The sequence below is a fragment of the Homarus americanus genome, unplaced genomic scaffold (genome assembly GCF_018991925.1).
Source record: "Homarus americanus isolate GMGI-L3 unplaced genomic scaffold, GMGI_Hamer_2.0 scaffold49689, whole genome shotgun sequence".
Classification (NCBI taxonomy): Eukaryota; Metazoa; Arthropoda; class Malacostraca; order Decapoda; family Nephropidae; genus Homarus; species Homarus americanus.
Genome location: NW_024726347.1, coordinates 171,236 through 243,324, shown reverse-complemented (window position 1 = coordinate 243,324; position 72,089 = coordinate 171,236).

The following is a 72,089-nucleotide window of genomic DNA, read 5'->3' as shown; positions in this document are numbered from 1 at the left end:
CCTAAAGGTTACTAGTTCGAGCCTAGGATACTCCCCAGTTTATCCAAATGTGAATGGGTTACTTAGCTATACAGTTGAGGAAATGAAGGTTGTCGAGTGTAGTGCCGGCATCAATACGTTCTTGAGTACCGAAAAAAAAAATGGTTTTGTCTCTCGTCTGACTTAAAAAAAAAATCACTCAGTTTTGATCATAAAATTTTGGTCCTGTTCATAAGTGCGATTCAGCGTGTAGAGAAATTTGTGTTACACCTTCCTTCCCTTCTGTTGCCCCCTTCCTCCTCTCCCACCACATTCTTTCTCTCTTCCATACCTCTCCTTAACCTCCCACTGCTTTCTCCTCTTCCTTCCCCCACTACTTCTTTTTTCCTCCTTCCTTCACTCCTTTTCCTCCCCAGCTATTATCTCCCTCTATCAATTCCTCCCCCTTCCTCCTCTTCTCTCCCTTCATCCACTCCTTTTCCTTCCCCTTCTCCTCTCATCCTCCCCTCCACTTCTTCTCCTCCTCTACTCTTCTCATCCTCTCCCCTAGTTAGCCTCTCCTCTCCCTCCCTCTCTTCCTTAGGTGACATTTACTAAGTGCTGGCAGAAACGAGTGTCGAATGGTGTTAGGGGAGAGTAGGAGGGGGAAAGGAGGAGGATAAGGGGAAGAGGGGAGGGAAAGAGAAGAGGGGAGGGAAAGAGAAGAGGGGAGGGGTGGGAGTGAGTTACCTGGGCATGATGCACAGGTGTGAATAATACAAGTGATGGGAAGTTGTCATCGTGGGTTCCTCCTCTCGCTACTGGTCAATAAGTGATAGTTGCTACAGTTTACTCACCCACAGGTAAAGGTCAAGTGAGGGAAAGCTGGTGTGAGTTTTGCTAAGTTAGAGAGAGAGAGAGAGAGATTTGTAAGAAGAAAGAGAATATAGTACAGGTCAGTGTAGGCAAGATATGAGTGGGTGTTGAGTGTGTGTTAAAAGCTGCTGTTGAAAAGGAAGTTAAGAGTACATGTAAGATAGATTAGGTTAGTGTGGTGGGAGTGGTGCGTGATGATGAACGTGTGGGCGTGGTCGTGAAAGAAAACGGTATGTGTGGGCGTGGTTGTGAAAGAACGCGGTGTGTGTGTGTGTGTGTGTGTGTGTGTGTGTGTGTGTGTGTGTGTGTGTGTGTGTGTGTGTGTGTGTGTGGGAGCGCATAAATAATAGCAGTATTCCCAGGAGACATGTGCACAACAACCTGTGACCTTCACCACTCACTCCTCTGACACACACACACACACACACACACACACACACACACACACACACACGGAAGGAAAGAGAGAAAGAGAGACATCCATGAAGGTAAATTGACACAGGTAGGAATAATATTGATTTTGATTTTGAACTGATTTTGAACTAAACCACTTATTTGCATGATAAATATTGAGAGTGTTTCCCCTCCGTGGCTGATAGTTGTTTTCTCAATGATGTAAACACAACCAGATGACCTAACATTGATAAACATTAATCTACAGATAGGAAAAACAATGAGAGGGGGTGGAGGTGTGTGTGTGTGTGTGTGTGTGTGTGTGTGTGTGTGTGTGTGTGTGTGTGTGTGTGTGTGTGTGAAACATACATATATACAGACATTTAGTGTAATACATTAAAAGCTGAGTAAATGATTTTGATGGTGTGGTTAGGTTAGGGAAATTGATTCACGTTTAAACAAGACAGAATTAGTCGATGGCTTTTACATGCAACGAGGAACTCCCCCGCTAAAGTGCCGCCACCAATTAATACTGACAGACATGAGTAGCAAGACAAGCTGTCAACAATTCTGACACACAGACAACCAACCGTCACCAAGACAACAGACCAGCCAATCTTCCAGCAGCCTGACAGCCAGTGTTAAGACAGACAGGGGGGTCTCTATATACCGTGTAGAGTTGAGGCAGAAAAAAGATTCAATGGAATGTTATCTTTTTCAGTATATTGGGATGAGACAGTTAACAATAAATGTAAGTTAGGTAGACAGACACCAAAACAGTTAACAAAACAGAATAAAATTTAACTGAATCGCCAGTCAGCTAGATACAGTCAACCAACCACTGATCTATATATTTCCACCTAGCCATCTATCCATCCATCCAACTATCCCCTCCCATCCATCCTATCCCCTCCCATCCATCCTATCCCCTCCCATCCATCCTATCCCCTCCCATCCATCCTATCCCCTCCCATCCATCCTATCCCCTCCCATCCATCCTATCCCCTCCCATCTAGCAAGAAATAATCAGTCATTCAGAGAGTAAATGAGTGAGGCATAAAGACTAAACAAAGGTAGATTGACCAGGTAAATTGGTCAGGTAGATTAACCAGGTAAATTGGTCAGGTAGATTAACCAGGTAAATTGGTCAGGTAGATTGAACAGGTAGATTGACCAGGTAGACTCACCAGGTAAATTACGGTCCTGTACCTGTGTGAGCATGTATGTAACGACCCCTTTTATCCCTGGTTATATCACATACACCTCAAAAGGCTTCACTGTAACACAAAGGTAACGTGAGTGACGAGGAAATTAATGTGGTTTTGTTAGGGAAATTAATGTGGTTTTGTTGAAGTAAAAAATAAATGGAAGTTTTAACTAATACGATTTTTTCTTTTCAATGTGAGAGTTCGTGTGTTGAGGAGCTTAGGATGATTGGGGGTGGGGTGGGGGTGGGGTAGGTGGGGTAGGGGGTGGAAAAGGTGGGGGTGGGGTGGGGGGGTGGGGTGGGGTGGGGGTGGGGGTGGGGTAGGGGGGGTGGGGTGGGGGTGTTAGAGAGAGGGAAGTAGGGTGGTAGGTGGTTGTGTGTCTTGTCTATGGATGTTAGGGGGTGATTGGTCTATAATTGATGGCTGATCTGTTACTTGACACACACACACTACAACACACACACACACACACACACACACACCTACCACACACACACTTATCGTAAGGAAGATTAAATACGAAATACTGACTTTTAAGTGAATTATGCCATTTATTTCCCATTTATTTGTTTTATTACATATTATCTTATATTTCTCTTTCGTATATTTTTTCTATTTCTTTCTCCCTCATCTTTTTCCTCACACGCCTGTCATTTCCCTTCATCTCCCTTTCTCCCATTCCCTTTTAATCTCTATTTCCCATTTCCCTATACCTGACACTCCTTCTTTCCCATCTCTCCCTCCTCCTCCTTTCCCTTCTCCCCCTCCCTCTTTCCATCTCCTCATTTTCTCTCTCTCTCTCTCTCTCTCTCTCACTACTTATTCCACCATTCTGTCTCTTCCCCTCTAATTCCCTCTCACTTTCCTTCTGTACCTCACCCCTCTTATTCTCTCCAACCCTTCCCTCTCATTCCTCTCACTCTCCTTTACTTATCAATCAATCTCCTCCACATCCCTTCATTCCTTCAACCCTCTAACCCTTCCTCCATCCCTCAGCCACCTTCCCCTCCTCAGCCCTTCCCTCCCCTCCCTCAGCCCCCTTCCCTCCCTCCCTCAGCCCCCTATCACCCCACTCACTCATCACTCTTCCCTGGTGCTCGTGTGGTGGTCTAGCCCAAGTGATTAGCACCATACACAGCTCAAGTAGTCAAAGCTACACACAGATCCGCTTCTGCCTCTCACCGATATTCCCTAATTCCCATTCCCATTCCAGTCATCGTCTTTTGCGTATTTTCGGAATTATTTGTCTTCTTTGCTAACCCCCTGCCATTCCAGTTCATTTTCTCATTCAGTTTCAAGACAATTAATCACTCCTACGGTGAAGACAGACAGACAGACAGACAGACAGACAGACAGACAGACAAGACACACACACACAGACAGACACGCAGATGAAGACAAATGCAATATACCCCCTTCTGTAGAATGAAAAAAAAAAACGTTCACAACTGCAACAAAAACAGAGAAAAAACTGCAACAACAATAACAAAAACAGCAACAGCAACAGAAAACAACTGTAAAAAAGAGAAACATCAAAACAATTGCAAAAACTATAACAAAAACAGGAAAAACAACCAAAATTATTGCAAAAAACACACAACAAAAACAGGAAAAATAAGCCAAATAATTGCAAAAAACACAAAACAGGAAAATAATCAAAACAATTGCAAAAAACACAACAAAACAAAAACAACAACGAACAACAACACGGGGCTGGAGAGAGAAAATTTCAGATAAAAACGAAAGATAAAAAAAAAAATTCCTTCAAGATTTTGTCATTTTCCTCGATGCTCGGAGACAGTTTGAAGGAAGAAGAGGAGAAAAAGAATAAAAACAAAGAACGAAGAGCAGAAAGAAAATGAGATAAAGATTAAAACAAGAGAATGAAGAAGAGAATAAAACTAGAGAAGAAAGACGAGGAGAAAACCAAAGAAGGAAGGAGACAGATAATAAACCAAAGTACAGATACAGGATAAAGGCACCAAGATTTCAAAACAACAACAGTGTACAATCATAATTCACGACTAATTTACATAACAATATCAACTAAACACTCCCTCCTCCTCATCCCCACCTCATAATTACACACCTCAACTGGCCACCTGCATAGTAGAGATAAATTATATTCACTATTATTTACACAAAGGTTGATTCTATGCCATTACTTCCCCACAGAGCAATGGGTAATAGATGCCAGAGCTTATATATACGATTGAATCCCATTATCTTCATCGTCAGGGTATTTTATGTAGGTTTGGATCCCCTGTTAGCTGTCTGTCTTAACCAGTGTGGAGACTTAGATGAATTGAATCCTCTAACTCGACTATCTCATGATCCATCAAGGTAAGACAAGCAGAAGATTGAATTCTCCTGAAAACAACGGATTCAAATAATGGTGTTGGATCCTTTAGAGACGAGACCAGAGAGAAGTGGATCTCCCCTTAACCATGTGACCCAGGAACTATAAGTTAGATTCTCGTAGCCGCGGGTGACGGGAGGTGGGTGACGGGAGGTGGGTGACGGACGGCGGGAGGTGGGTGATGAGTGACGGGCGGCAGGAGAAAGACAGTGGACGACGGATGAAGGGTGACGGGCTTCGGGGGAGGTGAGGGGGTGAGGGGGGAGGGGGGAATTGGACACTAAACCCTCCTCCTCGACCCTCCAGGTCCTCCTCCACCAGAGCTAACACTCGGCTGTGTCAATTATCAGCTTAAATGGTATTAAACTTCACACTCGGTTCCTAAATACGAGTTTAAGCTTTTTAACAATTCCCGGAAAACTGTCGAGAAGACCTGTACAATTTCTCTGATAACCGGCCGATCCAGTGCTAGTTTTATTTCCATAATTTACTTTTAATTATACAACGTTATCGCTCGACTTTGTAGCTGCCAAGTACCAGCGATAAACAACAATAACTCCGGGAAATTATCGAAAACTATAACTGGTGAACGGATATAGTTATTTTTTTTTTATTTCCTCTGAATAATATACAGGGTAATTATATATCAGGTATTAGAAATAGAGATTATTATTCCTGGGAAATTATCGCTAAGATCTTTACGTATTTTTAATCTAAGGAGGGAGGGGGAGGGAAGGAGGGGGGAGGAGGGAGGGAGAGAAAGAAAGAAGGAAAGAAAGAAAGAATGAAAGAAAGAAAGAAAGAGGGGGAGTGATGCTTGATTAGACGTCACAATGAACCAAATCGTATTCCCGAGTTTACCCTGACACCTTTGAGTGAACCTAACCTGACCTAACCCAACTCGACCCAATCCAACCTGACCTAACCTAACCCAACCCGACCCACTCCAACCTGACCTGACCTGACCTAACCCAACCCGACCCAACCCAACCTGACCTGACCTAACCTTGACCCAATCAACCTGACCTGACCTAACCCAACCCGACCCAATCAACCTGACCTGACTGACCTGACCTAGCAACCCGGCCCAATCCAACACGGCCTGACCTAACCTTGACCCAATCAACCTGACCTGACCTGACCTAGCAACCCGGCAATCCAACCTGACACAGCCTGACCCGACCCAATCCAACCCGACCCAATCCAACCTGACCTGACCTAACCCAACCCGACCCAACCTGACCTGACCTGACCTAACCCAACCTAACCTAACCCATCAGTGACTTAACTTTACGTTCAAGATAAACTGTACGTTCCACTTCACTTATTAACACTAAAAGGGGCTATATTATTTACACTACTATATTTCTATATTTACTAGATTATAGAATATAGGACAGTGACATATTGTTCATGGTATAATAGGGTGTGTCATAGGAGGGAAGATCAGCTAAAACTAATGGCCCATCACTTTTTTGGTAGATTTTAGTGTATATAAACAGAAAATAATTTCAGTTTCAATATTTTGCAACCTTTTGCTAGGTAAATTTTAGCGTGAAATTTATCGAAAATCTAACGTACAGCTGCATTAGTGCATTACAATTAAATAGTGAACATTTCTTTCTGATTTCATTCTTTAACAACCCAACTAACAATATTTTTTTCTGTTTCAGATTCTGATGCATTTATAAGTTGATAATATTTGCGATGGCTGCTTGTGTAAGGACGAGGAACCAAAAATCCAGCCATCTCAGTCACTATCTTGGGTCTGGGAGAGAGCTCCTGAAGTCGGAGTTGCCTACATTGAGAGATGCTTTGAGATACAGTGTTTTAATCAGGCAAATCAGTGAAAAGAACAAAAGAACTTACACAAACAAAGACATTGCCAGTGATATGACCAAAGCTGTCTTGGCACAGTACACTCTGGCTAACGCTCAGTTCAAGCCTCCAGTCATAACAAGTCAGAAGATTAGTGAGAGACTGCTAGCCAGTTGGGAAAAGGCAAGAGATATCTCTCTTGGGAGAGGAAAACTTGCAGTTAAGGACAGCTTTGCCAAACTGGACCAGTTATTTGACATAATTACTTGCAAGTGCCCAATTGTTCTCTGTCCTGAGTTTGGATGCGATCGTGACTGTAAATCCGAGGCCCACATCTCCTGTATTTGCAAGCGTGAACTGAAGATTCCTGTGATCGAACTGGCATTTGTCAAAGCACAGAGAGAAGACTGGCAGTATAGGGGCTCTCATGATTTCTAGCCAAGATATTCCGGAGTCCAAGAGACAGGAGGCTGCCACAGAGAGAGAGAAGAGTTGCCGAGAAAAGAGACTTGAGAAGGCCCAGGGTGAGGTAAAAAGGCCGATGATTGGAGTCAAGCTGATTCAGAGTTTAATGACTTCCCCATGGCTGATCCGAGTGCTGACCAGGAGAATGGTGACTTTGTCCCTAACCCAGAAAATAATGATCCCAAACCTTCCAGGCATAAGATTCGAAATAGGAAAGATATCGAGCATAGCTCTGGCCAGCATGCGACACCACACTGGTCTCAGAGAAACTGCAGAGATAGCAACAGCTGCCTGGATTGACGGTGGTTTGATAACACCTGATGATGTTCACCTGGTGATAGATCATAACAAAGTAAGGAGAGCTCAGAGAAACTTGTCAGTAACCTAGAAGAGGAGTTTGATAAGGGATAAGAGAAAATGGAATCAATTGTTTGTTCTTTGATGGGAGAAGGGATGACACTAAAGTGTTCATGAAAGTTGGAGATTCTGACAAGTTGTTCCTGCCATGAAGGAGGAACACTACTCCTGCTGCAGGGAGAAGTATTTGTGGCATTTCACTCCAGAGAAAGATGACATCAGGAAACCAGCTGAGATAGTGGCAGATAACATTGTGAACTGGCTCAGAGAGAGGAACGTAGACCAGGGGGCACACAGTGGATAGAGGAAGATTGGGAGGAAGCTGGTCTGGATTGTTTGTGACCTCCACACCAACGAGTTGCCACTCAGACATCTGATCCAGGAGCTGGATGGCAAGACTCTTTCAAACAACAGATGGTCTGGTCCTCTTGGCAAGATGCTGGACTCTGCCACTGAGTTAGAAATAAATCCGAGCTTTGAAAAAATCACAGTTGGCCCTCCACTCGTTGAGCTTGCACATACTGTCATTGACGACCTGAGTACTGACCAGTACTATGGTTACATGATTTGCAGTGCCATCAAAACTGGGGTCATGCCTGATAGACTTGCTTACCTGCAGATAGGTCCAGTCTCACATTCTAGGTGGCTCACAACGGCTCTCTCAGGTTCTGCAGAATTTGGGTCGCTCATCATAAACTGAAAGGGAACCAGCTTCACAACCTGAGACTTATTGTCCAATTCATCGTGAGTGTCTACTTGCCAAATTGGTTCAACACCAAGGTCAAGTCATCGCTCTCCGAAGGTCCGAGGCATGTTCTCTTCCAGCTTGAGCTCCTGAGGAGTCAGCCAAGGAAGGTTGTTCAGATTGTGGAGCAGACTGTGAGGAGATCTTCCTGGTATGCTCATCCCGAGGCAGTTCTGCAGACAATGCTCTGCAGTAAGGATGAGGAGGAGAGAAGAGTGACAGTCAAAAAGATCTTGGATATGATACTTATGAGAGGATCTGGGCATGACGAATCAGTTGGTGACGATTCCTTCAGGGTCAGGAAGACTCCTGAAGTCAATCTAGGTGCCAAGACCCTCACTGATCTCATAGATCTGGATAACATCCAGGCTGGCAGTGAGCCCCCTCTTACTACCACCAAGTCAGAGCTTTCCTGGACAACCCCCATACATGTCCTGCCTCTTTAGAGTGCGTGTACAGCCAGGAGAGGAGGGAAGGCTACATCCGAGCTCAGGTGGTCAGCAGGGAGGTGATGAGTAGAAACAGAAGCAAGAAAGACATGTTCTCTATGGTGCGCATTGGTATAATAGGGAAATTTTATATGACTAAATGTTTATATTGTCTTTCACCATAACACACATGCCTATTACATACCTGTTTGCCATACCTGCCACTACATACGTGTGTGTGTGTGTGTGTTAGCAGCCGCCATGATGAAGTGACGTGTAAACAGAACATCTGCTGTAAAGACACCTGCCTCAACGGACAGGTGTCACCATGAAGCCACTAATAAGCTCCTATGAATTAATTACTTTGATATCTGTGTTATCTTTCCATCCTGATATTACCCCTCCCTCTCCTCAACAAGGTATTACCATCACTCCCCTGGTTCTCTTACACCACCTGTCCCCCCCCCCTCCACACGTGTCAGATCCAGATTTTAATGTAAATCATAATCTCGGAACTCAACACCTGCTGTACACTGTTCTCTGATCTATTGGTATAATTTATGTATCAACTTGAAACAAAGAAACAACTGTTAGAGCGACAATCGTGCTGAGTGGTCGATGTTGACCACCACCAACACGGGATGAGAAGCCAAGAAAGGCTCCAAATTACATCAGGAGGGAAATAAGGACTCCCTACTCCACCCAGGTGAGCAACTATGAATTCCTAACTATACCACATGAGGAACAAGACCCATCTCCAACACCCTGTGTGAGCTGAAGGACCTACCCGGACCACGTGGTGGTTGTCCTAACATCTGCAGCTGTAGTGAGGTAACGGATTAGCACCCAGGTACGACGGCCATCCAGACAGTAGGCACCAACATCAGGTCACAATGATGTCTACAGACCAGCTCCCACAGTACCAGATCTATAGTTATTCTATGTTGACTCTATGTTTCTGACATTTTTGGTACTGAAAGCTTTTGTCAATCAAGTGACCCACTCCCCGATTTCACCATAAGTAACTCATCGCCTCTGTTCATTGTATATTAAGAACATAAGAACATAAGAATGGAGGAAACTGCAGCGGGCCTATTGGCCCATACTGGGCAGTCCCATTTACGCCTTCCATGCCAAGCATCCAACTATAATTATCAGTCATCCACTACTCTGTTACCAAACCAATGTTTACCTATTTCGCGCCTAAATCTAAATTTGTCTAATTTAAAACCATTGTTACGAGTTCGCTCCTGGTTGGATAGTTTGAGTACCTTTGTAATGTCCCCTTTGTTTAGCCCTGACTTCCATTTATACATAAGAACATAAGAACACAAGAAAATAAGGAGTCTGCAATAGGCCGGTTGGCCTGTGCGTGGCAGCTCCTGTCGAGAGTTACTACCACTCTCTATCATCCATGAATCTATCTAGCCTCCTTTTGAAACTTTCCAGAGTTCCCGCACTTACTACAAAGTTGCTAAGCTTGTTCCACTCGTCCACCACCCTATTTGTGAACCAGTTTCTTCCTATCTCCCTCCAACTTGAATCCGTTGCTCCGAGTCCTATCCTGCTCGGATATTATAAGAACTTTATCTATATCCCATTTATTGATTCCTTTCACCCACTTAAATACTTCTATCATATCTCCCCGCACTCTTCGTCTTTCTAAGAATACCAATTCAGATTTCTTTAACTATGAAGGTTTCTAAGTCCCGGAATCATTTTGTCATTCTTCGCTGCACCGACTCTAGTGAATTTATATCCATTCTATAATAGGGGCACCAGAACTGAACAACATAATCGAGGGGCGGCCTGACTAGAACATAAGAACATAAGAAAATAAGGAGTCTGCAATAGGCCGGTTGGCCTGTGCATGGCAGCTCCTGTCGAGAGTTACTACCACTCTCTATCATCCATGAATCTATCTAGCCTCCTTTTAAAACTTTCCAGAGTTCCCGCACTTACTACAAAGTTGCTAAGCTTGTTCCACTCGTCCACCACCCTATTTGTGAACCAGTTTCTTCCTATCTCCCTCCAACTTGAATCCGTTGCTCCGAGTCCTATCCTGCTCGGATATTATAAGAACTTTATCTATATCCCCTTTATTGATTCCTTTCACCCACTTAAATACTTCTATCATATCTCCCCGCACTCTTCGTCTTTCTAGGGAACGCAAGTTAAGTTTCTTTAACCTATCCTGATATGGAAGGTTTCTGTACACGTGTATGAAGTTATACACGACAGACAACTGCCCTTTGTATATAATAATAAAAAAGTAATAATAATAATAATAATAATAATAATAATAATAATAATAATAATAATAATAATAATGATAGTAAGAAAGAAATATGGATAATAATACAAATACAACAACAACAATAATAATAATATCAATAACATTAATAACAATAATAGTGATAAAAACACTATTCGCTTATACTATACTGTACTATACTATACTATACTATATACGACAAACAATAGCCTAATATAACCAAATAATAATAACCACCATTCAAAAGATGCCATTCTCTCCTTCATGAAAATATCTTACGTAGGTCAGCTCGTGAGAGGTCATACAGTGACAACACAAGAGACAAACGCTGCCGTAGCCGCAGTAATTGATTTGTCACCTTTCAGTAGACAGTGGTGTTGTTCGAACAAGTCTCGGACGTGTACGACACAAAAATTTTCCTTAGCCACACAAAATCCGTGTTGGTACACCGTGTTGTTCCATAGTTCAGATCTTCACGGCCCCACCCGTAAGTTCCTGTAAAACTGACATGTATACAATAAGAATGTGTCAGACATAAATGGAACATCCTGTATAATACCAGAGGTGCAATTTATAGACACAATGACGTATAGTGACGGTGACCTTAAGTGAGGTGGCATACAGAGGTCAAGGTCAATATCTACACGTCTTGCACACTGTATAACCTTATAGTGTGAGTCCACTGGTTGTTGCTCACAGCTTCTACCAAGATGATTATGTCAGCGTGATGGTCAGACAGCCCAAAGAATATACTCTACCCTTGTGTATTTGTTTTACCCGTCATCCAGAACTACCCAGACTGATACCCTGGACCTATGATTATCCCCCTTCCTGGGCATCATGGGAATTATTGATTTAACCTAGTCCGCCCGTCCGAACCTCCTGAGCTGGTACACCTAGCATCTTAAAACCACAAAAGATGTTAAACCAAACTTAAACCACAAGTATTACACACAAATTTCTAGAACCTAACGAGTTTCTGAAGGTCATGGGTCAAAGGTTAAGGTTGTAAAGGTCAATAAACTGTATACCTCACATTAAGCTTCCAAACAGGGACATCTAACTACTCTCTATTGTTGTAGTACACTTTGGTCAAATCACCAGGTATAGCGACACCCAACAAGTTTTGTGTCCGTCAAGATGGCATGTCTAAGCGGTATACCAAATGTCACCAAGTGGTTACCAAGTTCCTCACTGATCATCACTGTCAACCTGGTGAAATGCGTAGACGTGGTTGAGAAAGAAACTCACTCTACACAACTTAACACTAAACGTTAATTTCTTTCTCTCTAACATATACACTGACATAACTAACTCTATACACCATAATCCCGGGTTGTTGTTATAATGTTGCTTCGCTGTGTTGTATGTGAGTGATGGTGGCAGATGGTGCGGGCATTGCTTGAGTGACAGCTGGTATCAAGGAGTTATAAATCTAATCACTGTTACTGTCATGGGAATCTGTACTATTTCTGATAGTCGCGCGCGCGCGCGCGTGTGTGTGTGTGTGTGTGTGTGTGTGTGTGTGTGTGTGTGTGTGTGTGTGTGTGTGGGGTTGTATTTCTGAAATGAATTTATGATTATTGTTCTTTGTTGTTATTAGTACATGCAGAAGCTACTTATTAATATTGAGTTATGAGAGAGACATGGGGGGGATAGGGGGGGGTGGGAAAAAGGGGAAGGGGTGGGAGAGGGGGTGGGGAAAGGAAGGGGCCCAAAGACCTCCCTAACGTCGAGAAAGTGTGTGTAGTGTGTGTGTGTGTGTGTGTGTGTGTGTGTGAATTGTGTTCCGATTGATTACACGTTAGATAAAGAGTATGTATATAATCTTGAGTAGTGTGGTGGGCATCTCTCTCTGCACACACACACACACACACACACACACACACACACACACACACACACACACACACATACACACACACACACACACACATTTGTCCTTCATCCTATATTCACTCCCTCTCTGCACCTCCTTCACACCTGTCCTTACCCCCAACCAAGTTCTCTCTCTCTCTCTCTCTCTCTCTCTCTCTCTCTCTCTCTCTCTCTCTCCACACATCCCTTCCCTAACCACTGCACCTCTACCTAAATACCCCCCTTCTCCCCCTCCGGCTGCTCCTCCCCTCCCTGCTCCTTCATTACCTGGGAGTAAGGGGAGGGGGAGAAGTCATGGTGGGGAGGAGAAGCAGTTATGACGGGGAGGGGTGGGGGGCAGCCATGGTGGGGATGGGGAAAGGAGGTACAGAGGGAAGGAGGGGATGGGGAGTGAAAGTCATGGGGGAGGGGCAGGAGGGTATGGAAGCAGGGAGGAGGGGGGGCAGGAGGGAATGGTGGAGTAGCAGTCATGTTGGCGGAGAGGCGGAGCAGGTGGGGAGTGATGGGGAGCAATCATGGTGGCGGGAAGGGGTGAGGTAGGAGGGCGGGATGGGTGAGGGGGGGCAATCATGGTGACGAGGAGGAGCATTTATGGTGGCGGGGAGGGTGGGAGGCAGGGGGGGTTGAGGGGGAGCAGTCATGGTGGCGGGAGGTGGGAGGCAAGGGGACAGGATGGGTGAAGGGGAGCAGTCATGGTGGCGGGGAGGGGGGAGGCAGGGGGGTTGAGGGGAGCAGTCATGGTGGCGGGAGGGCACGGTAGCCGCTTGGTGGGTTTTCAGGACCTTGTAAGGTGGCGGGTGAGCAAGGGGACTGAGCGACAGGCGTGTCCAGCCCCTTATTAGGTGCTTAACGATCAGCTACCACTCTGATATGGTAATCCACCTCACCATACCCCTCCCTCCCTCCCTTGCATTCTTACACGGGGGTGGGTGAGGGAGGGAGGAAGGGGAGGGTGAGGGAATGAGAGAGGGAGAAGGACGGTGACGAGATGGAACGGTGTCCTGGTGGGAAGGTGATGGGGACGGGCAGTGATGAGAAGGGGCAGGATGGGGAGGGGCAGTGATGGGAGTGATGGGGAAGGGCAGTGATGGGGAGGGGCAGTGATGGAGAGGGGCAGTGATGGGGAGGGGCAGTGATGGGGAGAGGCGGTAATGAGGTAGGGAATATGAAGGGTAAGGACAAGTACGAGGAGAGGTAGCGATGGGAAGGGGTTTTGGGGGAGGGGTGGTGGGTGGGGGGAGGGGCAGTGACAGGAGAGCCACATCGAAGGAGATATGTGAGAGGGATTAACACACATGTGGATGGGGGAGAGAGACTGTAAAAATCCTTTCTCTTCCTACCTACCATCTTCTCTCTCTTTCTCCTCTCTCTCTCTCTCTCTCTCTCTCTGTTATGTTATATATAGAAATATATTATAAACAATTAAATAAAGTTTGGTGTCACGCAGTTAATTACATCTTAAAACAGACTGTCCATGGCGTATCACTTAACACGGGTCATAGAGGTAAGAAATAGACTAATTTTAAATAAACTAATCTACCTAAATCATATCTATATCGACATCAGACAGGTGTGACATTCTGGTTCTCTTACCTGCACGCGTCGAGCCACTAACACCTGTGTCTCCAACGTCAATAACAACACGAGAGACTTATTATCATCACACAGACAATAAGAAGCTATATATCAATTCCCTTCTAATCTATAATGTCATTTTTTTTATGTACGTAATGGAACGAGAACTACTTATTCCTACAGACAGAGATACAGGGTTAATGCTATATATCCCATTACTGAATAACAGAGGGATAAAAAAAAATGAACGTGTGCTATGAGAGACCCGTTCACATCAAATGGTGAACTCAGTAAACAATTGCTTCAAAGAAAAGTGAGTATTTATACGTATTTCCTCTCCATAATATTTGTCGCAGATTTTTTTACCTGAGTTAAGAATACTAAAACAAGGTCGTGTACTGGTAAAACACACACACACACACACACACACACACAGTATAAGAATTGTCAAAAAACGTAAAAGAAAAAAAACATTAAAATTTTACAGCCACGTGTATATACATAAAATAAACAAAACAAAGCAAAACTTGAAAACAACATCCAAGCAAATAAATCTGACAACACTCCACCAGTACAAACACAGAGAGACAGACAGACATGAGGAACAAAACAGGACTGGGAGAGAGTTTAGGGGGAGCGATGGAGAATAGAGGCAGTAGGAGGAGTGGGGGAGGGGGTAGGGGAGGAGTAGGGGAGAGGGGAGTAGGGAGGGATTAGGGGAGGAGTAGGGAGAGGGAGTGGGGGTAGGGGGTTAAGGGGTGAAGGTGGGAGCTTGAGACAGGGTTTGCAGGGGTGAAGGAGGGGTTGGGGGGGGGGGTGAAGGAGGACCTGAGCAGGGGTGAGGGTGAGAGAGAGACCAGTCAGTCCCCAGGCGGCCGCAGGTGTGTCAACTATGATTTATTTTATTACCGGGTCGCCTCTGAATCCCGATATCAAAACCATGTCCCACGCCATTTTCCGGCTCCTTATATTCGCGTTTACACCCACCCTCCCTGGCCATGTCCCGATATTCACGGCCGCTAATTCGCAGCTCATCCGGCCGGTAACTGGATCTACACCTACTCTCATCCCCACACCGTTAAGATCCATTTTCGGATCTTTGTGGATACGCGGCGAGGGTAGATCAAGTATGCAAATGATCAGGTTTATGTTATAATTTCTCATTAATTCACGCCGGCTGAAGGGGTCAGTGAGGTGGGTAGCTGGCGGTGGGTAGGTGGATGGATGGGTGGGTGGGTGGGTGGGTTAGGTGGGTTAGGTAGTACGTGTTGATGGTGGTGGTGTGGTGTGGTGGGGAAGAAGGTGGAGGTGGAGGGGAGATAATATTGATGATCCAGGGTGATGCTGCTACCGTGTTCTCTCTCATCTCTTATCTCCGCTTATCTCTATCGCCCCTGTTCTCTCAGCATCACTGTGTCATTCTTCCTCTCATTCTAGCTCGAGGAGGACTTGTGGTGGATTGTCAAAGGATCGGACGCTGTGATTTCTTTATTTTGATTTTCGTAAATAATGACGTAAGAACTAATGACGTAAGAACTGATGACGTAAGAACTAATGACGTAAGAACTAATGACGTAAGAACTAATGACGTAAGAACACATTCAACTAAACTCCCTTTAAATTAAATAGCCCATAAAGAATGACGTCATAATTACAGTTAGTATTACAACATTACGTCATACAATAAAAGTTCTTTCAGGTGTAACTTGGGAAGAATGTTGAAAAGAAATGTATTAATCTATGCACACTCAATCTTACATTAATATTAAACTGTAGATTGAATGTTGGTAAAAATTATTATAATTTAGGTAATTTTTGTTTACTGAATGAGTGTTGGCAAGTGCACACACACACACACACACACACACACACACACACACACACACACACACACACACACACACACACACACATAGTCAAGATAAACTACATTATTAATCTGAATAAAATCTGCCACAGTGTTGACGAGAAGCTGGTGATGACCTTAAATAAAACTGGTCCCTGAGGAATAATGCAGCGCTACTCAACACAACACAACAGCAACAACTACAACAATGACAACAACAATGACAACGACAACAACAACAACAACAATGACAACAACAACGACAATGACAACAACAACAACAACAACTACAACAATGACAACAACAATGACAACGACAACAACAACAACTACAACAATGACAACAACAATGACAACGACAACAACAACAACTACAACAATGACAACAACAATGACAGCGACAACAACAACAACTGCAACAACAATGACAACAACAGCCCAGCAACGACAACAACAACAAGCACAACAATGACAACAACAATGACAACGACAACAACAACAACTACAACAATGACAACAACAATGACAACGACAACAACAGCAACTACAACAATGACGGCAACAACAATGACAGCGACAACAACAACAACTACAACAACAATACGGCAACAACAATGACAGCGACAACAACAACAACTGCAACAATGACAACAACAGCCCAGAGCAACGACAACAACAACAACTACAACAATGACAACAACAACGACAACGACAACAACAACAACTACAACAATGACAACAACAATGACAACGACAACAACAACAACTACAACAATGACAACAACAATGACAACGACAACAACAACAACAATGACAACAACAACGACAATGACAACGACAACAACAACAACTACAACAATGACAACAACAACTACAACAACTTAAAGGAAATAAATATAAATAAACACACGTATACAGACAACACAACAACAACAATAACAACCTGAAGATTAGTAACCCCACCTAACCTAACCTAACCTAACCTAACCTAACCTAACCTAACCCCTTCCCCATTTAGCGTCAGGGTAATTAATCAAGTGAATATTAAAGCTGGGGTGCCTAATCTTCATGAGACCCGACGACAACTACGCCACAGCCACGACACAACGACCTACCTGCTCCTGGTCCTCTCCTCACTCCACCTACTGTACCTCTCCGCTAGTACTTAAAATATACCTGACTCGTCAAAAAAATCAACCGAGAGAGAAAAAAAAAACTGAGGTAATTTCTCTCTCATTTCTCACTTAACCTAAAACTATAATTCTTTTAAAATATAGAGAAAAAAAAGTTGATATATTAATTATTTATAATATTGTTTTTAGTCTATCTATATAAATGTCTATAATTGTTTATATAATTTACCTGAAAAAAAAACAATTGTAAAAAAAAAAAGATTTATTGTCAGTATGGTATTTCCCGGTTGTCTTTATAAAGTTGTGGGTTTTGTTCAGTGTGTCGTCCCACCGTCAGACCTTCATAAAGTTTACTGAGGTACTCGACCAACCCAGAGTAATACTTGAGTAATACTTAAGAGTCATGGTCACTCTCGACGGACCCCACGTGCAAGATGAGTTGTCAATCAGATCCCTTCAGAAAGCACACTCCGATGCTCACGGGTCTGGCCAGTCACTCTCAGTTAGCCACGTGAGGAGCTCCAAGTGTCAGCCCACATACTTCCCACAGCTCTCTTCTCCATCCCCGAGGTCCTACTCCATCCTCAGGTCTTCCTCCTTCAGCCCCTGCAGATGGTCTTCTTCCATCCCCAGGGTCCTAACTATTCATCACCAAGATCATCCATCAAACTCTTAAAGTCCTACAATTCCAAGGTCCTACTCCATCTTCCAAGGTACACCTCCATCTCTAAGGTCCTACTCCATCTTCCAAGGTACTATTCCATCCTGCAAGTCCTCCTCTCTCTCTAAGGTCCTCCTCCATCCCTAAGGTCCTCCTTCACCCCCAAGGTCCTCCTCCATCCCTAAGGTCCTCCTTCACCCCTAAGGTCCTCCTCCATCCCTAAGGTCCAAGGTCTCCTCCATCTTTTAGGTTCTCCTCCATCTTCAAGGTCCTACTCCATGTCAGAGGTCCTACTCCATCTCATAAGTCCCCCTCCACCCCAACCAATAGATAACGCCAACCTTCACGTCTCTCCCAGATACTGTACACTAATAGACCAGAATGACCATAATTACTCCTAATATTCTGATTTATTAATAATGTTGAATAAGGAATTAAAGTTGCCAAGGATGTTATAGTTCACAAAATTATACTAAGATACTACAACCATAACATTTGAGGTTATTTATGCGGGTTGTGATAGAATGCGTGAGTAAGTGAAGATAGGGAGGGAATGAGTGATCTAGGGAAGGTGGTGATGAGGTGAGTGAGTGAGTGAGTGAGAGAGAGAGAGAGAGAGAGAGAGAGAGAGTGTGTGTGTGTGTGTGTGTGTGTGTGTGTGTGTGTGCGTATGATTGAGTAAGAGAGTGAGGGAAAACAGTGACAAAATAAATGACCAAGTTAAGGCTACAGGAAAAATGTCAAACACACAACAGTGATGATTAATGAGACAGAAATCTGAGACTCATCACATCTGTTGTATGAAATAAATATATGGGGGGGGGGAGGGAAGGAGGGAGAGAGGGAAGGAGGGAGGGTAGCGGCGGGGTGAGGGAGACAAGACAGGTCATCTTTCTGTTCCATAACCTCTATCTCTCCCTCGCCCTCCTAGGGGAAGGAGAAGGGTGCTATGAGGGAACGGGGGGGAGGTGAGATTACCAAGGGTGGAAGAGGGTATTCAAGCGGCTCAATTATGGTTCATTCGTTAAGTTGTGGTTCATACGTTCAGTTCATTGGTTCAATCCAGTGGTTTTAGTTCAGTGGTTCACAGGTTCAATTCAATGGTTCATTAATTCGGTTCAGTGGTTCAATTCAGTGGTTCATTGGTTCAGTTTAGTTGTTCATTAGTTCAGTTCAGTGGTTCAATTCAGTGGTTCATTGGTTCAGTTCAGTGATTCAGTGGTTTGGTGGCTCAGTGATTCATCCTAACCAAACTCGTTAATGAGGACATCCGGAACCAAGTCATTTACTCTATCTTAATAACTATCTTGCCATCATAATTCAACAGTAATTCCTTCAAGCTTCCGCCACCAGGAACACCAAGGTTAACTCTCACTTGTTAACCTGAATTAACTTAACATAATTTAACATCTACAGCCAATAAGAACGAAAGCTAACCCACACTATACATAGGAGAGACTTAACATAATTTATCATTCAGATACAGAGTTGAAATGAACCAAGTTTGACTCCCTCCTCGGCTCTACATTACATGATTAATATTATATTCAAATCATAAAACCAGAGTCACTCCTGAAAGAAAACAAAGACTGAACCCACACTATTTAAGCAGGAACTATTAAAAAACGCACACAGAATTAATCAGGGTAGTATAATATCCACACTTATTCACACTTATCATACTTAACCACATTTATCACACTTTTACACTTATCATCACCATTATCACCGATCACACTTTCGCCATTAGTCACACTCACCACTTCACAAGAGCCATTATCATTCAGTTCTAAGCACCATCATTAAATAATTTTACTGTAATGGTGTCAGGGGGTTGTGTTCATACAGTCTACATCTAATTGTTTAAAGTGATAATTAGAGGATTATCACAGTGTGGGGTTCCTTAGGGTTTGTTACTGACACCATTACCATCCCCCACTACAAGAATAAGATTATGTATGTTTACCACCACACACTACCACCACCAATGCACCACCACCACACACCAACACTATAACCACATCCATACAACACCATAACCACGGCCACCATCACTACACACCATCATCATCATCTCTACATACCACCACCACTAGATAATATTATGTTCACTACCACACACCATCACTACCATAACCACCACACCACCACCACCACCATACACCACCACAAGATATTGTATGTTCTTGGCTGCCTCGTGACACTTCCTGTTGATGTATAAATATGAGGTGTCAGTGACTGCGTCTTGTTCGTAGATAAACTGGTTCCTTTTGGCTACTTTCTGACGGTGGCGAGGAATAGGCTACTTCTGGCTACTTTTTGCCGATAAGGAAAAAATCATGGGCTACTTTTTGCTACTTTATTACTTTTGGTGAGGGATAACATAGATGGTTCCTTTACTCTACTTTAGGTATACCTGACAACGTGCTATAACGGACACCCACGTATAACGAACACCCCCAGAACCCGAACATAACGTACACCTCGCTATACCGGAATTTAAGAATTATGGAGAATTTAACCATATAATAACATAACTATATATGACGTCTCTCTATAACGCAATCCACCTATAACAGTCACCTCGCTGAGACGAACACATCGCTATAAAGAAGGCCAAGAAAAGGGATAGAGCAAAAACCTAAGTTATAAATCCGGTTTACGTTGTGTGTTTAACTATAATCAGGGTTCCAATGCATCCCTAACCCACTTTCCCCCTACAACCCCTACCATTAACTTCCCCTACCCCACTACAACCCCTATCATTAACTCCCCTACCCCTTACAACCCCTACCATTAACTCCCCTACCCTTACAGCCCCTACCCCTCTACTAGCCCTATTATTAACTCCCCTACCCCTACCATTAACTCTCATACCTAGCCCCTACCACAACCCCTACCACCCTCCCTCCTACCCCTACAACCCCTACCATTAACTCCCCTACCCTTACAACCCTACCATTAACTCCCTACCCCTACCTCACCCCTACAACCCTACATTAACTCCCCCTCCCTCCCACAACACCATTAACTCCCCAAACCCTCCCCCTCCTGCAAACCCTACCATTAACCCCTACCCCCTATTTAACTCCCCTACCCCTACCCACCCTGTACCTACAACCATACAACCCCCTAACCCTACCCATTAACTCCCCTCCCCCCCCCAACCCCTCTACCACCCCACGTTATTTTCTCGCACGTCAACAACCACCCCCCCCCCCACCTCCATGTTGGTGTTGGTAACGTCGCTCTTACGGATAAATATTGACAATTGGCCAATCAGTGGCGGATTGGTGGCTGTTATGGATAATAACTGAGATAATTTAGCTGGTTGAGTGAGACGGCGCTAACTGCGACGTTCAAGGATCAGAAACTACCGGTCACTGAGAGGAGGAGAGGTGGGTGGAGGAGGAGGATAAAGCAGGAGAAGGAGGATATAAGTAGGAGAGGTAAAAGTAGGTGGGAGGAGGGAGGAGGAAGGAGGCAGGTGAGGGGGAGGCTTATATAAGGTGGTGAGTGAAAAGGGGAGGGGAGAGGGGGGGTGAGGAAGTGGGTGTTGGTAAACGGTGTGAGTTAAGAGCTGTTGGTTCCCATGTTATGTGTTGCCCTACACCAAGTTATCTGACGAGTTATGTCTGTCAACGTCCTCTAGCCCTCCCTCTCTTCCTCCCTACCTCAACCCCTATCTCCCTCAATCCCTCCCTGTCTTTTTACCTTCCTCATCCCCTACCTCTCTTTCCCTCTCCCTCAATCCCTCCCTCTCTTCCTACCTCCCTTAATCCCTCCTCCTCTTCCTACCTCCCTCAATCCTTACCTCTCTCCACCCCTGCCTCACACCATCCCTCTCTGCCTCCTTCTCTCTCCATCCTTCCCTCCATTCTCTCTCCTCCCTTCTTATCCACCAATACTCCCTCTTCCCATCCACGTAAGATCAGTCCTGGAAATCTGTGAATGATATGTATGTCTGTCTGTCTGTCTGTCTGTCTGTCTGTCTGTCTGTCCCACCCACAAGAGATTCACGAACCTACTTGTACAAAAATAAACAACGACACAGCATAATGTATTCCTAACCATTGGTCTTCATGTGTTTAAAAGTTTAGTTATTTAATTATTTCTTAAGAATCACCAAGAGCTTGTTGAGAGCTATGGATGAGTTAAAGGTCGAGTTTAATGCAGGAAGTGTAATGGAAGATGGTCCTTAATGACTTCTCTACAGATATCGAATTATTTTTTTTATGTTAATGTTTACTGAGTTATTTATTTATTTAATTGCAATTTTCATGGTAACTGATAATTTAATAATCATAAAAAAAAAATAATTGAGAAATTGACGCAAAATTTATCATGAGTTGTGCTGAGGTCGACCAGTCATAAGGGTTTAGCTAGTCTTGGGGTGCAATGAGACTCCCCTGGTGTGATGGAGCCTGGGGCGTGGGGAGATTACTTACACCCCACTCCTCCGTCATCAGCTGAGAGGTGGTATATATATATCGGTGTAAGTGTAGTTTTTGTTTGTCTGTTTGTTCATTCATCCGTCACAAGCGAGAAGAAATTTACCACAAGTAATTATAATTTAAAATATTTACAACACAGTAATCTATATACTACGTGGAGATAGTCAATTACTGGAGATAGTCTATTAGTGGAGATACAGTGGATATTAGAGGAGATAGTCTATTAGAGGAGATAGTCTATTAGTGGAGATAGTCGATTAATACATTTTCTTGACAACGCTGGACAAACACCCGGAAGATTTCTATATGTTTTACTAGCTATAAAAGGATCACTAATGCATCTGTGTGTATGACTGACTGAACCATGTTTGTTTCAGTGAGTCAGTCAATGTGCGTTCGGTGAGCTGTGTAACGCTACTTAGTGAGTGTGTGTGTGTGTGTGTGTGTGTGTGGAGGAGATAAAACACCTGCCCTAACACAACTGTCAAAACACACACACACACACATACACACACACATCTAGATAAACTCTGAACCCCTGACATGACCCTAAGTATGAACACATATACTGAGAACCTTTTAAGTAGAGGATCCAGCCAAGGGAACATAGCCAGCCATCCTCCCCACCGATAGTACCGCCCCCTCCGTCAACACCACCCCCCTCCGACAGCACCACCCCACTCCGTCAGCACCACCCCTCCGACAGCACCACCCCTCCGTCAACACCACCCCTCCGACAGCACCACCCCCTCCGTCAACTACCCCCTCCGTCAGTACCACCCCTCCGTCAACACCACCCCCTCCGACAGCACCACCCCTCATGCCACCCCCTCCGTCAACACCACCCCCTCCGACAGCACACCCCTCAAACAGCACCACCCCCTACGACAACACCACCTCAATCAGCACCACCCCCTCCGACAGCACCACCCCCCTCCAAACCTTTTACCTCCGTCAGTACCACCCCCTCCGTCAACACCACCCCTCCTGACACCCCCTCCGTAGCACCATCCCCTCCGTCAGCACCACCCCCTCCGTCAGGTAAAATATCACCCTGATCACAAGACAGCGGATGGTGTCACTGAATCAAAGGAATTTACTACGTTTGTTAATGATTACTTCAAAAGATCTTCAAACACCGAGTCTTGTGTTTTCATGTTTTCATTTCAATAATACATCCGAGAATTACATAATAATCACCTGCTGATGACATGTTGGCACCAAGTTAAAGATTTAAAGGTGTAAAACTTTATGCCATTAAAACTGTACTGAGCCTCACTCACTCACTCTTGCATGTGTGTGTGTGTGTGCGTGTGTGTGTGTGTGTGTGTGTGTGCGTGTGGTGTGTGTGTGTGTGTGTGTGTGTGTCAGGTTGAGTGTATATGCGTTTTTTATTCTCAATTTATTCTCTTTATTTTCTCTCTCTACTAATTAATCACTGACATATATTCTTAATTTTCTTCTTTTCTCTTTCTTATATTTTTTTTAAACAGAAATTAAACAAAAAACAGGAGGAGGAAATATTACCTTATTTTTTTTTAGCTCGTAGAAAATATTACGTGTACGTGTGTATGTATAGGCCAAAGAGGTTTATATTCCTATATGATATTAAATCGATTCTTTTCTCATCTCTCCACTTGTCTTCTTCTTTTATTTTTCAGAGGCAGTAAGGGGGGAGGTAGGGAGGTGAGGAGAGGTAGGGGAAGGTAGGGGAAAGTGGGTGGAGGGTGGGGGGGGGGACGAGGTAATGCAATATGTCCGAAGGGATTTATTTATTTTTTTCATATTGTAATTAATTGTGGCTGAAAAATGCTTGTGGTAATCAGATTATTATTTAGGAGTAATTAATGACAGGTAGGTTCTTTCTGTCATCTTCCTGTCAGTGTGATGGAAGGATGATAGATATATTCGACAACAGCTGTGACGCTTACCCTGGGCTGTCAGTCTCAGTGTTTTTGGGATTCAGACATTCATTCATTACGTTTGTATATATTGCGGTAGTAGGAATTTATAAGCTTGGGGTGTTCAATTATCAGGTGAAATAAGCTGGAATGCCTAATCTTCAGGTGGAATAAGCTTGGGGTGTTCAATTATCAGGTGAAATAAGCTGGAATACCTAATCTTCAGGTGGACCAATACCCAAATGAAGTTAAGATTGGAACTGCGATAAATATTTCCATAACTTACAGATGTATTAAAAAGCCTCTGAGTTATACAGGTAATTACAGGTATATATATATATTAATAGGAATACAGACAAAGGTGATAATGTTAGATTCGGTATCACTTGAAGCCGTTCAGATAACAATTAGTGTGGAAAAAATGATTAATTCTAAAACCTTATCAAACTCGGTATCAAACTCATATTTTAGAGAAACAAAGCGATAAAAAACTAAGATTAATATAACTAACATATCATTTCACTATATCACAGCGATAAGAGATATGATAACAAGGATGATAACAAAATAACTCCTGATCTCTTATATGTTATCTTAAATTTCATCTCTTACATAAGGCTCTCAAGATATACTTTAGGAAACATATAGTAAAAAAAATAAATTTCTTTTAGTGAGGGTGGACTATGTTATATAAGGGTCACAAGAGGTCAGTTCAAGTCTTTGTAAATAAAAAAAAATATTGATTTCTTCTGTAGGCGACATAAGATTTCTGTGTCAGGTTTCTTTTAATAAATTTCTAGGTCTCTCTCTCTCTCTCTCTCTCTCTCTCTCTCTCTCTCTCTCTCTCTCTCTCTCTCTCTCGGACAGGCAAAGACATTGATATCTACACATATAGACAGACAAAATGATGAAAACACATACATACATACATACATACATACATACATACATACATACATACATACATACATACATACATACATACCAAACTTAGTACGTTGGTACACCATGATAGCATAGCAGTGAACTCTACCACTTTTAAAATCACCACCCAAATCCCACCCGCATAATTACCCACAAAATTATCCACAAAACCACCACCCACAATCCGCCCATAGTATCATCCGCAATGCGCCCACAATATCACCCACAACCCACCCACAATATCACCCTCAAAATCCGACCACAATATCACCCACAACCCGCCCACAATATCACCCACAACCCGCCCACAATATTACCCACATACTCCACACAAAGCCCACACGACCTCTTCCTCCAACACAACATAACAATAAATTCCACCAGACGCTGAGCTCAGGACCTGCTGTAGAGGATCCCAAAACCTTCTTTCGTCTTCCAATAATTTTTGTGAGGCCGTGAGCATCGGTGGGCCCAGTTTTTGTCGCGGGGTCGAGACGCACTAAAGTCAACAGCCGGGGGGAGCGCTCAGGGAATCACACAATAACAGACTGCTAGAATAATACCAGTATTTGTTCTTCCCGAAATTCTACCCCCAAACCCCTTCCCTCCCACCCTCCCCTCCCCCTGCCTCCTCCTCCCCGCCCTTCACCCCCACCCCAATCTCGTGCCCCAAAGGCGGCCGATGTCTTGTGATTATAACTTGGGGAGGGAGGGAGGGAAGGAAGGGGGGTGGGAGGGAGGGAAGGAGGGACGGAGGGAAGGAGGGACGGAGGGAAGGAGGGACGGAGGGAAGGAGAGGGGAGGGAGGGGGAAGAGGGAGTTTAGGAGAAAGAAGTTGGGTTTGCGTGAATGGAGAGCGATTGGGGGTGGGTAGGGAGAGTATGAGAGTTGGCACGGACGGTGAAGTCTGAATGTCTGGTCTGACGAGCCCCTGGGGCGGATATTACGACATTTACTGTTTGTATTAAGGCAACAAAAAAACTCAGAATATCGCAGGTAATCACGGACAACACAAAGGCAGGTGAGGTTCAGATTACAGGCAGAAAAAAAACAACAACTCGACGTATCATGAACATCAGTGTAACTAGTTCTTAACAATTCAGTGGAAATGTTCTACGTATTGTTAGTTTTGTCAATAAAAAAAAAAACACGAATCTCTCATGTAATTCAATTTCATGTAGGATAAGCGATGGTGGTGGTGGGGGGTGTTTTACTACTGGCAGGAGCCCAGGTTTATGTGTATATGTGTGTGTGTGTGTGTGTGTGTGTGACATGTGTAACGTCTACATGGGTGTATCATTGTGCTTATAAACATATGTGAGTGAGTGTGTTTATAGTTGACTGAGTTAATGTGTCTGAGTGCATGTGCCTCTGTTTTTACGTGTATGTTCATGATTATGGGTGTATGTTTACGAGTATTTCTTAAGAGTATGATGCGCGCGCTGGTGTGTGTGTGTGTGTGTCTGTGTGTTAGAGTGCTAGTGCTAAAACACCGCAACACAACACACCACCCATCACACCACACCACAACCACAACCACACCCCCACAACACATCACCACCACACCACAACCACAACACACCACATTACCACACCATAACACACCACCACCACAACACCACATCACCACACCACTACCAGACCACACCATCACCACTACCACGACACCACGGCCAACATCACCACAGAAGGGCGGAGGCTGGGGAGGTTGAGATGGTGGTGCGTGAGGCGGTCATTTGGTCGCTCCAAACTGCCAATGGGAGGAAGATAACGCCACAGAGCAGAAGGATATCTCAATTATGGGTCCTGGCTATCCTACAACCGCCACTTCCCCAGACACTGGACTCCTGCAAGGGCATCCTAGTAGTGTCGGGGGACTCTGTGTGTGTGGGGGGGGCTCTGTAAGTGTGGTAGAGATGTGGTAGTGGTGTGTGTGAGGTGGAGGGGCTCTGTGTGTTGTGTGAGAGGGGCCTGTAAGTGTGGTAGTGAGTGTGGTAGTGGTGTGTGTGTGAGGGGAAGGGGGCTATGTGTGTGGGGGGCTCTGTAAGTGTGGCAGGGAGTGTGGTAGTGGTGTGTGTGTGAGGGGAAGGGGCTCTGTGTGGGGGGCTCTGTAAGTGGTAGAGAGCTGTGAGGGGCTCTGTGTGTGGGGGGCCTCCGTAAGTGTGGTAGGGAGTGTGGTAGTGGTGTGTATGAGGGGAAGGAAGCTCTGTAAATGTGGTAGACAGTGATCAGGCACGGCTTGAGGTGAACTGATTGTAATCCAAGAAACACGAAAGATGAAACAAATCTTCATAATACTGTACATGATGCAGAAAGCCATTACAAGCAGTACCATCACCAAGGCCATCACTCAAGGTACCCCATTATCAGCGCCTTATCATACACAAACTCGGTAATATTCAGTAGCTCATGCAACAGGAAGTGGTTGATCACTTTGCCTCTACCACAATCTTTTAAACCTGTTATACACACACACTCCAAAAATTATCTATACGGGGTCAGTCCGATAGGTTTCAAAATGAACACTACGGATCCTGTTGTTATGGAAGGGTTACCAAAATTCTTCATCTGTTGTGTCATATTGTCTTATCATAAACTCGTAAACATACCATTTGCACCGTGTACATAATGCTATACCTGTACCCTGACATAATATAATATTCACTTTTTTTTTTAACTAACCTCTAATCTTGTTTCAACAGTTCAAATCTGGCCGCAGTATAGACAGCAAGGAGTAAGACGTTCTTGTGTCAAGACCTCAACACACTATTCTATCGAGACATTTATGAAACTCTCACCATATAAAATTAAAATAAATTAACCTAAAAAAAAAAAACCTCTTACTATCACAAGTTACAAAGGAGATCCAGGTGAACACACACACACACACACACACACACACACACACACACACACACACACACACACACACACACACACACGAATAAACAAATGAATAAATCCCACGGAAAAAAAATACTACAATAAGGAAATCATTGGCAGCCAGGTAAGAAAGGTGATCACTGGATTAATTAACGTAACCAACAGGTGAGTATTGCTAGGGACTAAGGTCGGGATGTGAAGTAGTGTGTTATGGATTGTGAAAGAACGGATTATGGGTTGTAGTTGTGGGGAAGGGGTTGTGAAGGAGTGTGTTATAGGTTATTAAGGAATGGGTGGAGCAAAGGTTGTGAAAGGATGGGATAAGGTTTAGGGGTTGTGAGTTGGTCAGGGGTTGTGAGTGGGTCAGGGGTTGTGAGTGGGTCAGGGGTTGTGAGTGGGTCAGGGGTTGTGAGTGGGTCAGGGGTTGTGAGTGGGTCAGGGGGTTGTGAGGGGTTGTGAGGGTCAGGGGTTGTGAGTGGGTCAGGGGTTGTGAGGGGTCAGGGTTTGTGAGTGGGTCAGGGGTTGTGAGTGGGTCAGCTGGAGTTATCAGGGGTTGTGAGTGGGTCAGGGGTTGTGAGTGGGTCAGGGGTTAAGGGAAGAGTGTATAAGGCAGGTTTACTCGACCATCACTACAACATATTCGACAGACCCTCATCAAGCGCTTGAGTTACTGTAATGTACTTCCTGTTGTTGCCAGAGTCGTCGTGTAGAACTGTAATCTCCGTCAGGAGTGTCGTGTAGAGCTGTAATCTCCGTCAGCAGTCGTCGTGTAGAACTGTAACCTCCGTCAGCAGTCGTCGTGTAGAGCTATAACTTCCGTCAGCAGTCGTCATGTAGCGCTGTAACCTCCGTCAGCAGTGTCGTGTAGCGCTGTAACCTCCGTCAGCAGTGTCGTGTAGAGCTGTAACCTCCGTCAGCAGTCGTCATGTAGAGCTGTAACCTCCTTGAGCAGTCGTCGTGTAGAGCTGTAACCTCCGTCAGCAGGGTCATGTAGCCCTGTAACCTTCGTCAGCAGTCGTCGTGTAGAGCTGTAACCTTCGTCAGCAGTCGTCACTACGCAACAATAAGATGTCACATGTATCCCCGAGAGTCTCAGGTTCTAACATCAGTCCCAGGAGGCTCTTTGTGAACCGTAGACAACCCCCACACTGCGTCAATGTTCGTATTACAACAGCAACATTGTCCTCACCTGTTGATGTGTGAGGACAATGTTGCTGTAATACGAGAATTTATGCTATCACGATTATCTATTTTTTTACATTATATAAAGATGAAAATTAGCCATAAAGACCCTATTTCTATTTAAATTTTACCTTTATCGAACTTGTTAGGTATTTTGGGGAGGTAGGATGTCTTTATGAAGTGTCAAGGCGTTCTGTAAATCCTTCAGGAGCTCTCGCGTTCACACTAAGGAGACGAGTAGAGGAGACGGTCGAAGGGCAGTAAGACACCACTGAAGAAGTACTGAGTGATTGCATAATGTTCTTCAAACTCAATCAGGATAATATTTACCAATATAATTATCTTCCCGTCCCTGTATGAGGAGTTTTTATACTATTAGTTTCAGTATATTCTGTTTAATTTTTTAGTTCATCAAAGTATAGAAACAGAACCTCTCTCTCTCTCTCTCTCTCTCTCTCTCTCTCTCTCTCTCTCTCTCTCTCTCACGACATCTGGAGAAGATAATATTTCCCCTCTCAACTTCTTTCTCTCTAATGCTCTTTATCGTCTCCCTGTCTCTTGCTCTCTGTCTCCCGTCTAAGTATTTCCCATCGGTAACTCTTGTCTCATGTAGTAGAAAGGTCATCAACAGAAACTGGATGTACAAGATTACACAATAACAGAGATGACAGCATAATATTCGTGTCAACAACACCACAACAGACTCAAACACAGGAGGAAACACCTTGAGGAACACCCGTGATGAGCATTAACACAAGCAACATTAACCAAAGGAGTTTTGTCACGATGCAACACTTCCAACTTTCTGGGTCGTAGAAGCACCACCAGGAACACAAGTAGGAGCATAAATGACGGATACAACAGCAACAGAGACAACTAGAGCAGGTGTAGAAAAGCAGGATTATGAAGGGTAGTTGTGTAAAGCAGCTGGGAAGACGAAGGCAAAGGAGATGGCAAGAGCATTAGGAGAACACGAGGATTCATCAGCTGAAGAACGAGCAGGTGTGTGAGATAACTAATGACACAACAGGAGGTAAATCAACAAAGACTGCAACAACAGGGACAACAAAAACACTGAAGGAAAGGATAGCTCTGGTAATTTAAGGAATCATCTTTGGGAGTGACAGCAACAGAACACCAAAGACAGCAGCATCAACATTATCGACGGAGGAGAGGGATTGGGGGTGGGGGGTGGGGAGGCAAAACCAGGAGGTCGGGAAGTGTTCGCCTCAAGAGACAGCAACAGCAAACACAAAGAGATATATCATAGACTGCAGAAGCCAGAGGTTAGGTAGGGCAGGTGGTCTCAATGTGCTATCTTATCATTACCTGCTTCTTCAGCCTACAATTGTGTTGGTGCCGGAGATGGTTGTCAGGGTGAGGGCCAGGGCGAGGGGCGTTTCACTCTCTGATCAGCGGCATGTCGGGGCATCAAGGAGGGTGGGGGGGTAGGGAAGAAGAAGAAGGAGGAGACGGAGGAGGAGGAGGGGGGGGCAACAGGCCGGCGTCTTTAAGAACAAATGGAGCGTGTGTGGGCGAGGGTGAGGTGTGTGGTTAAGGCTGTCTTCTGGCTTGTCAAGATTACTGGTCGGTACCACCACCTGTCGGCCCCCATGACCGCCCACCGCCCTCCGCCCACCGCCCAAGAATGTTCATTAATTCGATCACTCAATGAAAATAGGAAAAAAAAATACCTTTGAGGTCCACCGCCCTGCACACTTATGACTGGAAGCCTCGCATGGAATTCCTTAAAGATACGTTAATACCTTTGTAACGTCTCAGAAAATGGTGGCGGACATAACGTCGAAATATAACTGATAAATCTTTTCGTAAGTTTTTTTTTTTTTTCCTATATTTTAGTGATAACGAACGAGAGAGAGAGAGAGAGAGAGAGAGAGAGAGAGAGAGAGAGAGAGAGAGAGAGAGAGAGAGAGAGAGAGAGAGAGAGAGAGAGAGAGAGAGAGAGAGAGAGAGCTAATAGAAGGAGGAAGCCACTGAGGTATTCGTAGAGGCCGCCATGATCCAACAGTCACTAAGACCTTCCACCAGGTGTAAATTAAGGCAGGTGTATCAAGGTAAATGAAAGGTATGTGTCAAGGTATTTTTGTTCTGCTTTTTTTTTTACACACACGAACAAACAACAAAATATATACACACAATATCCTAAAATCACTAAACACACACACACACACACACACACACACACACACACACACACACACACACACAGAGTGCCACCATACACAAGCGGCGGCCATTTTCTCTATACCATAATGTTTCATCCAACGAGGGTAACGTCTGGCGGATGATGGTGGGTGTGGATGATAGTGTGGATGATGGTGGGTGTGGATGATAGTGTGGATGATGGTGGGTGTGGATGATAGTGTGGATGATGGTGGGTGTGGATGATAGTGTGGATGATGGTGGGTGTGGATGATAGTGTGGATGATAGTGTGGATGATGAGGATGATGGTGGGTGTGGATGATGGTGGGTGAGGATGATGGTGGTGGAGGATGATGGTGGGTGTGGATGATGGTGGGTGTGGATGATGGTGTGATGATGGTGAGTGTGGATGATAGCGTGGATGATGGTGAGTGTGGATGATGGTGGGTGTGGATGATAGTGTGGATGATGAGTAAATAAGACGCTAACAGCACGGAACGGCTTTCTGGTTGTTCCGCCTCAACTCGACTTTATAAAGAAATAAATATTGTCCTGCCATTCCACATCTCACCCCCCTCACTTTTACATAACAATTAACATCCAAAGGCAGACGTTTATTAACACAGATAGAATACCAGGTCTCCATAATCACCAGGTAAACTAGGTCACCAGGTAATCTAGGTCACCAGGTAATCTAGGTCACCAGGTAATCTAGGTCACCAGGTAATCTAGGTCACCAGGGGTCTATAGTAACCAGGTATATTAGGCCACCAGGTAATGTAGGTCACCAGGAGTCTATAGTAACCAGGTATATTAGGCCACCAGGTAATCTAGGTCACCAGGAGTCTATAGTAACCAGGTATATTAGGCCACCAGGTAATGTAGGTCACCAGGAGTCTATAGTAACCAGGTATATTAGGCCACCAGGTAATCTAGGTCACCAGGAGTCTATAGTAACCAGGTATATTAGGCCACCAGGTAATCTAGGTCACCAGGAGTCTATAGTAACCAGGTATAGTAGGTCACCAGGTATCTGAGACCAGCAGGTACCCCGAGAGAGGGAGGGAGGGGGTGGTGGCAAGAACGTCAAATATTTACGAAAAGAATAATGTGTAGAGCAACCAAGCCAGGCCAAGAGTCTATGTTTGAGGAGGAGAAGGAAACTGGAGAAGAGAAGGAAGAGGAAAGGGAGGAGGAAGAAGAGGAGAGGTAGAGGAGGAGGAGGAAGAAGAAGAGGAGGGTGAGGGAGGGAGTAGATCCACGATAGACCTTAGTATAAAAGTGTCCGATCTAATCGAATTGTATATTAAAAAAAATTAACGGCCACAATCACTACTAAAATACCTCCACAATCACTACCACAAACACCAATACAATCACCACCACACTCACTACCATACTCACCAAGACAATCAATACCACACTCACACTACCACCCACCATCACAATCACTACTACAATCACCACCACAATAACTACCACAATAACCACCACTAGGGCGAATTAATCCCAGAATGATCATCAGTCAACAGTGATGATGAAGACGAGAAAAAAAAATAACAAAAAAAATATTGCCGCTAGCCAGACTGTTGGCCCCGGGGCGGCTGAAAGGATCGCCACCCATTTCTCCCGCGCCAGTGCTCAACCGATCACCGTCCGGCTAATTTGCATGATGGACTCCTTGTATTTAAATGTCGGGGCGAGTCATGAAATATAAGCAGCAAGTGAAGCATGCAGCGCGGGATCAGCACAGGCTATTAGCTTCTGTCGTCCGACCTCGTCTCCTGGATCCATCACCAACGTCTTCCCTGCTGTAATGACCTAACTCGACCTCCTCTCAATCACCCTATTGGCTCTTACAGCAGCTGGGGTTAAGGATGCCTGGGATATCCTACGATATATGGCGGGTTGTAGCCATGTTGGAGGATAGCTGACGCCATTTTCATTGGTAATTCATGTTAATGTGGATAGATGGCAGGAGGAGCGAGCCTCATCCAGCCAGCTGGAATAATGCATCACAAGTGACCAATCCCAGCGTCCCGATACCCTTAGCCCGAGTTATGGCGCCTCTCACCAGCCCTCACAACCCGCTCCGAGATGTTATGTAAATATCCACAGTTCTTGTTTACTTAATGTATAAAGGCTATAACACTAAATAACAAGACGATCCGGGGGGAAGATACAGTCAAGATACACAACAAGCCGAGGCATCGAAGTCGAGGGGGTGAGGGTCGGGTGGAGCAGCGGGAGGAGTGTCAGGTGCCACACGGGGCGTCAATGTAATGTCCTTATTCCCGGCAGGAGCGGCGACAGCGAGGTGACAGCCGCCCCCACACACCTGCTGACGCCCGCCCCTGATAACGCCCGCGCCACTGACACCTACCTCAGCCTGATTAATTACTAGACACAAGAGAAAGTGTCACCTGGGCAGGTAAGTGTAGGGGAGTAACGGGTTAGGTAACTGTAGACGTGGGAGGCTGACGTAACCACAAAGACGTCCAGGGGTTGTAGAGTAGTGTCAGGTGGAGGTTATGAAGTAGACGTCAGGTAGAAGTTGTAGAGGTAGATGTAACGTCACATATCAACATAGGTAAGATAAAGGGAAATTCAAGTCCCTGACACACACACACACAAAGGATGACCCCTAAACCGCACCATCACTCATCCACAAACAACTCCTACCTACCTACCTCCCTCTCCCCTCTCAACAAACATGTTCCCTACATGTTTTCCCGCAAGTTTCCACGGATCACGCATTTACTGTAGATTCTTCTCTCCCATCCCCTCCCCCCCCCTCATACCCTGCGGCTGTTTGTACAAAAGAGAAAAAGAAAGGAATAAAAATAAACTTGGGCCTCCCGACTCTGATTTTCTTTTTCAATTTATATTCCTAAAAAAATAAATAAAATGTTCCTTGGAGGATGATGGAAAGCCCTTCTGTTTTATTTAATTATAAAACAACTCTTAGATATGATATTTAAAACATTAGTACAGAATCTTATGGAAAAAAAATGTGTCGAAAAATATAACAAACTGTTTATATAATGACGTCGAGAGACTGTGGCTGAGTTGAGGCTACTTACTCATAATAAAGACAATATTACTCTTAACAAAGGCAATATTATTCATCCCTAATATAGACAATATATTTTTGAGGAATATTGACAACATTATAAATAAAGAGACATTGACACGCACACCATAAACCAGGAGATTACAATAACAATCCCCCCCTCTCTCCCCCCTCTCTCAGGACATGGCAGACCCCCTCCTCCCCCTTCCTCCAGGACACGTAGCACCCTCTCTCTCCCCCTCCCTCCCTCCAGGACACGTGCTACACCTCTCTCCCCCCCTCCTCCTCCAGGACACGTAGTACACCCCTCTCCCCCTCCTCCCTCCAGGACACGTAGTCACCCCCTCTCCCCCCTCCCTCCCTCCAGGACACGTGCACACCCCTCTCTCCCCCCCCTCCCTCCCTCCAGGACACATGGCACACCCCTCTCTCCCCCTCCCTCCCTCCAGGACACATGCTTACCCCTCTCTCCTCCCTCCTCCCTCCAGGACACATAGCACACCCCTCTCCCCTCCCTCCCTCCAGGACACATGGCACCCTCTCTCCCCCCTCCCTCCTCCAGGACACGTAGCACACCCCTCTCTCCTCCTCCTCCCTCCAGGACACGCTGCACACCCCTCTCTCCCCCCCTCCCTCCCTCCAGGACACGTACACCCCTCTCTCCCCTCCCTCCCTCCCAATGTTGCACCCCTCTCTCCCCCCTCCCTCCCTCCAGGACACGTGCACCCCTCTCTCCCCTCCCTCCCTCTCCAGGACACATGCTTACCCTCTCTCCCTCCCTCCCTCCCTCCAGGACACATGCACCACCCCCTCTCTCCTCTCCTCCCTCCAGGACACGTGTGCACCCCTCTCTCCCCCCTCCCTCCCTCCAGGACACATGCTTCCCCCTCTCCCTCCCTCCCCTCCCTCCAGGACACGTAGTACCCCTCTCTCCCCCCCTCCTCCCTCCAGGACACGTGGTACACCCCTCTCTCCCCCTCCCCTCCCTCCAGGACACTGTAGCACACCCCTCTCTCCCCCTCCCTCCCTCAGGACACATGCCCACCCCTCTCTCCCCCCTCCCTCCCTCCAGGACACGTGCTTTCCCCTCTCTCCCCCTCCCTCCCTCCAGGACACATGCTTACCCCTCTCTCCCCCCTCCCCTCCCTCCAGGACACATGCACCCCCTCTCTCCTCCCTCCCTCCAGGACACATAGCACACCCCCTCTCTCCCCCCCTCCCCTCCTCCAGGACACGTAGTACACCCCTCTCTCCCCCCTCCCTCCCTCCAGGACACGCACACCCCTCTCTCCCCCCTCCCTCCTCCAGGACACGCTTCCCCTCTCTCCCCTCCCTCCCCTCCAGGACACGTAGCACACCCCTCTCTCCTCCTCCCTCCCTCAGGACACGTAGCACACCCCCTCTCCCCCCTCCCTCCCTCCAGGACGTAGTACACCCTCTCTCCCCCTCCCTCCCCTCCAGGACACACATGTACCCCCTCTCCCCCCCCCTCCCTCCTCCAGGACACGTAGTACACCCCCCTCTCCCCCTCCCTCAGTACATAAGGCACACCACCTCCACCCAATTACATATACGTAGTACTATTTGCCTCTCTTTTTTTTCTCTCTCTCTCTCTCTCTCTCTCTTCTCATTTTTCTCTCAGTATTTCCCATCTTCTCAACCTCATTCCTAGTGATATACCGTAATGCATCTTTTTCTTCCCCTCTTTATTTCTCAACCCTCTTCCTTCTCTCTTCTCCAATTTCTATCTCTAATTTCTATCTGTCTCTCTCATCCTCCTATTAATCTGTTCACGATACTCTTCTCTCCCTCTTCCTTTCCCTAAATCTCTTTTTCTCTCTCTCTCTCTCTCTCTCTCTCTCTCACCCTCTCTTCCTCACAGAGACAACCAAACACACAAACATTTCCTCCTCTCTTCTCCCTTCCCTTTTCTCCCTTCCCATCCTCTCCCTTCCCTACTCTCCTCTACCCCGCTCCTCTGATGGTGGTGGTGGTAGTAGTGATGAGTAGTAGTGGTAGTGGCGGTGGGTCATGTCAGTAAGCTGCCTGGGGCCATCACAACCCTGGCTAGTCTGGGCTACACGAGTTAGTATCTTGTAGTATCAATTTTTTTCCTTTTGACATTTTTACTAACACAAAAATCATCTTGTATCTCAGATTTACCAGAGACAAAAATACAAAAATACAAATAAATTCTTCCTTTTTTTTTTTTTTTCGTCTTGAGGGCAATTGTTTAAGATGCTTTAATATAACAATAGCGTTATTTATGTTATTTCGGGAGTTATTTTTTTTAGTTTTCATTCCTTCGGGTGATTAAAAATAGACGGGATTTGTTTTAGTTTTTTTTGTTTTGTTTATTTAAATATTCTGGTCCGTCGGTAACTGAAAATAATTGGATGATTTTTATTTGTTTATTTTTTGTCTTGTTTTTCCTCGAGGTTGATTTGGTGTCTTGTTTAAATGTCTTATTCTGTTTTGAGGATCTCTCTCTCTCTCTCTCTCTCTCTCTCTCTCTCTCTCTCTCTCCCCAAACTACAGGTAAGTCACCATCTGTTCATCTCTATGTATGTATGGATATTTCAGAGTAATCTTTATGCAAATTGTGTTGGTACTGACTTTGTTATACCATTATTTTTTCAACTTACACACACAGGCTGCTTCTTGGGGAGAAAAATGGACCTCAGGGCTTTTCAATTTTTATTGTAAATATTCCAAAATTCTTGGCAATTATTCCAATTTTCTTCAGACATTCTACAACCTTTTGTAACATTCCCAATTTTGTTCACAGTCGTTCCAGAATCTCGTACCACCATTCCTAATTATTACAGTAATTTCAAATTCCTTCGAAATCATTCCAGCTTTCATAAACATTCCAGATTCTTAGTGTAAGGGGTTGGCAGACGTGGTGGTGGTGGTAGTGCAGGATTTGACAGGATCACCACAAGTCAATAATGCGGTGTGGTGCAATAAATGAGGAGGAGGATGAAGAGGAGAAGGAAGAGGAGGAGGAGGAAGAGGAGAAGGAGGAGGAGGACGAGGAAGAGGAGGAGAAGGGAGGACGTGAGATAGGGATTAGGAATGAGAGGTGAATCAGGTCAAGCCGCCTATGACAACAAAGGGTTTAAGCTAAGGAAAAGTGAAACAGAGAAAAGGGGTGAGGAGGAAAGAGAGTAAAATGGTAAGGGTGAGAGGAAAAGGTGAGGAGAGAAAAGAGTAAAATGGTGAGGTGAGGGAAAAGGTGATGGGGAAAGGATGAAGAGAAAGGGTGAAGGAGAAATGGTGAAGGGAAAGGGGTAGGTGTGAGGAAAGGAAATGAAAGGGTGAAAGGAAGAAGGTGTGAGGGGAAAAAGAGGTGAGAAAGAATGAAAGGTGAAGAGAAAAATGGTGAAGGGAAAGGGGTAAGGTGTGAGGAAAGGGTGAAAATTAACACAACCGTAGATATACAGTGGAAGTGTATAAAATGTAAATAAATGGAAAGAAGAAGGAGAAAGGACGAGAAACGGAAGCGATAAATATAGTAAGGATTATAATAGATGCAAATAAAGTAAAAAAAAAAATCGAAGAAAATGAAATGTTTTTGTTGAATAGAAGATAAAAAGGTTAGGAGTGAAATTAACAAATATAAAGAATGAAAGAAATATAATTAACATAAAACAGTGATTGCATTGAATATAATGAAAAGAAAGAAAAAATAAGATAGAAAAAAGAATACAGAACAAATCAAAGAAAACACAAACCAACACCCCCCCATCACAACAGAGACAGACACAACGTCAAATAATAACTAAACAGCCTATATAAACAAGACAATATGCTATGGTAATTCTACCTTCCCTTCACCACCATAGCTGACACGGGATATGGTAATGTGGTCATGGTGATACAATTCATGGTATGTATCTCCCTCTCCCCCCCTTTACTCTCTCCTCCTCCTCCTCCTTCTCTCTCCTTCACGAGAATAAACGAAATCTTGATAAAACAGATACACATGCCAAAGAAGAGACACAGAGACACAAAGAGACAATCGTTAAATCACATCAGGAGAGATACACGCGTAGAGACCTCCCTTACCTGGTGTCGGTGTTGTGGTCACTGTACTTCAGGTGTGATTTTACGGGAAGCTAGACTAAGAAATTCGTACAGTAAAAAATATTACAAATAAAAATAAAATCTCATAATATCGACTAAAATAATAATAATAATAATAATAATAATAATAATAATAATAATAATAATGATAATTATAATTATAATGATAATGATAATGATAATAATAATAATAATAATAATAATAATAATAATAATAATAATAATAATAATAATAATAATCACACATTGTTTTCACTTATAAATTAACATTCAGAAAGACATCATTGGCTAGGTAGGCCGTAACCAAGACCCCAAGACGGCGACAGATCCTTTATAAGAAAACAGTAGTCATAGCTGCCTTAGTGAGGGCCACCACATCATGGGAGAGGGGCCACACACACACACACACACACACACACCCTGACACTGTGAGGGTCATTGGTCGTCGTCACCCCCACAATATCGCCGTCACGATCATTTGCTCATCCTCTGTTTAGTGTAGAAACCCTGCCTGTGTCTCTCCTCCTCCTCCTCCTCCTTCTTCTTCACCTTCCCCCTCCACCTCCCCTTCCTCCTGCTGGTGTATCCCTCCCTCCTTCATCCTCCCTCACCACCACCACCATCATCATCATCACTCACACCCCCTCCCAACACACACACAACCACTCTCTTCTTTTCTTCCTTCTCTCATGTCTTGTTATTTCTCTTCTCCCTATCATTTTATCCGACAAACCTCTATGTCTATCTTTTCTTTCTTCTTTCTTCTCTCCTCTTCTCCCAACACACTTTCCTCCCAACCCTTATTTATTTTATTCATTTTTTTCATTTCTTTCTTGTGATGTTATTTTCAACTTTCTTTCATCTTTTTCGTTCATATAATTATTTTTCATGACACTATTGCATAACATTACAGTAAATCATCTTACATTACATTATACTACAGTATAATATATTGCATTATAGTGTTGTACATTGATGGCATTTACTGAAATCACATTAAATTGAATTTCATTACATTACACTCCATTGTTACCAGATCTCTCTCAGTATATGCAGATCTCTCTCAATATTGTAAGACCTCTCCCAGTACAGCTAGATCACCTGTAGGAGGTGCACGTCCCCTGGATGAGCTGCACGTCGCCTGCAGTAGCTGTACGTCGTCTGCAGTAGCTGCACGTCGCCTGCTGCACGTTGCATGCAGTAGCTGTACGTCGTCTGCAGTAGCTGCACGTCGCCTGCAGTAGCTGTACGTCGTCTGCAGTAGCTGCACGTCGCCTGCTGCACGTCGCCTGCAGTAGCTGCACGTCTCCTGCAGTAGCTACACGTCGCCTGCTGCACGTTGCATGCAGTAGCTGCACGTCGCCTGCAGTAGCTGCACGTCGCCTGCTGCACGTCGCCTGCAGTAGCTGTACGTCGCCTGCAGTAGCTGCACGTCACCTGCAGTAGCTATACGTCGCCTGCTGCACGTCGCCTGCAGAAGCAGCACGTCGCCTGCTGCACGTCGCCTGCTGCACGTCGCCGCCTGCAGTAGCGTATCGTCACCTGCAGTAGCGAGATGTCGTCGCTGCACGTCGCCTGCAGTAGCTACACGTCGCCTGCTGCACGTTGCATGCAGTAGCTGTGCGTCGCCTGCAGTAGCTACACGTCGCCTGCTGCACGTTGCATGCAGTAGCTGTGCGTCGCCTGCAGTAGCTACACGTCGCCTGCTGCACGTTGCATGCAGTAGCTGCACGTCGCCTGCAGTAGCTACACGTCGCCTGCAGTAGCTGCACGCCACCTGCAGAAGCTATACGCACGCCTGCTGCACGTTGCATGCAGTAGCTGTACGTCGCCTGCAGTAGTTGTACGTCGCCTGCAGTAGTTGTACGTCGCCTGCAGTATCTGTACGTCGCCTGAAGGGGCTGCAAGTCGTCTGGAAGAGCTGCACGTCGCCTGCAGTAGCTGCACGTCGTCTGGAAGAGCTGCACGTCGCCTGGAGGAGGAGCTGCACGTCGCCGAGTGGAGGCTGGCAATAACTAGACTTTTCTGAGCCATTAACCGGTGTCGAGGCTGCTGAAATTGGCGGCCGAGGGGAAATTCGTCACGGCGAGGGTAGACCGAGGGGACGAGACCTACCCTGGTTACCGGAACACCCTGGGGCCCCTCACTCAGGATATTAACCACCGCTCCCACTCCCATCCTATCGTTATCTCTCTTTATTTTCTCTTTTTTAACACTCCTCCCGATCGAAAATAACAGAAATTCAGTAACATAGAAGAAAATGACGCTTTCTCTCCTTATATTACAGAAAATTTAGTGAAAAGTTTGGAAAAGATGATGTAAATTGGGAGTGATATGTTATGTTATGCTTGTTGAGTGGAAGGAAGATTTAGCACGAGGTTGTGTGTGTTTGTGTGTGTGTGTGTGTGTGTGCGGTAAAACTGGTGGTTACTCCGACTATTGTGGGACTTATCTGTTATTACGTCGTTCAGGAATGGCCGGGGAAAATATTTATATGATATGGGGAGAATGACGCGAGATGTATGGAGTAATTGTGTTACCCTTCCCCTCCCCTCCCCTCACCCCCTTCCCTTCCCTCCCCCCACCCCCCTTTTCTTCCCCTCCCCTCCCCCCCCTCTTTTCCCCACCCCTTCCTTTCTTCCCTTCACTTCCTCCCTCCTCCCCCAATTCCTCTTCCCCCCTATCCCTTTCCCCACAAACTCGACGACCTTTCCCTGTGTGTGTGTGTATGTGTGTGTGTACATTATAACCCCAAATATTTTACACAACTGAACAAATTAACAGAAATACGGTGGTAGAGTGGATACAGTACTTCCTTAATGTCCCAAGGGCCACTGGTTCAATCCCGGGGCACTCTCAGTTCACCCAGCTGCAAATGGGTACCTTATTTTTTAGGTTGATAATGGCCGTATTGGTTAAAAAGTATTTGGAATATTTAATGTAATATCTTCTCACAGAAAGTACGGTCAGATAGACAAATAAACGAACGGTAATGCTACAGTTCTTGGTGTACACTACTTACAATACACAAGACTACGCTTTACCTACCTGGGTGTACGCTGGTTACTTGACCCATATGTAAAGCAGTGAGGGAGTCTCTTGCTCTTCAGGGTATACAATACCATCTTGACTCGTCTGTAAAATAACAACACAACATTAAGAGAAACTGAACAAGAAGATTTAATTCATCTATGACCCAAATGTTGAAATAATAATGGAGAAAATTCTTATTAACGCATTTTTTCAACCACTAATTAATTAATGAATAAAATCTTGGTTGAATATTTGAAACTCGGACAGACAGACAGACAGGCTGATAAAGACAGACAGACAGACAGACAAACACAGGGACACAGATAGACAGACAAACAGAGGAACAAAAAGACAGACAGACAGACAGGCTGATAAAGACAAACAGACAGACAGACAGAGACAAACAGATAGACAGACAAGCACAGGAACAGACAGACAGACAGACAGACAGACAGAGACAAACAGATAGACAGACAAGCACAGGAACAGAAAGACAGACAGACAGACAGACAGACAGAGACAAACAGATAGACAGACAAGCACAGGAACAGACAGACAGATAGACAGAAACATACCAATATATACACTGTCTATACTGCCATGATATAAACCAAATAGACATAATTATAACAGTGAAAAGCTTCCTAAAATAACCCGAACCTTACACTGATACAAATGTAATCCGCTGCAATAACTTAAAATGTAATCCACTGCAATAACTTAAAATGTAATCCACTGCAATAACTTAAAATGTAATCCACTGCAATAACTTAAAATGTAATCCACTGCAATAACTTAAAATGTAATCCACTGCAATAACTTAAAATGTAATCTACTGCAATAACTTAAAATGTAATCCACTGCAATAACTTAAATGTAATCCACGGCAATAACTTCAAATATAATCAACTGTAATAACTTCAAATATAATCAACTGCAATAACTTAAACTGTAATCCACTGCATAACTTCAAATATAATCCACTGCAATACAGTAACTTCCAAATGTAATAAAAATATTACTCAAGAAATTGGGCCTGAATTTTTAGAACTCTTCTCACCAAATAAAGTCAAGAGAGAACTCGTGGGTCAAGAGAACCTGGTCAAGAGAGAACTCAAGACAACTCAGGGCCAAGAGAGAACTCGTGGGTCAAGAGACAACTCGTGGGTCAAGAGAGAACCTCGTGGGTCAAGAGACAACTCAAAAGAGAGAACTTGGGGGCCAAGAGAGAAACTTAGGCCAAGAGAGAACCTAGGGTCAAGAGAGAACTTGTGGGCCAAGAGAGAACTCGTGGGTCAAGAGAGAACTCGTGGGCAAAGAGAGAACTTGTGGGCCAAGAGAGAACTTGTGGGCCAAGAGAGAACTCGTGGGTCAAGAGAGAACTCGTGGGTCAAGAGAGAACTCGTGGGTCAAGAGAAAGACGTGAGGTTCTCCCCGCAGGCAGAGATAAGTCAGGTGAGAGCATAAAGTTATTACGAGGAAGAGATAACGAGAGAGAGAGAGAGAGAGAGAGAGAGAGAGAGAGAGAGAGAGAGAGAGAGAGAGAGAGGATAATTAACTGAAGAATTACACGCCTTCTTCCTTCATTTTACCGACAGATTTACACTCCTTCCTTCATGTTATCGACAGATTTACACGCCCTATTCTTTCATCTACTGACAGATTTACTCTTCCTTCAATTTACCGACAGATTTACACTTCCTTCATTTTTACCGACAGATTTACACACCCAGTTCCTTAATTCTTCCCGACGTGTTCCACTCCAGAGCCTTTGTACACAATTTACCCAGCCATCAGATCACACGACCACAGCTATGTTAAACTCCACCTCTCATGTCAGTTCCATCTGTTCTCGGTGTTATAAACATGAACATTACCACATAGTCGACGTTCTTAGTTATAATTTTTCGTTGATTTGTTTATTTTTTTGCGATCGTGGCGCCATTTATCCCATTGTTTGTATCCCTGGTGGTGAAGATGAGAACTAAGACGATAGCAAGATGGCGTAGGACTCGATGTATTTTCGACAAAAAATTTCATAAAATGTTCCACTTTACCCTCGCTACAGTACTTCCCTCCTTGCCAATGATACATACATATATACACACTGTACATACATACATACATAAATACATACATAAATACATACATACATTACCTCTTCCTTGTACCTGGCGAAAACCACTTACACCACCAGGTAATGTCTTCAAACACCTGGCAGTAATCACCCCCACCCAACCTGGTCTCCGCGTACCCAAGATTAATGATCCTCTTCCCTCAGCCGTCCTCCACGTCACCCTCACTACCCGGCCATGACATATCACTGACGAGTTCCTCTAAACAATCAACAAATTCTCCAGGTTTCTCTCCCCCTCCCAGCAGACAGTGAATATAAAGCGGGCTCTAAAGTCTCAAAGTTTCCTCCCATAAATTTAGGCGAGGGAACACATCTTGATACGGCAGAATCTTATTGTAATCTTGACACCTTGTAACTCCCATTAACTTTGGTGCTGTGGCTTAAGTGTGCCAGTTAACACACGTGTTCTAACTTCTCACGTCACAATTTACGGAGGAAATTTCGCATATGAATATCTAAGCATGTAGGTCCGGCACGACACACCTTTAATTAGCGTTATGGATAGTGTAAGTAAGTACAGGTGAGTGGCCCATCACAGCAGGAGGGTGGGACCAAGTGAGTGTCGCCCTCACTTACTCACTACACATGTTGGGTGTGTTCAAAGGCGAGGAATTTAAGTTTTTCCCCGTCAGGAGTGCCGGGCCGCGACACCCTGCTCGTGTATCTCTCTGTATACGAAGGTGGTGATGTTGACACGGGTACAGGTAGGGAGGAATGGTGTAGGGAGGCGGCGTACGAAAACAAATGAAGGGGTCTGATTTTTAAGATACAGTTACTGGTTCACCCATGAATGATATATGGAAGGAACAAAGAGGTTCATATATCTGTTTTCTTAAGAGGTGAGTTTCTTAAAGTTTTATACTGTTAAGACAACATCAACGCCAAAGTTAGAATCAAATGGAAAACGAAAGAGAGAAAATACAGATTAATCCTCAACATTGCAGGTGCAGAAACCAAACATGACCCAACACTACCACATACACCACCAAGCTCACACTCCAACACACACCGGTTGTTAGACAAAATCACACCTAACCTAACCTAACCTAACCTAACCAAACGGCATTAAGACGTGAAAGAAACGTCAGCTGAAGGAGAATTTACCCTAAGAAAAAGTGTGTGTGTGTGTGTGTGTGTGTAAACTTCATCCATTGGCTCGACAAACTCCGTCAATAGACCCCGTGTCTAAGACCATCAACAGCACCCACATTTCATTCCATTCCCAGTAGTGACAGATGTTCAGATGGCGTCGTGTGTATTAAAGTCCCACACGATCATTTCCTAAGAGAGAGACGGGCATCTTAACCAGGTGTGAGACGCAATCATCCTCTTGGCTACCGTCACAAGCAAACCTGCCAAGCGCCATTTCCTACGACCAATATGTCACCTCTCCTCCTCCCTCCTATCCTCCCTACCCCGTGTTCCTACGATCTCTGTGTCAGCTCTCCCCCCCCCCCTCCTACCAACCCCACCCATACGTGTAGAGAGAGAGAGGGGGGGGGGGGGGCGGTAGGTAGGGATATATGGCACCATTAAAATAACCCGAACTACATTTTATGAACCTTATAAAACAGGATATAAACATGATAAGAAAAACACCGTGATAGAAATATTAAGTAAACATTTTTTTTTCTATATTGGTCAGACGTAAAGTGCAGAGATTGGAGTAATAATAATAACAAAAATAATAATAACAACAACAATATCAATAACAACAATAACAAACCAGGTATATTCTCAAACCTTCTTAATTAGTCACTCTTCCGTACCGTGATTTAGGCCTACACTACCATAACAAACCACACCAATTACAGTGCCACACTAAATCACCTGGTCATCGTATAAACCACCTGGTGCTACGTGTAGTCCTGATGGTGTCCAGAGTCTGTTGCCTTTACCACACACAGTCTACAGTTTCAAGACAATCTGTTTATCATTGGTGGAGGTAATTCGTTTGGGAGACCGCTTAGCCAATCAGAGGGTAGAATCTCTCTCTCTCTCTCTCTCTCTCTCTCTCTCTCTCTCTCTCTCTCTCTCTGTTCTGAACGCACGAACAAACAGACGGAAGGAGAATAGACGGACGGAAGAACGGACAGACGGAAGAACGGACAGACGGAAGAACGGACAGCCAAACACACGGATGGACGGACAAACAGACGGAAGTAGACGAATAGACAGACGGACGAACGAACTACTTTAACACATATTTCCTCCGCTGCCCTAAAGTGATAAACAACAAAAACTAAAATAAAATATACAAAAGAAGTGAAGTTCTTATACCATTATTTTAGATAGATAGATAGATAGATAGATAGATAGATAGATAGATAGATAGATAGATAGATAGATAGATATTCAATAAACACTTCCAAAAAGGTCACATTTATTCGACACGTATGTAAACAGCACAGGTAAACAATTAACATAAACAATACAGGTAAACAAACGAAAATGATGACGATAACGACCAGAAAGAAAGAAACAAACAAACAAAACAAAGTGCAATAAAGGCTGTTTAGTTTAAAGAGCAATAAAAAAATACACGTCCAATTTGTTATGTTGAAACAAGGGCGGAGACAGCGGGGTAGTTGAGTTGTTTCTGGCCAATTCATTACCGTGTTGTGGTTGAGCTGCGGTGTAGCTATAGGGGTTTACAGGCGTGTGGGAGTCCCCCCCCCCCCGTCCCTCCCTATTTTACCACCCTTAGGACTACCTCTACCATCTACTACTGCCTCTACTACTTCTACGGTACTACTTCTCCTACTTTTTTTTTACAGTGGCCTCCAACCTCTCTTTATAGCTACTACTGTACTACTATTACTACTACTTTTTTTTTAAACGTAGCCTCCAGCCCCCCCCCCCCAATAGCCACACCTTCGCCTTAAAATTAACTATCCTAATACATAAGTAGCTATCCTGGCTGTGTTGAGTTAGTTGAGCCGCAGATCTATGTGGCATTCAGTGACTGTTGCCTCAAAGTCGATATCTGCGACTGTTGTCGGCTTTGGGGCCGATGCTCTCGTTCCCCTGAGGCAAAGGCTGTAACATAACTTCTGGGATGCTGCTTCCGTTCAGATAACACCTCCGCGTGTCCGGCGTAGAAGCATCTTGCACTTGGTCCCATCCCACCAGAGGTTGTGAACACCAGAGGAGTGAAGCTGCCTTGATCAACGTTCTGAATTCTCTCCCCGTATGCTCTAATCTTGTCGTTCTCGTTCCTCCTGTGTGCAGCATCGAGAGCTCGGTTGCGGTGACAGGCGGCCATGGGAACAAAAATCCTTATGTCAAAAAAGGCTTGCTGTCCCCGGGTCCAGAATCCTCAACCACTGACGTCCACACGGGCTTCGTTGGATGTGTTTGAAGTCCTGTGACGGAGGTTCTCACCGTCCAATGGAAGGAGGGGAGGTTTCACCATGACGTCGTGGCAGATTTCGCTCAGTGGATTTGCTGTTAGATCCCATACTTCGTCATGCCTCATGCATACAAAGCCCCCTTTCTTGCACACCATGGCGTAGTCGATGTCATAAGATGAGCCGCACACGCATTGGGAGGGCAAACCTTCTACTGGCCTACCGTATCTTAGAGCAATGGCATCTGTGAATTCTTGTTTTTTAAGGATGAAGCCTTTTGCCCTTATCGGTAACGTTGTAAGCCAGTTTGAGGCGCCCACCTCCTGCGCTATAGCTACTTTTCTTTTCACGTTTCCTGGCACTTGTTGCAACAGTTGTTGCAGTTTATCACTTTGGGTGTGCTGCCGCTCTGTCACAATGGACCGTCGAATCTTGTTTAATTCGTTGGTATTCACCTGACTTGCTGAATTCCGATCTATTATGTGCTCAGTGAGGGCTGCCGTGAGCTTGACAGAGTTCTGATGTTCTGTACGGGCAAGCTCCACTGAAATAGTCAATCCCATTCCTCCTAGTCTCGGTGGTAGTGACCTTTCTGCTGGGGTTAAGTAAGGGTTTTTCACTAGTTTTGGGATAAAAGCGACATTGATGGCTTCTTCCAGAGGGCGGAGGAGGGGTCCGATATCAGAGATAGTGCGCATCAAGTAATTCCAGCGATGCTTGACTCCATGGGTGAATGCCTCAAAAGCCGCATATGGCTCTGTTTTAGCAATATCAGACAGAGCTTGGATTTCCTTAACCCACTCATTCACCTTTCCCGTTACGTACTCGGTCTTGAAGTCCTTCGTGCCAATTACCGCACCTAGATGTCTTTGGCCATCCTTTGTTATTTTGACCTCTCTTCCACCGAACACCTCCATTGCCCGTTCATAGTGTTCTGGCTTTACAATGAGGAAAGACTCGCTGGCGTTTGGGTGGTACCCTATTTGTGGACCTCGTGATGTTACCAAGTCCCACCACTTTTTGATGTCCTCCACTTTTCCTGCTCCTGTGTGCCACTTGCTTAACCTCGGTTGTTTTATATTTTATTGTGTGTTGGAGCACAGACAGGACTATTGCATACATTTTCATGGCTACTACTACTACTAGTACTACATTACTACTACCCCCATGCTTCCACTACTACCACTACCACCCTTTGCCTCACTACGACTACTACCACCCCTGCCACACTACCACCCCCTTACCCCTGCCTCACCACTACCACCACCAACCCCACTACTACTGCTACTACTATCAGCATCACCCCTACTTTATTACTACTATTATCATCAACACTACTTCACTACTACCACTACTACCCCAGACTACCATAACTACCACCCTTATATTACCACCAACCCAAACCATCTCTCAACCACTTCACTAACCATACCAGAATGTTCAAGGACACACACACACACACACACACACACACACAAGAATACACAAATAAAGATCAATACACAGATACGAATAAAAAAAAAACACGGAGGAGAGAAAGACACACGGTAATTAATTCGTCTACACAATAAACACAAGATTCATTAACAAATAAGAACATGTGAATAAAATAAATGGAAATAAAAAAAACATGAATGAATGACAGTGAATGAGGGTAGGAATATGTATGTATTTATGTATGTATATATGTATGTGTTTAAATGTTGTTCACCTAGAGGAAGACACGAGAAAACTGAGAGAGAGAGAGAGAGAGAGAGAGAGAGAGAGAGAGAGTACTTCCTTAGTCAGGCCTTCAGCTGTGGTCGCGTGAGAGAGTGAACGAGGCGACAAGTAACGCACGTGTGGGATTTACAACCACCGTGTTTATGCCCGCTAACACCATACAGTTACTTAAGCACCCGCTCTGGAATCTCGAAATTTAAGTAAATCATGGACAAATTGGCCATTTTCACCCACACGCAGCGACATACTGGACACACGCGAATACACACACACACACACACTCACAAGAACCAGACATGCACACACCCTGAGGACACTACACACACACACAAGAACCAGACATGCACACACCCTGAGGACACTACACACACACACACACACACACACACACACACACACAGAACCAGACATACACACACCCTAGAGGACACTACACACCACACACACACACACACATGCACACACCCTGAGGACACTACAACACACACACAACACACACACACACACACACACACACACACACACACACACACACACACACACACACACACACACACACACACTACCTCCCCTCGCTCTAGTGGTCTCCTTCGACTTCAAACCAGACTCTTTAAATCATTTTATGTTCCAATAATGAAGCGTTTCTCGCCTGGTGGGAGGTACTGAGCCAGACTCCACAAAGGCCAACAGAGACCCCAATGAAAACTGTGTCGTATGTCGCAGTCGTTGTTCGCGGGGTAATGGTAGCTTGCTTGAGGCCATATCTCATGTCTAGCCTTAATAAAAAGGCATCTAGCGTGTTTGCTGGCACGTAAACCTGAATATATCCGGAGTATATCCTTCAAAGTATGCAATTTATAACACCGTGAGGGTCGATACCTGGATTTATGAGAGTGAGGGACGACACTTAACTCAACACCCAATGTACACAAAGTTTCATAAGACAAGTGTATATATCAGTACGGCTCACGTGAAGATTAGGCACCCCAGCTTTCTCCTGAGGTTTAAATACTGTATGGGTATAACCTAACCTAACCTAACCTAACCTAACCTAACCTAACCTAACCTAACCTAACCCAACCCAACCCAACCCAACCTTATATAAAAAGTAAAATGAATCTACCATTAATAATCATAATACGGAAGTCACTTACCCGTTTACTGCAGTATATAAAAACAAGTAATATACTGCTTAAGTATACCTGGTGTGTGGGGGAGGTATATATACGACTCCTTGTTTTTCTATACTCAGTAACTATCATGAGTATACTGCAATGTTTACTCACAACAGGTAACTAATCACTCGTCTAGATTATTATTTCTGCAGGTGCTCAAACAACATGATATTTGGGGGTTAATTTATTTTTATTTTCTTAAGTAAAAGGAAGTTTGATGAAGTGTCAGTATATATGTCAGGTGAGAATTCTAAATGAAAACTAAGTATTTCTGCATGTCATCTACCTGTTCAATGCCACCTACCCTGCCATCACTACTACTACTACTATTACCAGTATCATTCTCTTACCCTAAACCTACACCAACTAGTCTCTCTCTCTCTCTCTCTCTCTCTCTCTCTCTCTCTCTCTCTCTCTCTCTAAGATATACCACCATCAGTATCACGACTTAACTACCACCATCAACCCCCCATAAACACCCAACCTCCCCATCAACACCCCCCCTCCCATCACCCCCTCCCTAGACTTACGTGAGCACCAAATCAAGACAAAATAAACACCTATTTGGGGGAGACAACTACGCGGTAACGGGTTCTAATCGCTCTAGCACACCAGGAGGCTTACTCGCTTCTGTTTACATTGTGAGGCTAACCTGCAGGATGAGGCGCACACACCTGGCCTTACTATGGGTCTACGTCCTCCTGTCTGTCTAACTGTGCCTAACCTAACCTAACCCAACCTAACCTAACCTAACCCAACCTAACCTAACCTAACCTAACCTAACCCAACCTAACCTAACCTAACCTAACCTAACCTAATCTAACCTTACCTAACCTAACCTAACCTAACCTAACCCAACCTAACCCAACCTTCCAGTTCATTGGTCTGTCTTTAAAGGCTTCTTGTATATCTGTCAGTATGTCTGTCTATCTGTATGTACATCTGTCTGCCTGTCTGTCTGTCTGTCTGTCAATCTGTCTGTATGTACAACACTCTCCTATCTGTCTCTCTCTTTAAACCTTCCAGTCCATCTGTCTACTCAACACCACCCTCCTGTTTATCTTTCTGTCTATTTAACAAGTTCCTGTCTATTTAACAACTTCCTGTGTCTCTGTCTATTCCAAACAGTTCTGTCTGTCTGTCTGTCTATTCCAAACAGTTCTGTGTCTCTGTCTGTCTGTCTAATCAAAAAATCTTATCTAGCTGTCTGTCTATTTAACACCATCTCTGCCTGTCTGTTTAACACCTTCATGTCTGTCTGTCTGTCTGTCTGGTCAACACCTTACACAAGTGCTATATCCTCAATAATTCACTACCATTCATAAATCACATCCAGGTCAGTCACCCACAAGGACAGCCTGTGTGACCTTTACTGTCCATACCAGTTTAATATAGACCTTTATTTACTAGTCATTTTAGCATTATATTCACCCTATGTTACCTGTGCACCTCTCTCTCTCTCTCTCTCTCTCTCTCTCTCTCTCTCTCTCTCTCTCTCTCTCTCTCTCTCTCTCTCTCTCTCTCACCACTGCTCCCTCACACCCCTCCCTCACACAACACCTCACCAGCCCTCCCTCACACCAACACACCCACACCAACCCTCCCTCCACCAGCCCTCCTCACACCAACCTCCCTCCACCCCTCCCTCCCACCAGCCCTCCTTCACCTGCTCCCTCCACCAACCTCCTTCACACCAACCTCCCTCACACCAACCTCCTCACACTCCCTCACACCAACACACCCTCACACCAACCCTCCCTCCCTGCCCTCACCTCCTGCCTCCCCTCACACCAGCCCTCCTTCCACACCACCACACCCCCTCCCACCCTTGCTCCCTCCTGCCCTCCCTCCTGCTTACACCTCACACCAACACCAACCCCCTCCCTCACACCAACATCAACCAACACACCCTCACACCAACACTCACCTCCCTCACACCAACCCTCCCACACCAACACTCATACCAACACACCCTCACACCAACACACCCTAACACCAACACTCCCTCACACCAACCCTCCCTCACACCAACACACCCTCACACCAACCCTCCCTCACACCAACACACCCTCACACCAACACTCCCTCACACCAACCCTCCCTCACACCAACACACCCTAACACCAACACACCCTCACACCAACACTCCCTCACACCAACACTCCCTCACACACTATACATCGCCATTAAACATTCTATGGTAAATAAAGATTCTCTGATAGTCGTGTTACAGTGAGAGAGGTGAGGCGATAGGTATTATTTTCACCGTGTAATAATCTACATGTTTTAACAATCACATGAGAAATTTGTGGCGTACCAGGTGTCACATTCCACCTGTGTGAGAGAAAGATCGGCCTTTAAACAACGGTATCAATACGGTAATTTATCTCTTGGTAATGGAAGGTATGAATCGCTTCTATATGCTTGGGTACTATAGCATGGTCATGAGGCGACTGAGGGGGACCCATTCATATCTCTACGATCATTCATAAATCATAGAAAATGTGAGTTTATGGAGCAATTGTGGTGTTGAGGAGGGGGGGGGGTTAGGGTGAGGTGGGCCCCCCAACAACGCCGCCCCCCCCAAACACCGGAAGTATTCAACACCTGTCACTCACACGCACACGATCCTCACCCAATGTGTGTGTGAGCTTGACCACACCCCTCCACGCCCGTATATCTTTGTTAACATGAAGAAGCTCATTCTAAATACCCCCCACCCCCTCCCCTCTCTCTCTCACGCCCATACACCTCACTCACCATATCAGCAAGCCCACCTATCCATGTGACAGATGTACAGTATAAGTACACCAGCCAACACCTGCATCCGTGTGCCTCGTAAAGCAGCTGTCAGCCCTCTTGAATTTCTATTATTATTATTTGTTTATTTTCGTCTTATTTAAGCCTTAAGGTTAAATTAGGTAAATATTATAAAAAGAACATTGAAAAAAATCTGAGGTAACTTTGTAACATATATGTAAATCGAGATGACACAGACGTTTTTACCACATAGACATTATTTTTTATTATTATAAGTTTACTGAAATTAATTCGTATAAGGGAGAATTTAATTTGGTTCTTTTAAGACGTCGTTTACTGTAAAATGATAACCACATTATACTTTAAGTAGCTTGAGGTTAGGTTAGATTAGGTTAGGTTAGGTTAGGTTAGGTTAGGTTAGGTTAGATTAGGTTTTGTGTCAAATTATTTTTTTTTCACATACTCTAATGACCTACATGATTGTTTATGGCCAGTCTGAAATTTCCCAGACAGACAATAATCCATAGAAGTTATCGCTAATTGGTGACCCCTATTGACCTTCATAGTGTATTTTTCCAACCATCATTCCATCAACACCACCAAACTTCTTCCTCAACCAACTTCAATTCCTCCTCCTCCTCCAGTTTCTTCATAAAAACAAACAAAACAAATAAATTAATATATAAACAAATAAATAAATAAATTAGGTTCAGGAGAGAAAACAGTATCGCTCACTGCTAAATTTTACCCTCAGTTCACGCCTTGACGTCTGGCAGAGAAGGAAATTATTACAGACACTGAGTCAGACAGACAGACAGACATATAAGCAGACACATTGAGACAGGCAGACATATAAGCAGAAACAGACAGACAGACAGACAGACACATCAGCAGACACATAAGCAGAAACAGACAGACAGACAGACACATCAGCAGACACACTGAGACAGACAGACATACATATAGACACTTAGACAGACAGACAGACAGACCTCCAAAGTTTATTAAATGACGAGCCCCCCCCCCCACCCCCCAACAATATATGACCAGTAATGAATCATATCACCAACCAACAAACGATCAATCATCATCAACAAGGTGATTTACTCCAACAAGCAACTAGGTGATTAGGTCATAAATTACCTGTCTGTGGTCGGGTTAAGAGTCGTTAACACTTGGAAATTCTCCCCCATTCTGTATCCGGATTTAACTCAGGTTCACAAGTTAACATATTTTTAACCTCTAACAGTTAACGTGGGAATGTATTTAACAAGATTGATAGCGCTTAAAGGTACGTAATATATATCTACTATAATTACTATCAACGTGTGTATAATAGTGTTGGAAAGTGTGTTCGTGTGTACGGCTGTCTGTCTCTCAGGTACTCAGATTGGGTTGTGTTTGTGTGTGTGTGTGTGTGTGTGTGTGTGTTTTAAGAGGGAGGCACTTCAGAGGGGGCTAGGTAGGGAGTTTATATTTGTGATTTACTAATAATTTTTAAATCACAAAAAAATTAGACACCCTAGCTTATTTCACCTGCATAATAATTACCCTAACCTAACCTAATCTAACCAAGCCTAAAGTTAATCCAACCCAATTTAACCTAACTTAAACCTAATGTAAACTAAACGCCCAAAGTTAAATTTAAATACGTTGGTTAATCTCTAGGTAAAATAAGCTGGGGTGTCTAATTTTCCGGTAATTCTCTTTTCTTTAACAGATAAGACGCGCAGTGAGAGAATTTGTGTCCAAATGTTTAGTAAATAAAACTGAAGTGAAATGTAATAATGTTGTGGAGAAAATAATCCATGACCACACTTAGTATTTTTACCTTAATTATCTTCCACGAGGTTTATATATTATTAGATAATTAGTGGAAATAATCAACTAAACACCTTAATGCTATTGAAGGGGTTAAGTTATATTAACGTTAAGGTGAAATAAGTAGGGGAGGTTAATCTTCAGGTGATCCTTAGTTACATGTGTATTGAGGTTCCAAGCTGATCGGCAATATCAAGTTAAAGAAGATAATTCCGAGATATCGAGAATTTCTATGTTTTTTCCCTCGATAACTCGCAATGGTCTGTATATAGGAGGAGTCATATAGATAATTTTAATACACACTACAAACTCATCCCCTCATTACTTCAACCCCTTACCTCTCATCCCTTACACCCTACTATCCATCCCCTCCCCTCCCTACCAACCTACTATCCGCCTTACACCTTATTATTTCCCCCCTACCCCCTTTCCCAATCACCACTACCCACTTATCCTTCCCTCTCCCTTTTCCCCTTCCACCTCGTCAACTCCTACTCCTAACCCTTATCCTCTCTCTCCCTCTCTCTGTCTCTCTTCCCCACCTTATCCCTCCTACGCCTTCCCACTCACACCCCTCCCTATCACCTCCCCCTCTCCTACCCCTCACCCTCTCTCTCTGCCCTCCCCACTCCTTACCATCCACCCTCACCACCTCCTCCCCCTCAACATCTCGGGCGCCCCCCCACCCCTCACCCTTCCAGTCAGGTCCCCCAAGCAGGTCCACGGCGCGTCGCCCTGTAATCTAAAGCAATATACAGCCGGCTCCCAGGCCCGATATTACTGTCAAAAGGTAAACACGACCGTCTTCTATCTGGCCGTCCACACGCGCTAGATTAAGCTTCTGCATGGCCGCTGTGTCTGTGGACTTGCTTGTCTGTACGTGTCTGTGGTCATGTTTTGCTTGTCTGTACGTGTTTGTGGCCTTGGTGTTTAAGTGTCTGTGGTCATGTTTTGCTTGTCTGTACGTGTCTGTGGTCATGTTTAGCCTGTTAGTGCGTGTCTGTGCACTTGTAACATACCATTGGTTGGTTGGTGTGTGTGTGTGTGTGTGTGTGTGTATATGTATGTATGTATGTACGATCAATTGTCTTGTGCGTAAGTGTGTGTAATGTCTGTGCCTTTTATGTATACACTTATAGTTGTATACATACATACATACACCTGTAAATTGTTGTGTCAATCGAAAGTGAACGACATTAAGTCAGAACAAGACAAAATTTACTCACACACCTGCTAACTTACACACCTGCTAACTTACACACCCGCTAATTTACACACCTGCTAACTTAAACACCCGCTAACTTACACACCCGGTAACTTACACACCCGCTAACTTACACACCCGCTAACTTACACACCCGCTAACTTACACACCCGCTAACTTACATACCCGCTAACTTACACACCCGCTAACTTACACACCCGCTAACTTACACACCCGCTAACTTACATACCCGCTAACTTACACACCTGATAACATACACACCTGACAATTTACACACCAGAAAACGTTTCAAAGAAGCTGTAAACATTCACCTCAATCACGAACACATTCTAAAAATATACAGTGAACTTTTAACTCGTGTTGAGGAAGAGAAGTGATTCGTGGAAAGGAGGTAGAGTTTGTTTCTCTTACTTTCTCTCACTAATTTTCTTTTTCTGTCTCACCTTTTCAGTCTCACTCTCTATATCCCTTTCTTTCTCTGTCTCATTTTGTCATTCTTACTCTCTCTCTCTCTCTCTCTCTCTGTGTGTTTTGTCTTTAATCAAACTCACTATCTCACCATTTATCTTTTATTTATCATCACTAGTTTGTTTTTCTTCTCTCTTCTTCTGCCTCTCTTCGTCTTCTCATACCACGATATAAACACACCTCACACAACACCATTACCAGATCTTACAATACACACATCACCTCCACAACACAACAATTACAAACAACAGCTGGGTGAAAATTAAACATAATAACAGACTGTATTTCTAAATTACAGGATAAGAACAACAAAAAGAAACTACAAAAATATTACAAAAAAAAATTGAGTAAGTAATCCTACAGTACAAAGGCTTATGAAAACAATGACAGTATAGTAATCTCCTTTTCTCCCCCTCCCATGAGTGAATTACAGATCATTAACAAGTGTAATTCGAGAGTAAATTTTTCCCCATAATAACAGTATGTAATGACAACGAGACACATGATTAGAAGGGAAGTTGGAAATAAAACATAGACTATTATCAACATACATATAAGGTTACGCTGATTAAAGGTGTCTGTTGTCCCCGGTTAGTTTAGTGGATTTGAGCATGTGAAGGTTGAAGGTGTGTGTGTGTGTGTGAGTGTACAGGTGTGTGTGTGTGTGTGTGTGTACAGGTGTGCGTGTGTACAGGTGTGCGTGTATACAAGTGTGTGTGTGTGTTTTTTCAAAGTTACATTCTTCATTCTATTTTCACACTTCATTATCACTATCTTCACTATCTCCCTCATTCTTATATTTTTTCCTAACTCTATTTCCTCTTACCAAGACTTCACGACCAGTGTCAATACGAGGTTCTCAGGCGACATTATTGTGTGTTATAATCTCGTCTGTTTTAGTTATCCTTAGAAGACTCTATTGTTTGTGTGAATCCTTCGGTGACTTGTGTGTTTCTATTCAATAATAATAATAATAAAAAATAAAAGATGGTCCAGTTAATTAAGCCAAGCCATTCTAAACATTTCATTAACCACTCAAAATTCCGTCAATCAACTCACCCTAACTTCACCCATACACTTAGGTTTTTTAACATATATTTCCCAGAAGTCTTTATTCCATCAGTGGGCTGCAACGGGCAAGTAAACACAACACTTAATTCTCGTCCTCATGGTCACTGGTTCGTACACACTTGTATACCAAGGGAAGTGATGGTGCAGTCGTATGCACTTTCCAGTTGAGTAACCACTTTTAATTTTATTTTTTCAATTAACTGCTTTATCTCGCTCTAAATCATCATTCTTCTTCTTCTTCTTCTTCTTCTTCTTTCCATTCCACACCAGATTTACACATACTCTTCCTCTTCCTCATTCTTCTTCATTCCTTTATGCTGTTCCTCCATCCAGACTCATACACACCCCCTCTCTTACTCCTTCATTCCTCCACTCTCTTCCTCTCACTCCACACCAGAACAATGCACTTCCGTAGAGTTTTGTGGTCGTGTCATTTGCTACATTCTCCATCTGCCTCGACAACAAATATATTTTTATTTTTATTTTTTTTGCATAACTATGTCGACACCGTGAAGCTTCTCTATTTTTTCTTTTTAATTGAGTGTCGAGTTTTTCACCATTGGGGATGATGATGATGATGATGATGACGTTAATAATGATGATGATGATGATGATATGATGATGATGATGATGATGATGATGACGGAGAGGAAGGATATATTGTCTCTATAATCATCATCTTCCTTTGTTCTCTCGTTTACCTTTCGTTACGATGATGATAATCCTGATAATGACGATGATGATAATGACGAATTTTATTATAATAAAATAATGACGATGGTAATAACATTATATGAACTTACAGAATTATTTCTCGTTCACCCCATCTAGTGTTCATCATCCTGGCCTTCACCCCACCTAGTGTTCACCATCGTGGCCTTCACCCCGCCTAGTGTTCACCTTACCCCCTCCTCCCCCTGCCCACCCGGTGACTAAACACAGATCAACAACCTTTTCCACATTTTTTTTAAAACATCAATAAACCAAAAAATAAATCTCAAACCAGAACAAAATAAAAGTTACCCCAAAATATGCATTAAAAAAAAAAACCACGTAAATTAACCTAAGTAGTTACGTTAATTGTATGTAAATTAGCGGACAAGCCAGGAGTTACGATATACCAAATGTTTAAGTGGAACTGCAAACTGTGTAAATCATAATAAAAAAGTCGTAATGATGACACTTGTAAAATAACGCCCAAAAGGTAAAAAAAAGAAGAAGAGTAATTAAGGTAAAATAGAGTATAACCAAAATAGCCACAAAGAAGGAATAAAAATGCTATAAAACAGACCACAAATTTACTGTAAAGAGTCCGGTAGCAGGGCTTAACACCACCCCCTAACTCTTACCCTCCCTTACTCACTCTTATTCCTTATCCTTACCCTCCCTCACTACTCTCACACACCAAACCCCAATTCTCCCTCATTCCCTCACTCTCCCCTCACCCTCCCCTCACCCTCCCCTCACGATTCAACCTCTCCAAAATTCTCTCCCCTTACACCTTACCCGTCTATAAACATCTCTCCATAACCACCTTCCCTCACACTTACCTCCTCATAACCCCTCATCCCTACAAAACCTCCTTCCTCTCATTATTCATCCATCCATAATCTCTTCCACCTCATTAATCACATCCATAGCCTCCATTCCCCTCACCATTTCCCCTCACATCAACTCCTTCCCCTCACTCGCCACCAGGATATATTTAACACCATACAAACTTAAACCACCTCAAGAATAAAACACGCGATATATGTCATACTTAAACCAATATATATCTCGCCTTTCTCTTCATACATAAACCTACAAACACACTCTCTCTCTATAGTTGGTTTTAATGTCACCTCTACAGTCTTGGTTATATTTTGACGCCATTTGGGTTAGATTTATTTCAATTAGCGAAGGAAGAATCTGACCCTATGAGGACAATAACAAGCGCATGCGTAATAAACCAACTCTCGAATTCATGATTATAACGTAACCAGGAAATATAAAGAACATTGGAGGTTACAAACTACGCTGCAACACACACACACACACACACACACACACACACACACACACACACACACACACAAGATGAGGTGACGTGGTTGATGGCATTATAAAGAGCTGACTGTAAATACTTGGTAGTATTGGCTGAGCTGCCCTAACATAATCTTGGCTAAGTCCAGTGGTGCTACTGCTGTGGGTAGATTCGAGACCATCTAGTTAGAGTGATGAAGGAAGGAAGGAAGGAAGGAAGGAAGGAAGGAAGGAAGGAAGGAAGGAAGAAAGGAAAGACAACGGAATTTAAATGTGGTAAGGGGAGTGGGTGGAAAAATCTTATCCTAACTAAACATATTGTATCCCTCACCCAGGAATACCGGACAGCCCACCAACTGCACCGGCTAACTACTGCCCCGACGTTCAGGCGAGTTCTCACACCTCAGAACCATTGACAGGAGGGAGAGAACCATTGACAGGAGGGAGAGAACCATTGACAGGAAGGATAGAACCATTGGCAGGAGGGAGAGAACCATTGACAGGAGGGAGAGAACCATTGACAGGAGGGAGAGAACCATTGGCAGGAAGGATAGAACCATTGACAGGAGGGAGAGAACCATTGACAGGAGGGAGAGAACCATTGACAGGAGGGAGAGAACCATTGACAGGAGGGAGAGAACCAAAGGGAGTCCCACGGTAGCGATAACAGACCATTTATCTCGGGGGTCACCGCCCACCTGCGCCTGACCAATAGCATTAACTCATTAAGGGCTAATGAGACGGGCTGGCAGGAGGGCAATGACCAATTAAAGACCCTAATAAGATTAACCAGCTTATGAGGGAAGATAGTTGGTCGGTGAGTAATTAAACAAGGTAATTAGGCCTCGTAGGTAATAGGAAAACTATCTGAACAGGTCAATAATAACTACTTAATTACCTTTGGGATTATTAAAAAAAAGTTTGAAAGTCATCAGCGTCAAATATTTAACCAGTATATATAGTGTTGATTTGTTTTCGTTACATTATCGTAATTACTGGTACTAACAACATATTAAACAAACAGTAGAGCACTAAACTACCCATCAAGTGATTAAAGGAATATTCGTGATTGTTTTCTCGAAGATAATGATCCGTAATGGTAGTCGACAGGTGTGTCATGCCGAAGACACCATCAACTGGGGTTCAGACTCAGGTGATCAGCTGATTTATGTAAACAAACAAATACGGCTGGGCTTCGTATTATTATTATAGGGAACTGTTTTATATTGGTTACAGATAAACACTTATTTGTACTTTTCAAACAAATTAGAACAAATATAAACCATAAACTGACTTAGAGAAATATGGACAGTTTCTACGAATTAAGAATATAAGTATATAAAAAATTTCTTAATACACAAGTTCATTTTTCCCACTTTGAATAAAAAAATTAGAAATTCATGTTAATAAAATTTCAAGGATATAAATAAATCCCAACAACTTCAACAAGACAGGAAGTGAGATCAATACTGACTATACCAAGCCGAGAGATTATTGAGGATATTTATTAGTATTTTTTATGTAAAGGAGAAGTAATGGTTGCTGGGTCTTATATCCTGTATGTCAATAATTCGTCTGATTTTCCGCGAAACTCAAAAAAACAAATTATGAATGACTTTTTACATAGTCAAAGTATTTGGTTTATTTTCACCTTCTATTTTCTCTGATCGTGAAAATTATGGGGAAAATATTACTTTAATGTGTAAGATGAGGAATACTGGTTTAGTTCCCCATAAATAGATGTAATATTAGAGTTTTTTTGTTTTTGAGTATCATGGGGGTATTAATTTATGAGGTGTAAAGAGAAAGTTTATGATGTTTGCGACCCTTAAACCACTGAGGTTAATGACAATCCCCGTAAGTACATGGATTTAACCCACTAAGGTGTCTTAACCCCATGGAGAAGATGCTTTAACCCCTCGAGTAAGATGAACTAACCCCAAGAGTTACAACTTGTTACAACACATTTTGATCAAAACGATAATTACAACTTTGACCTCCGGCAGTTGACCATAATAATAATAATAATAATAATAATAATAATAACAATAACAATAATAATAATAATAATAATAATAATATTAATAACAATAACAATAATAATAATAATAATAATAATAATAATAATAATAATAATAATAATAATAATAACAATAACAATAACAATAACAATAATAATAATAATAATAATAATAATAATAATAATAATAATAATAACAATAACAATAACAATAATAATAATAATAATAATAATAATAATAATAATAATAATAATAATAATAATAATAATAATAATAACAATAATAAATTCCAATGTTGATAATCGTGAACCCCAAACACGACATCTCCTGAGAGAGGAACTTAACTTAGTGGTAACAACCCAACACAAACCACTCCTCTATGATATGACAACACAAGTGTCATCATGGTGAAGAAGTGGTCCCAGGGAGGGACACACACAAGGTGCCCTGTTATCACAGCCAAACGTCGCTCACCAACACAGGTGAGGCACGAGTCTCACTCTGCCGTCCACTAGTCATAATCTTTTACAATTTGGTGGTGATATTGAAATACGATGAAGGTCATGAGTCATTCATTGTTACCAAGACTTAAGTGTCCATTCATTCCTTCACTCTCACAAGAAATAGAATGACGAGAGTAAAGATGTTCACATGTAATGATGATGAGAGTCATTACAATTCTCCAAGATAAACAAACATACAAACACATTTCTGGGTTCAGTCATACACTGTACAGTATGCATCAGTATACAGCAGTCAATCCCGGATCACAGAAATACAACCAACAACTGACCTCGCCACCACACTCACCTCGCCACCACACTCACCTCGCCACCACACTCGCCTCACCACCGCACTAACTGTTACACCCAGAATAAATAACTACTTTCATTTATTCTATTCTTTACTAAACTAATGAGAAAAAGGATTGTTGTTAAGATGGGTAGTTATTGTTACGGTTGTTATGGTTTATTATCGCTTAAGAGTCTAGTTAGAGGTGGTGGGGGAGGGGAGGGGGGTGAACACAAGGCAGTCCTGAGATATGGGAGTATTTGTCCACACTCCTCTAACGTCACCACAAGAATGTTGGAAGGTCGCTCATATAACTTTTTTTAGAAACAAAACAAAACACCCCCCCCCCACACACACACATGCACAATAAATACATACATGCAAATAAATCACTGTAGGTGTGCGTGATCCATGTATATACCGATAACCACATAGGAAACAGCAAATACATACATACACACACACACACACACACACACATATATATACAAACACAAACACGCACACAAGAGAACAAGAAAATGACCAACTATTTGTAACTAAGTCAAATACATTAATTAATCCCAAGTTGACTAAACAGACAAACAGACAGACAGACAGACAGACAGACAGACAGACCGTCATCATAACCTCAACTCGGTGGAAGTATGATATTCAGACTTAACCAATGTTAGTATTTTCCTGTTGGTCGTATATCTCCGGGCAATACCTCGGTTATGAAACGCACAATTTACTCACTGTCAAATCACACGGACAGTGAAACACCTTCCCCATAGCAACAATTAAGTTAGGATAAAACACTGGAAGTTGATATGATTCCTACTATATTAACGAGAGTGATGGGAATGAAGAGAATGAAGGGAATTACTCATACTCTACCCCCATCCCCTTCCTTCCATCCTCCCCTCCCCTTCCACACCTCCCCTTCCCTAACTTTTCCATGGTCTATATTGTCAACTGAATCTTGGTTAAAACGTAATTGCATATCTGTTGTTGCCCCCCAAAAAAAACCAATAAACAAATGTAATTGGTTTATTTTTGTGTCGTCATTGCACAGGTGATATAATTCATTACACCTGTATACTGGGATTTTCAGATGTATCGTTATGACATCTGTTGTTGCCAAAATATAAACAAAATGACAGATGCAACAGGTATATTTTTCATTCACTAATTTTTTACAAACGTTTATTCATCGCAATCTGTACTGTATGTTGTATTTTGAAAGCTATCATTATATCAGACAATTAAATGGACACTAGGATAAACAAAAAAATAATTCAATATTTTTCTATTTAATTATGGGAATATCGTTTCCCTCAGGACTTGAACTATCATTTGTTCATGTCTAGTTAGGGTCAGGTAGGTCATGTGTCTAGTTAGGGTCAGGTAGGTCATGTGTCTAGTTAGGGTCAGGTAGGTCATGTGTCTAGTTAGGGTCAGGGAGGTCATGTGTCTAGTTAGGGTCAGGTAGGTCATGTGTCTAGTTAGGGTCAGGTAGGTCATGTGCCCATTTAGGGTCAGGTAGGTCATGTGTCTAGTTAGGGTCAGGTAGGTCATGTTTCTAGTTAGGGTCAGGGAGGTCATGTGTCTAGTTAGGGTAAGGGAGGTCATGTGCCCATTTAGGGTCAGGGAGGGCATGTGTCTAGTTAGGGTGTCTAGTTAGGGTCAGGTAGGTCATGTGTCTAGTTAGGGTCAGGTAGGTCATGTGTCTAATTAGGGTCAGGTAGGTCATGTGTCTAATTAGGGTCAGGTAGGTCATGTGTCTAGTTAGGTCAGGTAGGTCACGCGTCTAGCTAGGTCACGTAAAATCATTAATTCTCGATAATTAAGAGTATTTACCAAGCTAAACTACGCACTTTAAATAAAAAAAAACATTGGTTGTTAGAATCACGATATTTCATTAGATTAAAACATCAACAAGACCTGACCCAACCTAACCAATGCACACACCTGTATCTCACAAAGGTAACTAAAAGGTACCATAATTATGAAGGTGATCCACATCTCTTTAAATTTCACTCTGAGGTTTGGAAGGGGTGAGGACACGCTACCTAATACGGATATACTGTATGTACCCAGGAGTGAACAGAGGACATTTGTACTTATTGAAACGTGTTGTGGTGAGTCCTGAGTCGGAAAAATTAGCGGCAGGTGGGAAACATACACCCTTGTGGATGTACTGTACTATACCTTGTGGTGTTTTGTTTAATGTAGTGTGTGTGTGTGTGTTTTTACTAGCCTGTGTTTTTGCTTTGTTTTGTTTTTATAATATATGTTTCGTTTTACCTGTTAATGCTTGGTTTTTTTTATAATAATTATCACACACACACACACACACACACACACACACACACACACACACACACACACACACACACACACACACACACACACCTTGACTCTTAACAGGCAAAAGCACCAAAGCACCTCTCGCAAGCACTAACCAGAAACACTTAATTGAAAAGTTTACCTCTCGCCCCCAGGTGACCTTACCTGACCTAGATAATGACGTAGATGAAGGTAGACGCCATTAACTCCTATAGTGATGGTTAATGGCGTTTACCTTCATCTACGCCATTAACCATCACCTCAGGAGTTATACTTGAAAAATACGAATTAATATACCTTTTATATAACCTGGCCTCACTTAAGTGTTTATATAAGTAATGAAAAAGTGTCAAGAGGACATTGATGTTTAAATAATGATTTAGAAGTGTCGAAGGAAATATATATGTAGTTAAGACGAAGTGAAGATGTGGTATCATAATTCAAGTGTGGAATAATAATGATGATACTACTTCTACTACTACTACTAATAATAATTATAATAATCTTCACTACAGACATATGCAAAACAGAAAGTTGAGGAATGTACCAATCAGGAGCTTCTATTTTTGTGACGTCATTATGTAACATGAAAAATGAGAGCATGAAATACAAGGTGAAGTCACGTAGATCTACCACCACTACCACCATCACCACTACCACCATCACCACCAATACCATCACCACCATCACTAAACCCTTACCACTACTACTAATACCACTATCACCATTAACACTATACCAGTACCACTGCCACAATTACTACCACCACATCTACCACAACAACCACCACCTCAATCACTGTAACCACTACCACAACAACCACAATCACTACCATCACCCCTAAAAAAATATATAATCAAAATAAAAATTATCCCCCAAATAATTAATTACAACATTTAAAAAAAAAAAAACGAGCAGTAATTAATATTTTTTGTGAAAATAATTATCCTCAAAACATCACGTAAAAAAATGTATCAAGTCTGTCATGAAATAATTAAATAAGAGGAAAAAAATAAGTCACAATATTATAATATACAAAAATAATATTAATCAGTAAAGTATTTCAGAATTTCATGAACGCCAGAAAAAAAAAACAGTTCAGTTTCAGTCTCACACAACTTGTCACTCAGCAAGAATAAGAAGATAGCATTAATTTAATCTAGATAAGAATAGATAAGGAATTGAATATCATTTCCTCAGATTCAATGTTAACTTTGGATAAGACTGTAACACGCGTCAATATGTAAAGAAACCACATCTAAACACAGAGAAGTACCCACACTTGCACTTAACCTAATCAACTCAACCCATCTCAGCCAACTTAACTCAATTTCCAACTTCAATTTAGCCTAATAACTTTAACTTCAATCTGTAATCTCAGCCTAATTTGTTCAATTTAGCTAACTCAATCGTTAGGCCCAATCTCTAACTCAACTCAACCCAGCTCAACTTAACCCAACTCAGCTCACTAACCTAACCTAACCTAGCCTAACCTAAACTAACTTAGCCTAACCTAACCTAGCCTAACCTAACCTAACTTAGCCTAGCCTAGCCTAACTTAACCTAACCTAGCCTAACTTAACCTAACCTAACCTAACCTAGCCTAGCCTAGCCTAGCCTAACTTAAACTAACCTAGACTAACCTAACCTAACCTAACCTAACCTAACCTAACCTTTATACACAGATGAATAACGTTGAATTTATAAACATCTTCACAGTTACTCTAAGGACTTGCCATGATGCATAACAAACACTTAAGTCTTTCCCATGTCTAGTTACGCCTCAGACATATTAACAGACATACCGGGTGATCTATTCCTTTCAAATTCGTGGTCTTTTCAGTTTGACATATCAATTATTTCCGACATACATACATACATACATACATACATACATACATACATACATACATACATACATACATACATACAAAAACATAAATACCACTTGGGTCTACTTTTATTTTTTCCGGGTCAAATTAATAAGCTAAAAAAAATCATAGTAAAATTAGATAACCTCTTATATACGATTTATATAATACGATAACATTATTGGCTGTATTTATACCGTAGATATCGTCAATTAGTGTAAGAGGTAAGGTAAGGTAAGGTAAGGTAAGGTAAGGTAAGGTAAGGTAAGGTAAGGTTAGGTTAGGTAAGGTTAGGTTAGGTTAGGTTAGGTTAGGTTAGGTAAGGTAAGGTAAGGTAAGGTAAGGTAAGGTAAGGTAAGGTTAGGTTAGGTTAGGTAAGGTAAGGGATTAGGTTAGGTTAGGTAAGGTAAAAGGTAAAAGGTAAGGTAAGGTTAAGGATTAGGTTAGGTTAGGTTAGGTAAGGTAAAAGGTAAGGTAAGGTAAGGTAAGGTAAGGTAAGGTAAGGTTAAGGTTGGGTTCACGTTGATATGTAAGCGTTAAGCTCTCTCTCTCTCTCTCTCTCTCTCTCTCTCTCCCTGGCACAGTTATGGGGACACCAACACCAAAAATACCGAATCGAAGGAGACGATAACAGGATCACATTCAAGCTGCTTCTGCGGTGATCTTTTTTTCGCTACGTACGGCCACCTGATTGGATGGGACGAGCTGCAGGGCGGAAAACCTGACCAATGGCGCGCCGTCCCACTGTCAACAGAACAGGTTATCCACATAGCCAACACGTTACTCAATTTCAATACGTCGCGAGAGCAATTCAACCTTCAATAGCCTGTAATAGCTTCTAAAACTTGTTACTTAATTTAATCGACGTTTAAATCTACGAGAAAATGGTTATAATTGGAATAAATGAGGAAGCTGTAACCCTTCTCGTCACACCTGTCCTCTAGTGGCCACTCAGCGAAACATACAATTGGATGGTGACGCCGAAGCCTCAGTTTAAGCATCAAGGCGGGGGTGGTGGGGGAGTAGTGAAGGTGGGGGAGTAGTGAGGGTGGGGTGGTGGGGAGGGTGGTGGTGGGGGTAGTGAGGTGGGGTAGGGGTGGGGTGAGTGGGGTAGGGAGTGGGCTGGTGGGAGGGGGTGGTGGGGGGGGGTGGTGGTGGGGTGGTGTGAAGCCGCGCAGGTAAAAATACACCTATGGCCAACACGTCACATAACTCTATGTATTTATAAGGTATCTTTGTTTTTTTTATTTATTCTATCTAAGTGTCAAGGGTCACTGACATCATTACTGGTTATTACTGTGACATCATAGCTAGTTATTACTTACATCTTCTCGGGTTATTACTGACATCATCTTTGGTTTTTACTGACATCATTGCTACTTATTGCAATGACATCATTTGTGATTGCTGTGACATCAGTGGTTAATATCGTTGGTTATTATATGTGATATCACCAGTACAGGTAGAGAAATTTCATAGTGATTACAGCACGCATTTTCCTCACTGTCGTAACACTGTAAACTCCCTTTATTCGCCCTTATGACGACCTAACTCCCTTCCTTTTTCCCTTTGTGACCTCTTCAACCCCCTTCTCTCCCTTAAAGACCTCTGGACACTATTCTCTCCCTTAAAGATCTCTGAACCTTATTCTCTCCGTTAAAGACCTCCGGGGCGCCATGTTATCTCCCTTAAAGACCTCCTGGAAATTATTCTCTCCCTTAAAGACCCCTGGGACCCTATTCTCTCCCTTAAAGACCTCCTGGACCCTATTCTCTCCCTTAAAGACCCCGGGACCCTATTTTCTCCATTAATAACCCCTTGACTTATTTTCTCCCTTTGTGACAAATTAACTCCCTGTTACTCCCTTTATGACACCATGGACCTTATTCGCCCTCTGTCTCTCTCTTTCACTGCCTGGCGTTAAATCCTCTCCCTTTTTCCTCCTCTCCTCACTCCCTTTCTCCCTCTTACCTCTCTCTCTCTCTCTCTCTCTCTCTCTCTCTCTCTCTCTCTCTCTCTCTCTCTCTCTCCACACCTTCCTTTCTCCCTCCTTCTCCTATACTTACTTCTCTCCTCCCCCCCTCCTTCTTTTCCCCTCCTCCTCCCATCACGCTTACCCCCCTCCCCTTTCCCCTCTTCTCCCCTCCCTCTCATACCCACCCCACCCCTTTCCTTTCCCACCTACTCCCCCTTTCCCTCTCCCTCACATCCACCCACCCACCACCCATTGTAGGAGTCTCGCCCCCTGACCTGTGTTCGTTTGACCTCTCTTGTTAACAACCAACACTGTAAACACAATAAATCTTTCCTGGTGTTTTTTCCATAAGAGGAGAGAAGGAGGAGGAGGAGGAGGAAGAAGAAATAGAGGAGGAGGAGGAGGGGGAAAGGGAGGAGGAGGAAGAGGAAGAGGAATAGGAGAAAGAGGAAAAGTAAATTAGTAAATGTTTTAGTCTTGGTTTATACAGCTCTAGGTGTCACCATAAACCAAGTGTGTTTTAACTTGCCAGTGAATCTTATGCTTACTACAGGGTCGCCGCTAATGTTTACTCAGGGCATTAATGCTCAATAAAGGGCCTAATGTTTACTCAGGGCATTAATGCTTAATAAAGGGTCTAATGTTAACTCAGGGCATTAATGCTCAATAAAGGGCCTAATGTTTACTCAGGGAATTAATGCTCAATAAAGGGCCTAATGTTTACTCAGGGCATTAATGCTCAATAAAGGAATCAATAACATTCAGGAAGGGCATCATAATACCTACTAAAGGGCCCTTACTATCACCATAATGCTTACTAAGGGGACTCTAGTGTTTATCAACGTCACCATAATGCATAGTAAGGGGCCCCCCAATGTTTATCAAGGTCACCATAATTCACACTAAAGGGCCCCTACGGATTACCAAACACCCCTTACCCCCTACCCCTCTTTCACATACCCGCTAAGATCCTCCCCCCCCTCCCCCATCACCCCTCCCTGACCCCTAAAACACCTCGGATGGGCGTGGATGGGCGTATATGGGGGTGGAGGGCCTCTACGTGAGCCTGAACTACCCTCTACAAAAACACACACGAGGTCTGAGGAAAAAGATCTTTGTGACAAGCCAAGATGGAGCCGCCTAATGTTATTTACTCCGTCACGGCTAGAGGCGAGGGGAAGAGAGGGGGTAAATACGGCCATTTCCCCTCTTGTTCCCCCTCTTTACTTCCCCCATCCATGCGATCCCCCACTTCCCCCCCCCTCCAATACCTGTACGTAATTAAAGAGGGAGGGGGAGACTTATTATTGAAGTTATTTGCATATTTCTTTCATTTCTGGTAATATATGTGATTTTTTTCATTATTTTATGATATTTTAGAACTATATTTTTTCTTTAATAAAATTTCACCTTTTTAACGTATCATGATTTTTTTTTTATTTGTTGCTTCCATATTTATTATTTTTTTCGTTGTTAAATTTATTCATTTTATCTTTACCTTTATGATATTTATTTCTATTTGTAACATTACTCACCAATGTTCTCCCTTCATCACCTCCCCTCATCTTTCCTTCATCTAATCACTCCCTCAACAAATTTCTCTTCCATTCATCTCCTTCATCTATCCATTAAACTAATCATATCTCCTCGTGTTTCCCTTCCATTCATCACCTCTAAACTAAATCTTTTCATTCACATTCATCACACTCAACTAAATCTCCTTCATCATCACACTCCCTCTTTCCCTCATTCATCACCTCCCTCATCCACTTTCCACTCCTTCATCACCTCCTCATCTTTCCCTTCCTTCATCACCTCCCTCATCTTTCCCTCTTATTCATCACCTCCTTCATCTTTCCTTCCCTTCATCACCTCCACATAACACACTCGTATCACCTCCCTCATCTTTCTTCCCTCCCTTCTCATCCTCCCCTCATCTTTCCTCCCTTCCATCACCCCTCCCCTCATCTTTCCCCTCCTACTCCCCTTTCTCATATTCTATCCTCAGCTTCCATATTCCCCCACCCCCTCACCATCTGCCCACCCACTTCCCATCACCCCCCCTTCCCCTAACATGGGCTCTAATTTGTCACTGTGTTATTTCCGGTAGTTCTGAGTAAAGTCTTTAACATATCCACTTTACACTTTATTCACACACTTTTATATATAAAATCATCTCTACTTGATATTTACATCTGATTAGTACTCTTGTAGCACTGTCCAAGGTACCATGGCACTCTGGCACTCTCATGGTAATATTAAAGCTACCATGGCACTCACGGACACTCTTGGCACCCTTATAGCACCATCAATGCTACTCATGCACTCCGTCTCACCATGGTACCGTCATGGAACCATAGGCTCTACCATGGTATTCTCCCATTTACCATGGTACCATCAAAGCCATTAGACCAAATTTAGGGGTATTACGGTACCCCCAAATCATTATGGCGCCCTTGGAGAGATCATTGCACCCCCCTCCCCAAAAGTTATGGCACCTGAGATAAACTGGCACCCACAAGATACTATGCCACCATCAGATATATCATGGCACCGTCGAAAACATCTTGGCACCCTCATACACCATGGCTCTCGAAACAAAATGGCACCTTCAGAATCACCATGGTACCTTTGTCATCATGGCACCCTCAGAATTATTGTGGCACCTTAGAGTCATCAAGGAACCCTTAGTCATCATGGTACCGATAAAATCATCATGGCACCTTTAAAGTCATCATGGCACCCGTAAAGTCATCATGGCACTTTAGTCATGGCACCTTTAGTCATCATGGCACCTTCAGAACCATCATGGCACCGGTCCAGGCCAGAACTGCGCCTTTTATCTCAGTATGTCGTCTTCAATTATCAACCTAATGATTACTTGATGTACGACCCATCACTCGGCACATGCCAGGCACCACCAGGCACCGCCCCGACCACCCCGGGTGTTGACGACCGGTGTTGGGGGGGAGGGGGCACTGGGGAGAATGGCGGCACTGAGAGAGAGAGAGAGAAGGGCGGTATAGTAAGGTAGGGGAGGTAGTACTAAGGGGAGCAGGAATGGCGGTGTTGGAAGAGTACGGATATTATGCAGAGGAGAGGTCAACCTTGGGGTGAGACCAGAGCTGGGAGGAGGGAGGGAAGAGGAAGAAGGGGGGAGGATCACTTCAAGATCAGGGTGGGGGGGAGGAGGAGGAAAAATAATCTATTCCGGGTTACGGGGAACATTGTATAACTTGACACAAGATGTGAAAACTACAGAAGTCGTGATGGAGGGAGAGGAAGAAAGGAGGAGAAAAGAGGAGGTAGGGAAAGGGGAGAGAAGAAGGAAGGGGAGGAGAAAGGAGGAGAGGGAGGAAGGGGAAGAGGGAGGGAAGGGGGGAGAGAGGGAGGAAGGGGGAGCAGAGAAGGAGGGGGGGAAGAGGGAGGGCACAGAGGGAGGGGACGAGCTGTTAGTGGTAGTGGCAGGCTTGGTGGTCGCTGGTGTGTTGTAACGGTGCGGAGAGAGAGAGAGATGGTGGTGCTGAAGTGGGGGATCGTGGTGCTAGTAGGGGGTTGTGGTGCTAGTAGGGGAGGTTGTGGTGCTAGTAGGGGTGCTGGTGCTAGTAGGGGGTTGTGGTGCTAGTAGGGGTGCTGGTGATGATAGTGGGGGTAATGATGGTGGGTG